General features: G+C 38.2%; 3 protein-coding genes and 1 non-coding gene across 7 annotated transcripts; 2 read left to right on the top strand and 2 right to left on the bottom strand.

Moving 5' to 3' along the window:
• Positions 1-11,096: 11,096 nt before the first annotated feature.
• Positions 11,097-18,493, bottom strand: LOC126597002 (2-methoxy-6-polyprenyl-1,4-benzoquinol methylase, mitochondrial-like). 3 transcript variants are annotated; one of them, XM_050263753.1, is made up of 10 exons: positions 18,229-18,493; positions 17,961-18,006; positions 14,966-15,069; positions 14,604-14,730; positions 14,412-14,473; positions 13,479-13,637; positions 13,219-13,363; positions 12,144-12,215; positions 11,472-11,580; positions 11,097-11,340 (listed from the first exon to the last, which is right to left on the bottom strand). In XM_050263753.1, exons 3-10 carry the CDS (start codon positions 15,057-15,059, stop codon positions 11,239-11,241), a joined length of 870 nt encoding a protein of 289 aa, XP_050119710.1. In that variant the 5' UTR covers positions 15,060-15,069; positions 17,961-18,006; positions 18,229-18,493; the 3' UTR covers positions 11,097-11,238. The 3 variants fall into 3 exon arrangements, with proteins under 3 accessions (XP_050119710.1, XP_050119709.1, XP_050119712.1); XM_050263752.1 differs by lacking the exon at positions 17,961-18,006; XM_050263755.1 differs by lacking the exons at positions 17,961-18,006; positions 18,229-18,493 and having other exon boundaries at positions 14,604-14,744.
• TRNAK-CUU (transfer RNA lysine (anticodon CUU)) lies at positions 15,404-15,476 on the top strand. Its single transcript has one exon. It is a non-coding gene; the product is annotated as a tRNA-Lys (tRNA).
• A 1,374-nt stretch (positions 18,494-19,867) lies between the features above and the next one.
• On the top strand, positions 19,868-20,971 carry LOC126595390 (uncharacterized). Its single transcript, XM_050261699.1, has 3 exons — positions 19,868-20,333; positions 20,426-20,666; positions 20,925-20,971. The coding sequence occupies exons 1-3, from the start codon at positions 20,130-20,132 to the stop codon at positions 20,969-20,971; spliced, it is 492 nt and encodes a 163-aa protein (XP_050117656.1). The 5' UTR covers positions 19,868-20,129.
• Positions 20,972-43,691: 22,720 nt separating this feature from the next.
• On the bottom strand, positions 43,692-48,013 carry LOC126596999 (pentatricopeptide repeat-containing protein At2g34400). 2 transcript variants are annotated; one of them, XR_007614096.1, is made up of 3 exons: positions 47,002-48,013; positions 44,941-45,948; positions 43,692-44,093 (listed from the first exon to the last, which is right to left on the bottom strand). XR_007614096.1 is itself a non-coding variant. In XM_050263744.1 (2 exons), the coding sequence occupies exons 1-2, from the start codon at positions 47,927-47,929 to the stop codon at positions 45,017-45,019; spliced, it is 1,860 nt and encodes a 619-aa protein (XP_050119701.1). In that variant the 5' UTR covers positions 47,930-48,013; the 3' UTR covers positions 44,826-45,016. The 2 variants fall into 2 exon arrangements, 1 of the variants encoding a protein (XP_050119701.1); XM_050263744.1 differs by lacking the exon at positions 43,692-44,093 and having other exon boundaries at positions 44,826-45,948.
• Positions 48,014-67,780: the final 19,767 nt, after the last annotated feature.

Raw genomic sequence — 67,780 nt, 5'->3', positions numbered from 1 at the left:
AAAAGAAAAAAGGATATATATCTAGGCCCAGTAGCAACAAAAGGCACCAGCCCAGGCCCGGTTGTCTCTCTCAACCCGACAAGCCATCTCTCCAAAACCAATGAGCCCAGCCTCCAAATCCAAGGAATCCAGGCCCCATCCACCAAATTCGAATCAGAACCCGAATCAGACCCTGAACTTCACCGATTCGATTAGTTTTTCGGTGACAATATTATTCATTGAGGGCTGAGAAATTTCGAAATTTCAGATATGGAGATGGAAAATCCAGCGAATTTCAGTTACATGGGGAGGAACTTCAGTGATCTGAGCAACGGCGATAACTCCTTTGCTTTCAGCGAATGTAACAATGATAGATCCGAAGAGTTCCCGACGACATCGTCCTAGAGCCGACGGCTTCTAATTGCCTACGCTTCCGACAACTCTGACGATATGATTCAACAGTTGTCGTCGTGCTCGAGGTCGGCTCGACTGAGGCACGGAAGCAGGCGACGATGGAAATCAGGCTCCTCGCCAAGAACAAGTTCAAAAATCGACTCAAAATCACCCGAAACGGCATGATTAAGCCGTTGATTTCGCTCTTATTGTCGTCTGATCTCTAGTTCCAGGAGTACGGCGTCACCGCGATTCTTAACCTCTCGCTGTACTACGAGAATAAGGAGCTCATCGTTTCGTCGGGAGCAATCAAGCCGCTGGTTCGGTCGATCAAGACGAGGAATGCCACATTGAAAGAGAATGTCGCCTGAGCTCAGCTTCCGCCCTCTCTTTCTTAACTCGAAGATTTGCTGGCTTTCCAGCAATTGAAAACATGTGTAATGGATCAGAGCGGATAAAACCTAAATTCTTCTCCAGCGGCATCACAAATTACAGAAGTAGGATTCTGGCATCGACTCCACAGCGGCGCTACCACAGATGACGATATAAAATTTGCACGGAGACCAACAGCAGCGCAAACGGACCTTCACCGAGTTCAAGTCACCCAACCCTGTCAGGAACGAGGCTCTTGATTTCATTATCTCTGACCCTGACCACATGGAATACGAAGAGCTCGAGGTTGAGAAGCTCAATGACAAACGTTTGGGACTTCCAATGGCATCATCCCAGCTTGCTCTCCTCTCTGCCTCCGCTGCCAAGTTCATCGCCATCCCTGCCTAACTCCGGAGCCTCTTCGTCTGCCTTCAGACCTCATGCGTGCACCATTTACCACCACCCACATTACTCACGGACTCACAGACTCGCGAGCAGCAAGTGAAACAAGGATGAAGGTGATAGAGAAGATCCATGAGTCATTGGTAGATGAGAAGAATGTGGTCTTCTCTTTCGAGTTCTTCCCCCTAAAGACCGAGGAGGCGTCGAGAATCTCTTGGAGAGGATGGACCTGATGGTTGCTCACGACCCTGCCTTCTGCGACGCTCTGCGAGCTGGTCAACCTCTGCACCAGAACCGTCATCACAGGCACCATAAAATGTTGGTGGGTCAACAACATATCCGAATTGCCATCTGGGTCAGATCAATTCTCCTCGATTTCATCTGGGTCAGGTTTCTCTGGCGGAATTTCCAAAGCCACCCTCCGGGCTCGATGCTAAGGCAAAGCAACCGCGTGGCAGAAGATGTTCTAACACATAAAAGATTGTTGCAATTTGCAAAAGACCTTGCTAATAAGCTTGCCTCTGAAATTCGCTCTGTGCAAGTTTTATCCTGTCTTCAATGGAAATTCTGTTGACTAGGCCAATCGGGAAAAATCGCCCTGGTCCATCTGCTGCGACTCCTTCAAGTCGTGGGTGAAGCTGTGCTGCTACTCCTGAAACTCAATGTTGCAGAAGAAGAGCTCAGCGTCTTGACCTGCCACCAGCTTATCCTTGAGGTCTGCTCCGCTATCCGGATGGTAGTACCTGCAATGTTTGCTGGTAAAATTGGCCTGTTTCTTGGAGATTAATTTTGAACTGGTGTTGATAGAGACTGCCTCGCCATCATAGTAACTCACTGCTGCTCCTACATGGCAAGGCGTTCTCAGAGGCAGGAGGCGCAAAAGCTGATGATGTTGAGCCTTCCTTTGCTGCAATGCAGACTTCAAATGACCATGATCAAAGCTGACGAAGAACTTCAGTGACCGCTGTCAAACGACTAGCTGGTCACGAAGCTCGACGCGTTGCACTACCACCAAGCTTGACTACAGCTCTCCGTCCATCTTCGTCCTTCCCTGCAAATTCCTCACCCATCATCAAAATTTATAAAATAATAATAATAATAATAATGAATGGGATAGTGGAGCAAAGTGGTGCTGGCACCACGTGAAAAAAAAAAAGGGTGCATCTGTATATATTATATTATTAAAAAATATAATATTAAAAAAAAATTTATGTATATATTATTAAAAAAAATTTAGGTGCTTCCAGCACCATGCAAAGAAAATAATTAAAAAAAAAAGGGTGGCCGGCCATCATTTAAAAAATTGTAAGGGCTTTGGGTGCTTTACGCACCAAGTTTTGGAACTCTGGAGGTGCATGTGCACCATGCAAAAAAAAAAAAAAAAAAAAAAAAAAAAAAAGAGGAGAATGATAGTCATCATTTGTTAAGGGATGGTGGTGTCCAGAAAGCAAAAGGGATAGACATGCAAATTGGGAAAAAGAAGGAAAATATTGATGGTGCTAGTCTCATTGACAGCAAAAAAATACATATATACACACACACACACACACACATAATGAAATAAGGCTCATTTATTGATTTCTCTGAAAATTTACATAAATGTACATTTTACATATAAAAAATAAATAAATAAAATTCAAATAATAAAAAAAAATACAGGAGGGAGCCTTCACGAAGGTTGCTCGTGTGAAGCCTCACCACTCGGTGAAGCTCCAGGAAGAAGAGGCGCCAGAGGTTAACTGTTTGAAGCCTCACCACTTGGTGAAGCTCCAGGAAGAAGAAGCACCGGAGGTTGACTGTTTGGAGCCTCAACACTCGGTAGAACTCTAGAGGACAAAGGAAATAGATGCCTCTGGAGTGAAGCCACAAACATCTGATGGTCACTCTGAATCCGACCTTCGGATTCCTGCAGCTGGTCGAGCTTTCTCTTTATGCTCGTCGAGTAACTATTGGCAAGCATGTGTAACTCTCTGTTTTCACGCTTAAGCCCTTTAATCTCTTGTTTGAGACTCATCACTTCAGCCGCCAATGATTCAACTTGACGGGTTCGAGCAAATAGACGTTGGGCCATATTAGATACAGAACTTGCACACTGCACACTGAGAGCCAGAGAATCCTTAACAGCCAACTCATCAGACCGTTTGGAAAACAGTCTGTTATCTTTGGGAGTGACAAGGTTCCTAGCCACCACTGCAGCGGTCATATCATTCTTCATCATCGAATCCCCAACCGTAAGAAGACCAGTAGGGGATATGAAGGACGGGCGCCATATGTTATCTGGAGAAGGCGGGACTGCCTCTTCACCAAGGTTCAAGTCAAAACGACGATCGGAGGGTCCAGACATTTTCAAATGTGTTGAAGAAAGAAGAGGTCGGACAAATCAAGATCTTAGAAGTGCAAGAAGGGAGTTTCTACAAGCGAAAATTCAAGTGTGCTTTGAAACGAACTGCGTGCCTCTATAAAAATCAGCACTCGACGGGATTTCAGAGATCAAATAGGCGAGCTCAGAATTCAAAGAGGCCAATTCAAAAAATCGAAAAGGTGCTAGCTTTCTCAAAAGTTGGGCTTGCTCAGAAACCACGGGCCAACCTTCCTTTCCAGACTCGTCAACACTTGTCACATGCAAACCTCTGCACTCGACGGAGCTCAGAAATCGAAGAGGCAAGCTCAAAAATCGAAGAGGCACTTGCTTTTCCAAATGCGTCAACACCCGTCACATGCAAACTCAGCTTTACGGAAATCACGGGCAATTTATCGAAGCGCCGATCCCAGATATCGAAGAGGCGCCAGTCTTTTTCAGCCTCGTCAACATCTGTCACATGCACACTCAGCTTGGCGGAAATTACGGACAATTTGTCGAAGATTTCTGATGAAGAAAAAAGCACGTGAAGCCATACTGATCAATCACTCAATGGTTGCCGACACGAGTGAAAGAATAGTACCTCTACAGGTATTAAAGAACTTCCTATAACTGTCTACCTTTACCTTCCATAGCAAGGCAGACATACAGAACCTTTCTTCATCTCCAAGAATGCCTTCCCAGCGAAGCCTCTCGAGTCACTCAGTGTTCCTTATTCCTTGGGGTACCTCTGCAAACAAATGACACCAAAGCAAAAGTATCTCATATCACCAGGGTAGAAAGTAAGAGTATCTCATATCATGCTTTCTCCATGTCCTTTCCTTTGTCCTTGTTCTTACCTGCAAAGACAAGGATAAAGAAAGCAATATGCCGGAACCTCCACTCAAACCCAGGTAAGGAATCGACTACCTGGAACCTTTGCCTGGTTGCTTATATGGTATTGCTCTCGAGTACTCGCCTTCCACTGCTGTTGTACTTCCAAAGAAGCTACCACATCTGCCTGAAGAACAGATAAGGCGAGTGAAAATGATACCTTGCAGCATGTGGAGACAACGTGCAGAAGAAATAAGCAGAGAAGAATGTAGCCTACATAGTCAACTCAGTAGAAGGAGTCTGAGTTGAGGAACTCGAGGAGATGCCACATTTTCCTGTAGAACAGATAAGGCAAGTGAAAATGACACCTTGAAGCATGTGGAGACAACGTGCTGATTTCCTTCAAAATCAAGTCTCCCATTCCTTGCACAATTGACCAACCCAGCAGAAGGAGTCTGAGTTGAATCCAAGAGCTCGAGAAGCTTCAACAACATATTGATGACACCATCGCCGAAAAGCAAAGCCTCGATATGCAACGCTGTCAAATCGCCACCACTTCTTCGAAGGAAAGAGTATTTCATATCATGCTTTCTCCATGTCCTTTTCTTTGTCCTTGTTCTTACCTGCGGGACAAGGAGAAAAAAAGCAATCAGCCAGCACTTGGTGTCAAACTCCCAGTCAGGAACCGACTGCTTGGAACCCTTCCCTGATTGCTTACCTAGCACTACTCTCGAAGTACCCATTATCTCAACATCTTATGCTTCCAGAGAAGATACCACATCTGCCCGAAGAACAGATAAGGCAAGGGAAAATGATACATTGAAGCATGTGGAGACAAGCACAACAAAGCACGTGCCGATTCATCTGCTACTTCTTCAAAATCAAAAGTATCTCATATCATCAGGGTTGCAATCACTCTGGGTAGTGGACTTGTTTGACCCTCAAATTCTTGGGTCGACTTGCTAGGCGTTGTGGGCTGCATGTGCCGATTCACCACCCTTGAATCAAATCCTTAAAGATCAAGTCACCAACTAGAAGAAGAGCCCATCAATCTTGAAGATCATACCGTTGACCAAACTGCTCAGGTGTGAATTAGAAAGATTGAACAAAGCAACAAGTCGTCACCTTCACCTCGTGCCTGCTTGCCATGTGTTCAAGTCAACCTTCAAGAATCAAGTCTCAACGGCCCTTGAAGAAGCTTCCAGCCAAATTCAAGATCAAGCCTCGACGGTCCTTGAGGAAATCACAAATCTGATTCAAGATCAAGTGTCTACCACCCTTGAATCAAATCCAGTTCAAGAATAAGCTGTGGAAAGTCAACAATTGGAGGAAACCAGAAAATCCTCCAACCTAGTTCAAGAATAAGCATGTGGAAAGTCAACAATTGGAGGAATCCAGAAAATCCTCTAACCCAGTTCAAGATCAAAGCTGTGGAAAGTCAACAAGCACAACAAAATACGTGTCGATTCATCCACTACCAAAGCCAAAGATCATCTACCACATGAAGCTCCTTGTGGTCCGATTTCAACCTTTAAGATCAAGCCTCGACGGCCCTTGAAGACATTTTCAGCCCAATTCAAGATCAAGCCTCGATGACCCTTGGATCGACATCTACAATAAGGGACTTCAAAAGACATCTCCTACACATGACAAGCACATGTATACGACGCGCCTTGAAGTGGGGGCATTTGTAGACATCGAAATTTCGGTAAATAAATGTTGACCGATAAATCAAAGTTTCAACGCTCATGTATTACATAAATTTTACACGTAGCGTGTGTCTAAACAAAAAATCGAGAATCATCGGAAAAGTCATCAAACAGGACACGTGTCAACACCTGGCAGAAACGACTTATTTCATCTGGAATATTATATTCAAAATTAGGCCTTGGAAAATTCTATAAATAGAAGCCAATTTCATTCATTTCATTTCACCAATAGAGATTACACCAAAACCTTGAAGCTCTGAAACTCTGAAACTTCGAAGCTCTCAAGCATCCAGGTTCCCGAAGAATCAAGAAAGCCCTCTTCGTTCTTCGTTCATCGTTCTTTCAAGATCAAGCCCCGACGGCCCTTGGATCAACAATCATCCACCTTCAAGATCAAGCCCCGACGACCCCTTTGAAGAACTTCCACCAATTCAAGATCAAGCCCCAAAGACCCTTGAAGAACTTCCACCAATTCAAGATCAAGCCCCGACGGCCCTTGAAGAAAGTGTTCATCGTTCATCATCCGTTCATCCTAAGATCAAGCCCCAACGGCCCTTTGGATCAACAACGTCGACAAATCCACACATCCAACCATTATTCAAGATCAAGTCCAAAATCCCTTGAAGATCCGTCAATCATTGTTCTTCAAGATCAAGCCCAAAAGCCCTTGAAGATTCGTTCATCACTGTTCTTCAAGATCAAGCCCAAAAGCCCCTTGAAGATCCGTTCATCACCGTTATTCAAGATCAAGCCTCAACGGCCCTTGAAGAAACGTTCATCCTCAAGATCAAGCCCCAACGGCTCCTTGAAGATCCGCTCAAATCCACCTTCAAGATCAAGCCCACGGCCCTTGAAGAACGTTCATCCTTAGATCAAGCCCAACGGCCCTTTGGATCAATCGCACATCCACAAATCAACACCTTACGGAGATCGAATCAAATGATCAAATTTGAGAGAGATTGTAACTCAAAATCATCAAATACAAATATTATTTTGTGCACGTTGTTCTTGTCTCGTTTGTTTCAGGAATTTTTCGTGTTTACAAGAACATCATAAGTGGACGACTTCATAAAATTCCAATATGATCCTTCATTACTCTAACAAACAATTCACAATTAAAAACTGATTAAAAAGACCTTTGTAGCCATGAAAGGATCATATGTAGCTGATGTTGAAATGGGGCCAAAAGATCTAAAACCTCAAAATTCCATTTCCAATTTTTCAAGATACAATGAAGCCATCCACACCATTAATAGACAAATTGGTGCCAACCGTATCACAATAGTTCGGCACACACAGAAGAATGCTTCTAAATGATTCATTAAAATATTCAAGTTATGGGAAGAGACATGTGCTTTGCTGGCCGCTAATGTCGCACTAACTTAAGAAGTACCCATACTAGATTAGAGTCAGACACATATTGTTAGATTTTTTGGCTCGTCAAAGTGTCCTAGTTGGTTTAGGATTGTTTTGGGGAAAATTAGAGGTATACCGATTCTTGTCCTAGCAGAGGGTTTAGGAAAGAATTTCATCCTAGAGGGTTTAGGAAAGAATTTCAGTTTTCCTTATTCAATTTAGGTTTGGATTTCTAGAAGTCTATTTGGACTTGGATAAGTGTATTTTCCTAATCCACTTAGAATAGGAATTCAATTAGCCTTGGGACATGTAAGCCGAACTTGTGCCTATAAATAGGTTGAGGCAAGGCATAAATCTGAGAGAGAAAAATTGTGACAGCCGAGACAAGTGAGAGAGATTAGTTCTAGGGTTTGCAAAAGTTCTGTAATCTCTATTATTAATCAAATGAGCGGTGATTTCTCTACCTAGAGAAATCACAACTGGACGTAGGTGGAGCAAGAAACAAGGCAAATTGGAGGCACTCTAATCTGCCAGACACCCCAAAGGGTTCGAACTCCAACCAACAATCCACCTACATTCCAGAGATGCATAGCACTTGACAAACCTAATCAGAACAAGAAGAAACCTAACAGGTTTGGGTTTGACCAAGATGAAGTTAATTATGCTCTTAACATTAGTCAAGGAGATCCGACTAATGTATATACTATAAAATATAATATATACTTATATATATATATATATTATATAAGTATATTTATAAAATATAATACTTTGTAAAAACAAATATAATTATAACGAAATCAAAGATAATATCATCTTCTTTATTACTAAGTCTAGTTGTACTTGGAAACTATGTCATATAGTCTTAAACTGTTGTAATTATTTATTTTATTGTAAGCAATTATAGAGAACTTCAAGGAAAATTAGAATGAGTGGTCACAATTATAGGAAAATTTCAAGAGAAATAAAGCCTGAATGTTGTAGTTATGAGTAATTTAAAAAGAAATAAAGGCTGAGTGGAGTAGTTATAGGGTATTTAAAATGATATAAAGCAATAATTGTGGGAATTTAAAAGAAAATAAAGGGTTGAGTAGAGTATTTATAGGGTATTTAAAATGAAATAAATGAGGAAAATAAAGGGTTAGTGGAGTATTTATAGGGTATGTAAAATGAAATAAAGGCTGATTGAAGTAATTATTATGGAAATTTATGGGATTTGGACAGTTAAAGTTTCTCCTGCTTCGTTGAAACTAGAACGGCATAAACATTTCAGAAAACCTGGATTTTGAAGCAAAAAACGCTCAGAGGCGTGCCTCCGTCCACTCCCACGAAACTGAGGCGGCAACCCTCACGCCCAACCTCGGAGGTGCCCTAAGCGCGCCCGAGGCTAGTTTTTTAAAACATTGAAGTATAGCCATACAACGTCCACAAAATCAAATTGCAACAACTACAATAAATAGATAGTAGTTCATAGTCCCCGAACCAAGTGTGCCTAAATTTAAAATACAGTGCCCATATAGGACCACAAACAAGATATACTACATTGCTTGTACAAAAAAAAGGATATACACTATTATACGAATGACGTTATAAAAACGATATACACTGTAATAAGGAATCCAAATCCAGAATATTTATAACAAGAACATCACACTTGTATACCTTAGGACGCGTAAATCCATGGTCAAGGAGACCATCATGAGTAGGAATTTCATTATTAGCAGTTTCTCGAAGCTTGGAAACTTTTGCATCATTCTTGGTTACGAGATCTCTAGTTTTGAAGACATGATTCAGCTGCACAATAATTAATTATTATAAAATGACAAAATTCTAAAATAGAACATAAAGATATTGATATTTTTCAAGGAATAGGGACAAGGACATACACACTGCATAATGTATGGATCCATGGACCCTCTGTGATAAAAGGGTTTTTTGTTGCAATGCAATATATCCCGATAGCTGTTGACTCAGGAACGTGTAGATATCGACATATATCCAAAATGAGTCAACCCATACTACAATTGCAAACTTAAGAAACTCATGATTACAAAAGTTTAGGATAAAGAGAAAAAAAAGTAAATAAATAAAAAAGGAAGACAAAATCTGGATACAGTGTATATAAAAAAAAGAACATAATCTGGATAACCTACAAACCAGCGAACCTAACAGATGGAGAAATTTTTAGTTATGACGGGAATACGGATGGTACACTACGTTTTTATGCAAGTGGTGGAAAATTTTAATTTTTAAGTTATTAACCCCTTAACACACATAACCCACCATTTATATAGAGACACGTGGTGTACCACCTCGTGTGATAGTCACACTGAAAAATCTCTCTAACAGATGTCACTTTGCTAAAATCTATATGTTTTTACCCTTTGTTTTGATATCGGGATAAGGAAAAAAGATAAAAGACAAACCATAGGTAAGGTTAAAAAAAATGACAACAATAGAAATTGTAAGAAGCTTTCTACTCATACCACTCAAGAAAATTGAAATGAATGTCTATGTATAGAATTATTTTTTCATACAAAAAACAATCACCAAGTATTTAGAAATAAGATATATTTAATGCTAGTATAACATACCCACTTCTTCCCGTATATTCCTTACTGTACATATGACATTTTTTTATGGTCAGGACCAATAAAGCCTCATGGAAGCTGAAGGTTCCACTAATGATGAATAAGAATGAATCATAATTTGCACTTTCAACTCCAAAGATAAGCCTAACCCTATAAGGTAAGAACAATCTATTTCGATTTAACCTTAGTACAGATTAATTTTCTTGTTCACAAGCTCATAAAAAAATGTCAGATAAAATCATGTCAAGTTTATAAGGATACATTTAGCATTAAAATTCCACAGTTGCATAATTATCGAGTTGTGCTTTTGGAACGAAGTTGGAAGATTGAACCCTACCAGCTCCAAAAAAAACAAAAAAAAAACAAAAAATTAAATCACATCAAGTATTTAAGATAATGGGAACTGAGTGGGAACATGTAGAACTTAATGATCAAGCCATTACACTGTCAAATTGAGGACTCACACAGGGAGAAGAATAAGCTTTCTCTAGATGAATGAAAATCATTGCCTCCAGATATGCCATAAACATCTAACCAATGCTTATACAACTTTTGCTGAAACTATGCTCGCGATGGAGACCTGCGGGTTTAACGTGAAAGTGAGAGGGGAAATCGAGGTTTTTGGGGTTTAAGGATTTTTATTTTATTTTATTTTTAGTTAGGGTTTAGGGTTTAAGATGGGACCCCGCTTCTCTGCCCTCCCAACTCCCAACTAATGTCATTACCAGCATACTACACTTAATTCATGATACTTAAATATGGGAAAGGTCCTTACCCGCTATTGCTAGAAGTGCTTTACTCTGTGATTGTACTGAAAATAGTTGTAATTGAGGTTTCTCTCTTTGAACCAATGTTCTTTTCAATCAATATTAAATCCTTACAAATCACAAACTTCAAATCTACAGAGAAAGAAACGAAGAAATTCTGCAGAATACTAAGCTGGGGATGGTAGAGATCATTGGTTTCAATGACAACCACCGGCATTCCTTTGTCGTGGCAGTAGATGCTGCCACTTGTGCCGCGGCAGTAGTTGCTGCCACTTGTGCCGCGGCAGTAGTTGCTTGTCAGTTTGAGGGTTACATAAGTCTCATTGATTGTTTTGAGCATGAGTTGATCTGAGACTTGCATACAGAACATTACTTATTTCACTTATTTAATTTCTTAAAGGTGATTACAGAGAGGTAAAACAGAAAGCTGAACGCCGAAATTGTTCAAACAGATGCTTTTGAGAATTTTCTCGGGATCCAAATATTTATAAACGCTACTAAACTTTCAACCCCGAATGAATAGCAACTACACCTCCAACAAGGTTCTCATATTCAACCTGCTGGAATCCTGCATCCGCAATCATCGACGCAAACTTCTCCTGCAATCAGTACATAAGATGAATTGCAAGGGGATATAAGAAAATTTACAAGAAAGAACTACGAGCAGGACAAATCAAAATGCGGATAATACTAAAATAGAGTATTCTAGTATGGAATCTGAAAGCAAAACCTGTGGGGGGAAACGACGAATACTCTCTACCAAGTACTGGTAAGATTTTCTATCCCCTGCAACGAGCTCTCCCAGGGCTGGAATGACTGAGAATGAGTAAAAATCATAGCTGCACGAGGAAATGAGGAAACCTTAATTACATGACTAAAAGAAATGCACAAGAAAGAAAGCAATCCATCAAATGGCAACAAAGTAAAACATTTATACGTAATCTAGTGTGTGAGTGACACAGTCACGTAGCTTTGTGCTAAAATTCAAATGTGGCGCTGTGTGATAAAGCTGGAGTGCACGGTAACACTTGTGTGCATATCAATTGACACTACACGCTCATGCCCAGTGTGCAGCTAGAAGCGGTATGGTGCTTATGACAACAGAAAAATTCAATTACAGTCAAATTCAATGGAGCATTTGTCCTTCATTGTTTTTTTCCTGGGATAAGGAACTTCAACATAACATTTGGAGCAAGCAGCACGATTAACGTTAAACTTTCGAAACAAAAGGACAAGATACGAAAATAAATTTTAAAAAATTGTACAACAAATATCTATGCCGCAGACCATGAATCTATAATATTGCCCGTACAAACATGATGATGTCAGTGATAACTCAAAAGAGATTCCCTCGTAGGTTAGAAATTGCAAATTTAACCAACTAAAAGTGTCAAATACTTACAATTCTTTGAATACAGGAATGTCTACATGGCTCAGTTCAAGGCACAGGAACCTTCCTCCACGCTTTAGCACTCTATAAACAAAAGCATAAAGAGCAAACATGATGAGTGTAACAATTTGACAAACTAATTTAATGCCTCTTCCTGCAAAAATACACAACAGCCTATTAATAATCAAATTGACCAGCATAACTTAACATTGGCACAAAAGCTTAATTATGAATGCAGAGAGGTTTTTAGATGGATTGAGCTGTAGAAACGCCCTTGAAGAACATTGTTTCACAGGTTTTCCTATATGTATTAGTGGCATGAGTACAAGTCAGTTATGTACATCTAGTTTCATTTTGGTCAAGTTATATACTGATAGTTTCATCTTACTGTTAATCCCCTAAGTCAGATATCACCTTTTTAGGTTCAAAAGTTGGTTCTTTAGAACTGCATGTGCACATTAATAGCATTATCTGTCACGAGCTTCGACCCCACACTAATAAAAAATTATTCAGGTTTTCATCTGGTTCTTTCTACCTACTGTAGCTCTAGATATTGGTTCATCGTGTGTGTCAGTTTTAGCGCACCCACATAATTGTTTAGAAGGGAACAAATCCATATACAAAAGGTAATGGAAACAATTTACATATTTCTATTATTCTTTATGGAAAAGCAGGGAATAGAGTTGGAAAAATGTTTGCCAGTGTGCCTTGTTGCCTATAACATCTGACAGAGACAGTAAGGAGGAAATTGGTTGTCTCACAATCCTCTCCTCCACCTTAAAAGCTTCCGCATGAGACTAACTAATTTGAGAAAACTAAAATAGACAATTTAACTACTCTGTATTCTAGCGCTATCAACACAAAAACAAAAAAGAAAAATACTACAGTTGAAGTGCTTAAAACTAATTGAAATAAGTTACTTATTCAACAGTTGATACATGGAGTGATAGCCATTGAATTCTTCATATATAAGGAGTGATAGCCTATTTATAGAGATCACTTACCAATTATCCATCATGATAATTTGCCCTGCATTATTATTAACTGTTAGTATTAGTTAACCAGTACAAAGGTTTGACCACCTTACCGATAGGCTTCAGACAACACTTTCTCTATGTGTGTAACATTCCTAATTCCAAATGCAATTGTGTAACCATCCATTGTATTATCTCCAAAAGACAAGGCTTCTGCGTCTCCCTCCACCCATAGAAGGGATTTGTCTTCTCCAATACCTGTAAATTTCAATACACGATTGTATATTTATAAACAAAAGTAGATTTTGTTTGTCCAATATATCTAAGGAGAATGCCTAATGCAACCTAAGTCAAAGTCACAGCATTATCTGACCTCTCTCCAACGCCTGCTTTTTACCGACATTCAACATGTCAGGGTTTATGTCACATACATAAATCTTAGTTTCTTCTTGTAAATCATCTTCGAGAACATCTTGCATAGCTCTACGTCTGACACTGTTTACTGAGTCTAGTATTCTGAAGGCAACATCACCTGACAACATAAAATTACCAGTAAGATTGACATACACAATTAGAAGAATTGATTTCTGTATTGTTTCAGACAAGGAAACAAACTGTCCTATGAAATTATGTTATTTTATTTTATTTTTCCATCTGGCAGATTCACTCCAAAATTAGCAGGTAACATACCTGCAAGATCACCTTCCACTCCATAATATATGATGGGAATCATGGGATGGTGTCATTTGCACCCAACAGCAATTGTAGTCCATTTTTGCCGTAGGCAATTTTGCCTAACTTCTTATTCTCAAATTAGAAAAATAATTCTTGTGCATAATGATTCTCCTTTTTATTTTGTTGGCTAACTTCTTCCTAGCCCACTCCATATGGGGATTTCAGGTCTCTTCCCAACCCAAACTGGATCTCATACTTTATGATAGGCATGTAACTTTCTATTAAAATGCCCAATGCTGAGCCCAGGTAACCAACAGTATACAAAAGTTGGATGGTATAAAAATTCAAACTGGGTTACCTACTTGGACCTCCTCCTTTTGCAAGGAGATAAGTGATCACTTCAGCCTAAATCTGGGTTTCTCTAAAACAATTTGGCAACAACTTACACTTGAAATGATTTGAATCCAGATAAGATGGGTAATATTGATACCACTTGTTACTTCTTAAAAAAATACCACTTATTATTATCTCACGTGACAATAAATCTACGAGGTATATAAATGTGTCCTAAAGTCTTATGGTCCACATATTTGACCAATTTACCGCAGTAAATGCATGTCACGAGTTTTACCTGTCCCACCAGCCACATCAAGATGCTTCATTCCAGGGAAAGGATTCAGTTTGGAAACTAATCTGAAAAGAGATCGGGCATTATATAGAGCAGTGAAAAAAGTCAAAGGTGCTAACAATATGCTCGTCTATAAAAAGAAAATAAACAGAGGGAAAAAAATAACGCATTAAAGTAAATCTTCAATAGGTTTACCTATCCTTCCATAATCTGTGTAATCCTGCACTCATCACATCATTCATTAGATCATAGTTCGAAGCAACATTGCTGAAGACATTACCAACCATTCGACTTTTTTCCTCTTCCCTTACTTCTTTAAATCCTGCACAAGAAACACTTAACGACTATAATTTATCAGCCAAATGAACCAAGCTAATGATTTGTATAAAACTATCTGTGATACACCAAAATATTAGACATTTCTAACGGGTTCAGCATTCATATTCTGTACACATCACACTAACCACTACGTCCTATTTAACAATAAAATTAATACACATTGAAATCTACACGTTCATGCACACACAAAGTGAGAGTAAGCGGAAAGAAGGACTAACCAAAGCTTGTAGCATGTGAATGCAATAGAGCAGCAGGAGAAAACCTGTGTAATAGTTTACTCCCTAACTTCCTCGTCACTGTTCTCAAGGCCATAACTGTATCTCTGTAAATAAATATTTGTAAATAACGATCATACAATGTCAAAATTGAATACTTGCAAGTATTTTTAAAAGGAAGAAAGTGAGCACAAAATATTCAAACAGAAATCTGGGTGTTTGCTTTCTTTCAAAAATTAGAAAACTGAATTTTTGAGATAAAGAGAGAGAACTGATCGACTGAGAAACAGAGAAAGTGAGCAGGCAAGCAGAGATTGCGGGCAACACAAAAGTCAGTTTTGATTTGAGTATTTGAAGCGGTTTGTTTTCCTTTTGTTAAATTTCGCATCGCAGATTTTGAACAACTTTTTGTATCGGAAAATGCTACGGTAATTAACATCTGCCCGTCTAGCTCAGTTGGTAGAGCACAACGCTCTTAACCTTGTGGTCATGGGTTTGAGCCCCATGGTGGGCGTTTTTTTTTTTTTTTTTTTCAAACAACCGGAACTGATTTTAATCTTACTTATATCCTATGTAAATAAAAAATCGTCATTTTACTCCTGAAACAAATACGATCGGCAATTCCTTGTCTGGATAGGTGAAATGCACACTTCCTCCTATAAAATTTCACATTGCTAACAGTTAATTAATAATATTAGGGGTGTTAAATTCATGGTGTCTAGCTGAACCAATGTATTAAAAGGCGGAGGCGAAGGCGAGGTGTTCCATGGATAGCCCCGCCTAGGCGTGAGGCGAAGCCTAACGGAACCTAAATAACTTGATATATATTGCATATATAATTATATATATATATAATTATAATACTTTGTAAAACAAATATAATTATAACTAAGCCAAAGATAATAGGCCAAATTGGATAAATGATCCCTTTGGTCATAAGGTATTCGGAAGATAGCCCTTGTGGTAAAAAAATTCGGATTTAAACCCCTGTGGTGGACTCCGTTAGCAAATTTAGTCTAAAAATGATTTTTCCGTTAACTAGCTGTTAATACTTGGGTAAAATTGTACTTTGACCTATGCACCTTCTTCCTCGTCTTTATACTGTCCAATGTACAAGAACAAGGTCTGTAATTTGTACTTTCACAACACCATGTCCGAGAAGTATGGAACTTGGATTTAAATTAGAACACTGACACAAAGAAGGTGGGAAAGTTGCAGAATGAGACTGAAACAAGAAAGAAAGAGGAGGTTCAACGGATTGGAAGGTCCAATCATAGGTGGAAGAAGAATTTCTTTGCTCTTCTCTGCCATGCTCAATTGGGGGTGTCAATCTGAAGTTGAATGGCGGAATTGAAAGCGGTGCTATTGCTTCGAGGGGTTGAATTGGAGCTGCAAAGGCGCTGAAAGCCTGAACCAATTGTAAGTGGCGACTCTAAATTTTTATGTTCTTTCTGTGCTGACTCGTTGGTTTTTCTTTATGTTCATTAGTTGTTGTTGTTCCATACTATTCGGAAGGAGAAGGTGCACACGTTAAAGTACAATTTTACCCATGTATTAAACAGATAGTTAACGGAAAAATAATTTTTGAACTAAATTTGCTAACGGAGTACATCACAAGGGTTTAAATCCGAGTTTTTTTAGCACATGGGTTATCTTCCGAATACCTTATGACCATAGGGATAATTTATCCGATTTGGCCAAGATAATATCTTCTTCTTCATTACTAAATGTAGTTGTACTTGGAAATTATGTCATATAGTCTTAAAATGTTGTAATTATTTATTTTATTGTAAGCAATTATAGCGAACTTCAAGAGAAATAAGGTTGAGTGGCCACAATTATAGGGAGTTTGAAACGAAATAAAGACAGAATGTCACAATTATAGGCAATTCAAAAGGAAATAAAGGCTAATGGAGCTATTATAGGGAATTTAAGATGAAATAAAGATTGAGTGGAGCAATTATTATAGGGAATTTAAAGAAAATAATGGCTGAGTGGAGTAGTTACAGGAAATTTCTTATAGGCAATTCAAAAGGAAATAAAGGCTAATGGAGCTATTATAGGGAATTTAAGATGAAATAAAGATTGAGTGGAGCAATTATTATAGGGAATTTAAAGAAAATAATGGCTGAGTGGAGTAGTTACAGGAAATTTCAAGAGAAATAAATCTTGGCTAATCAAAATGCTAGGTTGCAGAATCTAAATGGGCAATAATTAACCAAAAAAAAAAAAAGAGTTAGAGTTAGACTTTGCCACTAGGATTTGGAGAGAGAAACTTTCTCCTTCTTCTTCCCTGAAACTAGAACAGCACACAAAGGAATGGCAGAAACAGAGGAACAGCAGAAATAGACCTGGATTTGGAAGGAAAACACACGCAACTGAACGCCTGGGCGCGTCCCTAAGCCGCCTTACGCCTACCTCCACAAAACAAAGGCGAAAACCCAGCAGCCCCGCCTACAAGGGCACCTAGGCACGCCCCGAGGCTAAGTTTTTAAAACACTCTGAACCGAACCTATCTAAATCAGGACAGTTTTGTAGTGCTGTATCATAATTCATGTTCAAATAGTCAAGACTTCTAGTCCTTGGCACTGACCCATGTCGTGCCGTACCAAACCTTAAACAGTCCTGTTTTCTTGAGTCTTGTTTTTTTGTTTAGAACTACTTACATTAAGTTATTCTTTTCTATAATTGAGAGCTAAACTTGTCTTCTTTAAAGAAATGATAAGGGGGGAAAAAGGATAGAGATACATCAAATTCACATGAGTGTCATCCGTCCTCCTTTCTAAAATTTTAATTTACGTGCATTTCAGATTTTATCAATAGAATCAATCAGCTAAGTAGGCGCATCTTACAAACCACATTTCATCTGCATCAAACTGACATTGTTGTTTTATTGACGATACTATTTCCTTCTCACAGAGAATATAAACAGAACAGATAAATTCAGTACATTTTCAATTTTTCTTAATCGAAACAATACGGGGCTGAAGATCAATACCTCAGCAAGCAGCAACAACTCAGCAGCAGCAGAAACTTCAAAACCCCTAAATTGGATTCAGAATAACCCTAATTTTTCAAACCCTAGATTCGGTTTGAAAACCTCACATTCAACAACGCTCATGCAAACACAAAGTGAAGTTTAAAACTCCAATTTAGAAAGAAAAAAAAATCCTAAATTCGAGTCATAAAACCCTAACTTCAGGAAACCCTCAATTCAGAATTCCAAACAATAACATAGATATTAGAAAGATAGACAGAATAATTACCTTTGATTCAGCTTCCAACTCTCTTATATAGCCCTCAGAGTTCCGGGTTTGGGGTTTTTAATTTCGAATTTTGGGATTTTTAGCCAGGGAATGAAGGAATTGTTGGCCAGGAAAAGAGGGATTCTGGTTCAGTGAAGGATTTAGGCGTCGCAGTGGTTCAGGAACTCGAGGAGAAGGATTGGGGAGGCTGTCGACGGCGAGAGTCGCGTCGAGAGAGCGCAGGGAGTCACAGAGTGAAATGTTAAAAACTGAGGAGAGATCCTACGGCTCAGATTTAATCTGACTAAATAGATATATAAAAGTAAAACTACAAAGTAAATATATTTTACCACAACTATAGGTCACCTGATAAACTCATACATCAATTTTTGTATATTGTAATGCTATATATTAATTTACGAATTCGTTACAAGTCATATTTCCGTTAGTCAATTCATCAAATTTTACTACTAAGGATGTGGCAAATATTGACCCATATGTTATAACATGACAATCAATTGTACCATGTAGATACAAAGTATATTATAAAATAAACATCAAAATAAAATAAATGTTAATAGTATAAAAAATAAAATAAATATGAAAAAATGAATTATCCTCCCATTAATTGACAGTGCACATAGGAGTGCGTTCAACTAGGGGTGGGTTCAAAAAACCGAAAACCGAAAAAAACCGAAAACCAAACCGAACCGAGGCCGAAAAAAACCGAACCGAGGCCGAAAAAAACCGAACCGAAAAAACATCGAACCAAAACTGTCAAACCAAACCGAACCGAATCTGACCGGTTCGGTTTCGGTTTTTGAGGTTCGGAAACCGAACCGATATATATATATTTAATTATTTTTTTAAATATTATAAATAGTTTAGTCATACAATCATAACAAAACATACCTTGTTGCTAAGTTGGTTTCGGTGAACCTTTTCAACCCCCAACGCACGGGTTCGAACCTCCAGGATGTCTGAGATGTTTTTTAATTTTTTTGGAGAACTTAACAAAACCCTTTAACCCTAGCCACTAGTAGCCATACCTTTTATTTTTTTTCATTCCCTTCCTCTCTCTCTCGTTCCCTGCCTCCTCTCCTCCAGTGTAACCCTAACCCAGCGCAGCCGAGCCTCCTCTCACTCTCGTTGGGTCTTCAACTTCAATCGCTCTGTCTCTCTCAATCTCTCCGACGACCCACGACGGCGCGACCCTTTTCCCTTATCCCTCTCCTCTGTACTCTGGACCCTCTCTCCTTCCTTCCCAACTCCGCCGCTCTTCCGCTTCGTCTTCTTCCTTCACAGCGACCTGCAAGTGTCGCCGTCTCACTCGTCGTCACTGATTTGCTCTCAGTTTCTCACCGCCATGACCTGTGACCCACGACCTCTTGCTGTTTCGAGTCTCGACCCACTACTTCGTTCCTTTGCAAGGTTAGTCTTATAATAATTTCTCTCATGTTTGTTCTACATATTTTGTTTTCAATTTGATGCGTTTTGCAGAATTTATTTTCAATTTCATGGGTTCTGTAGCTTTTCAATTTCATGGGTTTTGGTTTTGCAATTTGTTTTGGGTAACTTCAGTTATGAACACTATTAGTTGAGGTTTCATTAATTTTATATTTTCTTATCCTTGCATGCGGTACTAATTTGTATCAACGAGATCCTCGGCGAGGCGGAGAAGAAATCAACTATGATGGATTTCACAGCTGAGATGAGGATCCAAGCTTTTCTTCGACTCTTTCATGGTTTTGGTTCGATTTCAAAACTACCCAAATGATAAAAAATTAAAAGACTATGATGGATTTCTGGGTTTTTTTCTTTCTTTCTGGATTTGGGTTTTTTGTTGAATATAAAGGCTTTAACTTCATGACTACAAAACGATTTGAGCTTTTTAGAGAGAGAGAGAGAGAGAGCGGCTTTTGATGATTTCAGCGAGTAAATGCTGTAAGGAAGAAATACAGAATGATAAAGTGTTGATGCTAGCACAGGAGAAAAAAATGGCACTCTGTGATATCTGTGGTTCATTTCTTGTGGCCAATGATGCTGTAGAGAGAACTCAGTCTCATGTTACAGGGAAACAGCATATTGGTTATGGCATGGTTCGAGATTTTATCGCTGAGTTCAAGGTGAGTCTCTCTGTTGATTAATGAAGTATTGAAGTTAAGGAAAAATATAATTTCTTGCTCAGGGACTGAAAAACGTGGACCTTATTTTTCAGGAATCTAAGGAGAAGGCAAGGGAAGAAGAAAGGTTAGCGAGGGAGAAAGAAGCAAAAGAACGGAGGAAACAGAGGGAGAAGGAACAGGAGGATAGAAGGAGAAGTAATTCAAGTGACAGGGGTCTATCTTATGTTGTTGTGGTTGTTTTGCATTTTTTGGAGGAAAAAAAAAAAAACCGAAAAAAAACAGAAACCGAACCCAAAAAAAAACCGAACCCAAAAAAACCGAAAAAAATTTGGGCCGAACCGAAATTTTGGTTTGGTTTCGGTTTTGGCAAAAAACCGAACCGATCAGAACCGAACCCAGCCCTACGTTCAACAAACTGAAAATTGTAAAAAAGAACCTTTGAAGTTGAAGAAATCGAACCGAACAAAAAAAAACACTAACTAAATTATAAAAGTCGAACCAACCAAAATCTTTTGGTTAAATTTCATTGGTTTAAGAACGAACAAATCAAATTATTTTAAAACAATGTCGTTTTACAAGTTTTCTTATAAGATTCGCATAAGCCCAAGTGTAGTAAACTTCACAAGGTCTGTGCATAAGCCCAAGATAATAAACCTTTTCATTTAATTTTTATAAAAGCCCAAATCTAAATACTAATACGTCTATCCTCTATAGCTCATCCATGGGAATTTTGGAAAAATAACCAAATTTTAGACTAAATATAGAGTTATAACCACTGTTTTAATTTTATTATAATTATAACCAAAGTTTGACGTAAAAGTACTAATATACCCTAAATATTAGGGTTTCTCACAACAATCAAAATACAACCTTTAAACAACCTTATTATGAGGAATTAATCTCTATCGTTTTTTCGTTTTCATTATTCTCTGCAACTTTTGAACTACTTCCTGCAACCTTTCGGATTTCTTCACAATGAAAGCATGAATCAAAAAGCAAAACTAGCAACATTTTTGCCATATCCTTTCTATGCCTTTGCAAGAATTAGAGATTTTGGTGGCCAAACAAAATTTAACTCCATAAGTAGCAGGAAGGCAAGGACTACAAGTGGAGGACGATTTCCCTCCTCATCACATTGAGAGTTATGCTCGAAAAAAAATGTTTTACTTCACACTGGCCCTTGGAGGATTTTCTGTGGTATATTTATTTGGTTTTAATTTATGTTTTACTCATTTTCCAGAAAGGCTACGCTTTCAAAGCTCCCTTTTTCACAAAATCAATGGTTTTCTCTATACTTTAATCTTCCAAGTAGACCTAGCATTCGTGTCGTGTTTTCCGTGTTCATGTCGTTTTCGTATCATACACGATATCTTAACGGATCGTGTCATGTAACACCCGTTAAAATAAATGGGTAAAATGACCCAACCCGATAATATTAACGGGTAATATAAACCGACCCGTTACCTGTTAAGGAAAATATATTTTAAATTAATAAATAATCAAATAAAAAACATAATAATTTTTTTGAGTGAAAAAAAAGGTTGCACGCACGCCCAATGGGACTCGACTCGAACCCACAATTGCTTGATTAGAACCAAAACACAAATCAATCTTCTAGTCCCAAAACTCAAATTTGATTAGAGCCAATCTGTGTACACCAATTTAATTCACACCCATATGTAACATCTCACATTGCCCAGGGGAGTGATCCTTAAATGTATATTCCCATATGTTCCATCAAAACTCTGAAGTTAAGTGAGTAGCGCGCGAGAGCAATCCCATGATGGGTGACCCACTGGGAAGTTCTCGTGTGAGTTCCCAGAAACAAAACCATGAGGGCGTAGTCGGGGCCCAAAGCAGACAATATCATGCTACGGTGGTGGAATGGGCCCAGGAAGTGGTCCGCCTCGGGCCGGGATGTGACACATACCCCTACTTCCAAATAGTCATACTATTTGTTGGTATGATCTCTCATTTATCTGACGGTTGTTATTTAAATAAAGTCTTTAATAGTTTTTTAATTAATGTAGAAGTATAAAAAATATAGAAAAAATATATAAACACTCGTAATGACAAGCTTTACAACTTTCGTGAAGAGTTTAACTTCGAAATTCGCCACTATAATCATATAAATCATAGATCAAAATTTAACCGTTGATTGTTGTTTATATCTACGCTTTATTTTTCTCATCAAATTTTGTGTTTTTAGATTTTCTTTTTTGAAAACATGATCTATTAGAGGATGCAAGAAGATTAACGGTTTGGATAGTTGATATTATGTTCAAAGTTTTACAGTTAGTGAAAATATTGCTTGATGTTTATAAAGTTTCTACAAACTATTTGACATCTACTTATATTTCAATTAACCGTAAATATCGAAACGTGATATCAAAGATCTAAACCATTTATCTTCTTACATCCGCCAGATGATCATGTTTTCAAAAAAGAAAATTTTAAAAATGAAATTGAGTAACAAAAATAAAGCGTAAATGACAATCGACGGTTAAACATAAATTTAAGGTTTATGGATTATAGTGTTGGATTTCGAAGCTGACCCCTTCATGAAAGTTGTAAAGCTTGTCATTATGAGTGATTGTATATTTTTTTTACATTTTTTACACTTCTACAATAATTATTATTAATTTTTCCCTCAAATAAAAAAACATTATTCATGAGGGTTTTGAGGATTTTAAAAATCTAAATGATAATATAAGTGTAACCATTATTTACTCGTGGAGAAATAATGATGAATCATAAGTGTTTATATATTCTTTCACATTTTTCATACTTGTATGTATGTCTTCTTAGTTCTTGCCCATACAAATACTATACTAGTTTATTTTAATTTTGGACAACAACATATTAAGTAAAATTTATCCTAGTAATGATAATAAGAAACTCTCATAATAAAAAACTCTATAGCTCATCTTATAATAAGAAACTCTATAGCTCATCCATTCTCTCATTCCTCTAAATCTTGGCGCATTATGTTTCTCTCCATTTTTAGAGAGGCTAACTTTGTGGGTGATGCGTTTGCACGTCTAGGCCATAATGTTTCTGGTAGTCATATTTGGGAGTATTGTATCCCAAGCTTTGCTTCTTCTATGCTTATCTTTGATTTTACTAGAAACAATTGTATTCGTGGTTTCTCTCTTTAATAAATTTTTCTTGCATAAAAAAATTATTTATCTCATTTTATCTTTCCTCTCTCTCTCATCTCCTTCTCATCAGTTTGCCACCTCCACCAACCCGGCCCACCACTCTCATTCTCCTCTCTTGCTCTAATTCTAAGGTTTGAATCAAACAAAAATCCCTAATTAAAACATACGTAATATGATAAATTTCCGTTGAAAATTTAGGAGCAAGACACCTCAAAATCCGAGTTTGGTGCAGCGCCAGTGCTTGCATTTTGCGTTGTACCTAATTGTGCTTTTGGCCTTCATACGAATATAGTGAGGGATAAGCCTGAACTACCCCATCATTTTAGCTAATTTCTTGATCATAAAACTCTTATCCGACGGTATTTTTGCGAGCTTGAAGTTGGAGATTCGCCACGAAGTTACAACCTTGGCTTTTTCTTCTTCTTCTTTTCAGCAGCAAAAGCCACAAAGTTGCAATCAATTTTTTAGTTTTTATTTTTTTGTAACTGTGTATTTTTTTCGTTTGTGTATATTAATAACCATCTTCAGATTCTGTTAAAAAAAACCAAACTACATTAATGAAAACAAGATAAAAAAAATTGAACCGAAACAAAATTAAACAGTAATTTCGGTTTGAATTTATTTTTGGCAAAAAACCGAAGTGTATGAAACCGAACCCACCCTAAGTGTATTAACATTCAAATTTATATAAAAAAAATCTGAAAAACTAAATGAAAAATTGAAAAAATATGGTGAAGGTGTTAGAGTTTATGATTTGTGTGTGGTTTTAGAGGTATTAGAGCATGAAATAATCAAGCAAAAAATCAATGAGATGATGATCTTTGCTCAAAGGGCATGAAGAAATGGAGATGCGAGAAACTCGGAGACATTACTCCTTGGATTGGATTCAGCAATAATTGAATTGATGCTTATAGAAAGAAAATGAAATGGAGGGTGAGATATAGCCGTTGAAAGCGCACTCACTCATCCACCTCACACACTGTCATGTGCACAACACATGCTCACCTATAATTGAGTTATTATGACATATGGCACACATCTAGCCTGTTAGCTTTGTTTTAATCTTAGCCTTACATTACAAACTAAGAACAAACACTTGAATTCAAAAGGAAATGAGAAACTTAGATCAAAGGCAGCTACAAAAGCTTAAACATCAACACTCCCTCCTAAGCTACCAGCTGATTTGACTCCCAACATCTCTCTGAAGTAGTTGAATTTCTCCTTTGGTAATGCCTTGGTTAGAATATTAGCCATTTGTTCTTCGAATTTGCAGTAGACAAGTTCAATATCATTATCTTGAATTTCTTCTTTAATGAAGTGAAATTTTCTGCTGATATGTCTTGTTTTCTAGTGAAACACTGGATTCTTGGCCATAGTTATTGTTGAAGTGCTATCACACATTAGCAACGTAGGTTTAACTTGTTCTTCCTCAAAGTCTTCTAAAACAAACCTCAACCACTTGGCTTAAGATGTAGCTTATGCTGCACTCACATACTCAGCCTCTACAGTGGATAATGCCACTGTGTTTTGCTTGATTGAGGCTTAAGAAAACAGACTTGAGCTAAGATTAAAGGCTTACCCTGATGTACTCCTCATGTCATCCTCATTGCTAGCTCAATCACTATCACAATAACAAATAAAGAAGAGTTAATATTCTTTTTACATATTCAATGCCAAAATCCAAAGTATCTTGAATGTATCTCATCACTCTTTTTGTTGTTCCCATATGCTTTTTAGTTGGATCATGCGTGAATCTTGCCAAGAGACTAGAACCAAACATAATTTCTGGTTTAGTGGCAGTGAGATACAACAAACTTCCAACCAATTTCCTGTATTCAGACTCATGAGCAGCCTCACTTCCATCATTCTTGCTTAGTCTTTCATTTGTTGCAAGTGGTGTTCCCACAGACTTACAATCCTTTAGACCAAATTTTTCCAGCAATTTCATTGCATATTTCTTTTAATGATTGACGACGCTCTTCTTTGTTTGTACAACTCCCATACTAAGGAAATCGTTAAGCAATCCCCAAGTCTGTCATCTCATAGTGTCGCATCATGTCATTTCTGAACTCCTCAAGAATTGAGACACTACTTCCAGTTTACACAATGTCATCAACATATAGAGAAACAATGAGAATCCCTGGGTTTTCAACTTTGGTATAAAAGATGGTTCACTGAGACTCTTTTGAAAACCAGCCTTAGTGAAATAAGAGTTAATTTCATCATACCAAGCTCTTAGAGCTTGCTTAAGGTCATATAATGCCTTGTTTAACTTGTACACCTTATCCTTATTTCCTTGTATGACAAAACCTTGAGGTTGATCAACATAAACCTCATTCTTGAGTACACCATTGAGGAAAGCAGACTTTACATCCAATTGAAATAGATGCCATTCCTTTTTTAGCTGTAAGAGCTATCAAGGTTCTTATGGAATCAAGCCTAGCAACTAGTGCAAAGGTCTTATTGAAGCCAATTCCTGGCTTATGTGAATAACCTTTTGAAACCAATCTAGCTTTGTTCTTTTGTACTATTCCATCAAGATTCAGTTTAGCCTTGTATATCCATTTCACACCTATCATAGGTTTACTAGATGGTTTATCTACCAGCATCCATGTATGGTTCTTTTCAATCATGTCTAGTTGAATTTGCATAGCCTTCTTCCAAGACATATCCAGAGTTGATTCTTCATAATTCTTAGGTTCCACAATGTAAACATTACACTGAGCTAGAACTTCATCCAGTGCTATCCACTTTTTTGAAGTAAAATCATAGCTCTGTGACAGGCTCAAGTCTACCTGGGAACTTGGACCATCAATGTTTGAATTCAAATCTTCCTGTGGAGTTTTAGAAGTGATCTTAGGGAGTACAATCTCTTATTAATCTCCTGAACCTTGAGTTGGTTTAATTTCTACAATATTAGCAGTAATTGGTACATTGACATACTTCTCAGAACTTGCATTCCAATCCTAGCTAGTATTTTCATCAAATACTACATCTCTGGACAAGATAATTCTTTTAGTGAGATCAAATACTCTATGGCCTCGTTTGTTTGATCTCCTTAGCTAGGACTGGATTAGCTAGGACTAATAACCCATGTTTGGTGCAAGCCGGGATTGAGTTTAGTGGGATTAAGTCAGACTCGTGCCGACTAAATCCTTCCTTAGCTGGGCTTAGCGAGACCCCCCGAGAAGGAGGGGATTGCTAGTCTCGTTTCCCTGTCTTCCCTCTCACGCCGCGTCCTCGTGCTCGTCCTGCACGACTGCACCATCTCTGACGACGACTCGTCTTCCTCCACCCACCCCTTACCGTCTGCACCTCCAATCCCTGCCCATGCCCATACCTAGCCCCACCCACCCGTGCCGTCTGCAACTTCAATCCTCACCCATGGAAGAATAAGTGAAGTTGGACGGGAAAAGAAGTAAAGGGAAGAGAGAGAGGGATTTGAACGGAAAAACAAAGGGAAGAGATAGGAAGCTGAACAGGAAAGCTCACCATGGTTGCCATTAAATTGGCGATGCTAAGCTTGAGAGGGAGGGGGTTGGGGTTTTTTGGGGAAAGCCGGTGGTACTGCGAAAATGAGGGAGAAAAGGCAGAAAAAAGGGCGGAGATAAAAATGAATCTGGGAAGAAGATGATTCCACAAATGATAAAATAATAATAATAAAAAATTAGTAGATTAGATTAAATTAATGATAAAATATTGTATATATAGATTTAATAATATAATGTTAGAGTCCTGCTTCTTAATCCGGCACTGCATCAAACGCTTCACTAAGTCAGTCTAGCTTAGTCTAGTCTAAGCCAGTCCAGCTTAGTCCCTGAAGCTAGTCAAGTCCGAGATAGTCCGGTGCAACAAATGCACCCTATATTCTTTTTCACTAGTACCATAACCCACAAAGATAAATTTGTGACTATTACACTCAAGATATTGGACGAAGATGATGGTGGGACTAAGATAAGACGAAGATGACAGATTGACTTGGTAGGACGACACTGGACTTGAATTTACAAGTGTACCAGTTGTTCTTGGTTGATGCACCCGACGAATCAGTTTGAATTGGCTTCAATCCTTGTATAACAATAAATACAATTCAATTAATTGTTGGAATTGCGGCGTCACTAATTGTAAAGCCGAGTTAGGATGTCATTGATGAAATTGTCGAGGAGACAGATATGCAGATGGGTTTGGAGTCGAGGAAGTTGTTGTGGCAAAAGAAACTTCCCAAACCAAGAATTGACTAATTTTTTTTTATTTTTTTTTATAATTTATTTATTTTTATCTACGAAGCATTATAGATTGTCAAGTCAGCAAAATATGGTATTGCATTTGACAAGTTATCACTTAATGACCAATTTGATGGATTGACTAATAGAGGTCTAACATTGCAACAAATTTATAAGTTAATGTATGACATTGCAATGTTAAAAAGATAAGGTATGAGTAGTGGCGGATTCAAGATTTCAATTTAGGGGTCCGGTGCTAAATACAAGTTTTAGGTAGAAACAGAGTGGGAAGCAGACAAAAAAAAAATCATTTATCCATTGCATTTCGCTGAACACTTAATGAGCTTCTTGTTATCAGCTGAACCATGTTACACATATACCAACAGATATCGGCATATGTCAAAGGAATATGATAAGTGATATCTTGAGATGGCTTATGGCTTTTTAGATTGGAAATTCATACAAATGGCTCTTATTAAATTTGGTTTCAATCAAGACTAGATCAGTAGAATTATGGATTGCATCTCATATTGTTCTTTCTCTATTTTAATTGATGGAATGCCTAAGGGCTATTTTTATCCAACTAGAGGAATTAGGCAAGGTGACCCGCTCTCACCATATATTTTTATCATCTGCATGGAGCCCCTAATAAGGCATTTTAATAACTTAGCTAATACTTCAAGTAATCATATTGGCATTCTTTCATCCCCCTTGGGTTACAGAGTTGCTAACTTAATGTTTGCAGATGATTGTCTTATTTTTAGAAGAGCATCCCCAATTGTAGCACGAAAGATTACGTTCCTCACTCTTTTTGCGAAGGTCTTAGGTCAAAAAATTAATTTTCATAAATCCTCGCTCTACTTCTCAAACAACACCCTTGCAAACTTAAGAAATAATATTGTTAACATTCTGCAAATTCAACATAAAACTACAATTGGTAAATATCTAGGTATTCATAATATTATATGTTGGAAGGACCCAGTAATTGTTAGATCCCACATCGCCTAGGAGGGTGGATCCTGTAAGCCTTATATGTATATTCCCATCTCTACCTAGCACGAAGCCTTTTGGGAGCTCACTGGCTTAAGGTTCCATCGAAACTTTGAAGTTAAGCGAGTTCGCGCGAGAGCAATCCCATGATGGGTGACCCACTGGGAAGTTCTCGTGTGAGTTCCCAGAAACAAAACCGTGAGGGTGTGGTGGGGGCCCAAAATGGACAATATCGTGCTATAGCGGAGTCGAGCCCAAGATGTGGTGGGGGTCCGGGTCGGGATGTGATAGTAAATGCAAAAAAACTTACACTTAGAATTCATAATAAACTTGCAGGTTGGAAAGCCAACTCCTTTTCTAGGGTTTGAAGACTTACTCTTATTAAGTTTAGTCTAGCCGACATGCCTAATCATATAATGGCTTGTTTTAAATGCCCCACAAAAATTACTCAAATAATTGATAAGGAGAGTAGAAAACACCTCTGGAATAAAAATTTTAATTTCTCTCATGTAGCATGGGACGATGTTTGTACCCCTCTGGTGGAAGGTTGCCTTGGTATCAGAAAAGCTGAAAAGTTCAATCTTACTTTCTTAGCTAAGCTTGTGTGGAAAATTATTAATGATAATGAAAGCTGGTGGGTAAAGATTGTTAAAGCAAAATATTTAAGACATGATTCTATTTGGAATGTGAAGTGTAGGCAAAATCACTCAGCAACTTGGAAAGGTATTCTAGTAGCAAGACATGTTGTTAAAATAGGAATGAGATGGACTATGGGAAATGGTCAAAATATAGTGTTTTGGTCCCATAACTGGGTTCTTCCTTTCCCATTATCCATTATCATTGCTACTCAAAATCAACATCTTATTAACTGGAACCTTAAAGTTAATGATATAATGCTAGATAAAAACTGGAATATTGACCTTTGTTGATGCACAAAATCAATGAAGACTTTGGAACAACATAAAGTGTCAAGTTTGTGACCTTCGCTCGATTGCTCCGATCACTAGTGAGGATAAATACGTAAAGAGATAGAGATAGGGAAGCAAACACAATATGTACGTGGTTCACCTTAAGTTTGGCTACATCCATAGAGTATAAGAGTTCTCATTAATAGTGAAGGGTTTTCACAAATACATAGGTTCAAGCATAATCATCATTAATGAGTTCTAATGACTAGTTTAAGTACAATCATGACATTCGGGATTCATTGTAGGAGAATGGTTTCCTTTTATAGTTGAGGAGAGTCTCCAGCTTATGTCCGCGATCGATGTGGTACTCTATGAGCTTTATTCTGATGTTGACATATGTTGCGCTGTGATTGGCCTTCTGGTTAGAGGGAAACTCTTGTGCTTCGGCGTGGGTGCCTCAGCATGAAACCCTCAGTAGATCCTTGAAGGTATGACACTGACCGGTGCTTAGTAGTTTCAAGATTGGTCAAGTATGGTACAAATAGTGCTCCCTAAGTTCCCGAGTGAGAAAAACTTCTCGGTTGGGGACTTGAAAAATCGAAGTCACTGAGTAATCATGAAACTTTTAAGTACCTAAGTGTAATAACATATAGTAAGAGTCCCCCAAGTTTCCAAGCAAAGAGGATAGCCGAAGGAGGTGGCTCGATATTCTTGAGTCATTAGAAAAAAGACATAAAAATTTTGCTCCTTTTTTTTTTTTGAATGTAGCCCAAGTATATGTATTTTTTCTTAAGCCCAATTCCTTCTTTCTTTTTGGTGAGAAAAGAAAATGTGGTTGAAACGTTTTCCTTTGTGTACATACCTTGAATGGTTGAAGCTTTTTCCTTAGGACACATAGCTTGAATGGTTGAAGCTTTGTAGGTGAAGCTTTTTGGTTGAAACTTTGTAGGTGAAGCTTGTTCCTTTGGGCACGTAGCTTGAATGGTTGAAGCTTTGTAGGTGAAGCTTTTTGGTTGAACTTTGTAGGTGAAGCTTTATAGGTGAGGCTTTTTGGTTGAAGCTTTGTGGGTGAAGCTTATTTGTTGAAACTTTGTAGGTGAAGTTTTTTGGTTGAAACTTTGTAGGTGAAGCTTTTTGGTTGAAGCTTTATAGGTGAAACCTTTTTTTTGAACCATATAAATAGATTTTACATCCACACTCTTGAGCAAGAGTGTGGAAGGCTTTTTGAATTTTTTGTAGTTTGGCAGTGTGTGAAGCTTCCTCCTTTCAAGGTGTGGGAGGCTTCCTCCCTCAAAGTGTGTGAAGGCTTTTTCCTTTCAAGGCTATGGGAAGCTCTCTCCTTGCAAGGGTGTGGAAAACTCTCTCCCTTCAAGGGTGTGGGAAGCTCTCTCCCTTGGGTATGGGAAGCTCTTTCCCTTCAAGGGTGTGGGGGTGTGGGTGGGAAGCTTTCTCCCTTGGGTGTGGGAGGCTCTCTCCCTTCAAGGTGGGAAGCTCTCTCCCTTCAAGGGTGTGGGGGTGTGGAAAGCTTTCTCCCTTGGGTGTGGGAAGCTCCTTCCTTTCAAGGGTGTGGGAAGCATTTTATAGGAGTGTGGAAGGCAAGCTACATGTTGTAGTTATCTCTTATGTGTTGAAACTTTGTTGGCCTTCTCCACGTGTCATAATTAATAATTAACAATTAATTAAATAATTAATAATTATCAAAATAAGTATTAAGTAATTAATTTTGGATTTTATTTTTTGCATATTTTTTTTGGCAGATTTTTTATTTTTTATTTATTTTTTAACTAGGGACAAGAAAATGTGGGAGAGACCACATATATTGTTTTTGCTTCCACACTTTTGAATAAGAGTGTGGTAGGCAATCTACATGTTGTAGTAGTTGAAAGTTTGTTGAACCATATATACCCTAAATTCCTCATGCTAGTTTACGATTACATAGGTCAAGATTTTGCTTCCACACTCTTGAGCAAGAGTGTGAAAGGCTTTATTGAGTTTGTATATGCCTTTTTCGAGTTGTACGGCTTGAAAATTTTCGACTGCTTATGAATGCTAAGAATCCATAGGTACATGATGTACTGCTCTTTCCTAGTTGGTGAAAAGAAGGAAACTTCTTTCATCATCCGTTTGGTGAGAAGAGTGGTGAGTTGCCGAGGCAAAAATGTTTATTTAAGTACTAGTTGTATCTTTTACCACATGGTTGGTGATACGAATGTGAGTTCCTTCATCACCTAGTTGGTAAGAAGAGTGGCAAGTTGTCAAATCTCAACATTGTTTATTAGAGTACTAGTTGTGCTTGATCACCTGGTTGGTGATACGAAGGTGAGTTCCTTCATCACCTAGTTAGTAAGAAGAGTAGCAAGTTGCCAAAACTCAACATTGTCTGTTAGAGTACTGATTGTGCTCTTCATCACTTGGTTGGTGGCACGAAGGTAAGTTCCTTCATAACCTGGTTGATAAGAAAAGTGGCAAGTCGTCGAAACTCAAAATTGTTTCTTAAAGTACTGGTTGTACTCTCTATCACCTAGTTGGTGATACAAAAATAAGTGCCTTCATCACTTGGTTAGTGGAAAGGGTGGCACGTTGTCAAAGGATATTAGAGAATGGGTTGTACTCTTCATCACTTGGTTAGTGATATGAATGTGAGTTCCTTCATCACCTGATTGGTGAGAATAAGGGCAAGTTGCCGAGGTACATTGTAGTAAGTGCCGAATGGCAAAATGCATGTTAACACCCCTTCGAAGCTCAGTTGGCTTATGTATGAATGTGTTGAAATGTATGATGTTTATGTTGATTGACATGAATGATGCTTGGGAATGTTTTGCTATGCATGAAGGAATCCATTGTTTGGATATGTGAACCATGTTGGTTGTAACACTTAGTTTCACTTACTTTATGTCAAATATGCATGTTGAAGCTCTGAGTTAGAGTATAGAGGTAGGTCAGCATAGACCAAGTGTTCCAATGCTAGGAATGTAAAAGACTCAAATGAAGTTGTCTGAATTCCCTTTTCATTAAGTATTTGCCGAATGGCTTGTGTTACAAAGGATCTTAAACGGTTGAAGGTCAAAACATTTGTAATGCGTATGCCTTCTTGCAAAAACATTTCCTTCAGCAACTAGTCCCCAATTTTGAAAAAGTAAGGCTTAACCCCATGGTCATAATAGTTGAAGGTACGTTTACCCTTGGTTGTCTTGATATGAACCTTTATCCCTCTTGTTGTAATGAGCATTTTGAGAGTAAAAATCCTTTATCTTGCCAATAAACGAATACATTTGGTGACTTAGCGGGTAGCTAAGTGAGGCAGAAGAAGATGCAATAGGTGTCTGGATGGCCAAAACCTTCTCACTTGGTAGAATTTGACTTCCATTCCTTACTTGTTAATATGGGTTAATCATATGAGGGCTCTCTTGGTATGTTCTGGCCTCGGCAAAGGCATGATTGTAAGCTTGTATCATCACCTCAGAGTAAGTCTTCCAAGTGTTGACATTGATCATGTACTTGAAGAAGCATTCACGTATGCCTACCGTGAAGGCTCTGAGTGTTATTTTATCATCCGCCTCAACATAACGAAAGTACTATTTTGATTGAAGCAACCAGCATATTCACTCAATGACTCGTCCGACTTCTGACAAATTGTGTATCTCATCAGCGAAGTGTAATCGATCAACTTGGAAGATGTGTTGAGCCACAAAGAGTTTTCTTAGCTCAGTGAAGGAATCCACAGTATTAGGTTGAAGACGACAATACCAATTGAGAGCTTCACCAGAGAGAGTTGAGGGGAATATAAGACATCGTTCCTCATCATTGTGTCTTTGGTATGCCATGGTAGATTCAAAGATGTAGATATGCTTAATTGGATCTTCCATCCTAGTATAAGATTGCAAGCCAAACTTCTATTTCATTTCTCCTTGTAGAGGGGTGTCAAGGATCCTCCTTGTCAGAGGGCCAGGCCTTGGCTGATCCTCGACCTTTAGCCTGTTCGCTTTTTCGAGGAGATGCAGGATAAGAGGGTCCTGAGTGGAGTCAGGCACCATTAGAACTCCCATTCACAAGTTTCCTTCATCTCTTGAAACTAGAGGAGTTTGGTCAAAGACATGTGGCTTTTCCTTAAATTCACCATATTGGCTTCTGGGACATGCCATTTGGAAGTCCCCTAAGTCTCCTACATCTTTCTGTCCATCCAAGGCATGTCATTCTTTTCTTGGATTGGGCATTGGCCTACGTTGTGGTAGAGGACCGAGCTCTTTAATGACTCTTGGGTCTTTGATCCTTGAGCCTATGTGGATGGTGGTTTCTCGACGATGTCTCAAAAAGGCTCAACAGTTGTGATTAACAGCCTTCGATTTTTCCACTCCTTATGTGAGGATACGCCTCTTTCCACTTCTCATACCAAAGGTCGAAGCAGTTGGGTTGAGAGAAGTCTCACGTTGATCAACATATTGATGGGTAGTTTGCTCCTCATTAGGAGTATCCATGTTGAAGACTGGTGACCCTCCATGTTGGGGGACATACTGGTTACCATCCACAAGGGCGATTAGTTTGTGAGATCGAGTTTACCTTGCCTCGTAAAGCATCTCAAAGTGTTTCTCATACTGTTCTTAGATGATCTCATTCTTCATTGTTATCTTGCTATTCTGAGCCTCAAGCTTTTCGACCTTAGCCTAAAAAGCAAAATTCTTTCTTTCTTTCCTTAGTTATCTCACACTAGGCACCGAAGGGGGGTATTGTTCTGCGTGCTGTGGCTTCCTTCGCTTCCCATGTTGGAGAGGGATACCTGATCAAATGAGAGTGTATAAACGATAGAAACTAACTTGACAAAGCTGGAGAGAGTAGGAATAAGTGTCGTTCTCACAGACAGCGCCAAATGTTGATGCACAAAATTAGGGAAGACTTTGGAACAACGTAAAGTGTCAAGTTTGTGACCTTCGCTCGGTTGCTCCAGTCACTAGTGAGGATAGTAAAGAGATAGAGATAGGGAAGTAAACACATGATATACGTGGTTCACCCTAAGTTTGGCTACATCTACGGAGTAGAGGAGTTCTTATTAATAGTGAAGGGTTTACACAAATACATAGGTTCAAGCATAATCATCATTAATGAGTTCTAATGACTAGCTTAAGTACAGTAATGACATTCAGGATTCATTGTAGGAGAATGGTTTCCTTTTATAGTTGAGGTGAGTTTCCAGCTTTTGTCCGTGATCAATGTGGGACTCTATGAGCTTTATTCTGACGTTAACATGTGTTGCGCTGTGATTGGCCTCCTGGTTGGAGGGAAACTCTTGTGCTTCTGCAAGGGTGCCTCAGCATGAACCCCTCAGTGGGTCCTTGAAGGTATGATGTTGACTGGTACTTGGTAGTTTCAGGATTGGTCAAGTATGGTACAAACAACCTCCTTAACCAATTATTGCCAGTAGATGGGGTTGATAAAATTTTAGTCATTCCCATCCCAATTAATAATATTGAGTATAAACTTGTTTGGGGTCCTAATTCCAATGGAGAGTTCTCCGTTAAATCAACCCATAGAATTCAAATTGATGATAATTAAAATCTTATGTTTACGGGGCTCCTTAACAAAATTTGGAAACTAAATATTCCTCACAAAATTAATTGTTTTAGTTGGTTGTTGGTGAGAAACAAGCTAACCACTAATGCTAAATTACATAAATTCAATCATAACAATTCTGCCTTATGTCCCTTATGTAATAATGCTGAGGAAGACATTGGTCACAGGTTTAAAGACTTTCTTTTTGCTCAGGAGCTGTGGAAGATTGATAATAACTTGCCTGTTATTTCCTTGTTTCCATATGTTAATGACTGGCTCAATACCCTGTAGTACATTGATAAAGAAGGCTTGTCTGATCTTAGCAAGGTTATGTTTATGTGGTGGCAAATGTGGAATGACAGAAATGTTTTTGTTTTTAAGTAGATAAAGCCTAATCCTATTCACAGCTTTAAGACTATATCTTCTATAGCTAAGAACTTCTTACTAGTGAATTCCAAAGGAAGGTGGCAGACCACTTTAGAAATAACATTAGTATAATATGACATCCCCCAGATGTTGAGTATCACAAAATAAATTTTGACAGCTTTGTTGTAGGTACCTCTACTGCTGCAGGGTTTATCATTAGAAATCATCACGGTCGACCTTTTATGGTGGGGTCAAGAAAGCTGGGTCAGAGCACAATCATTGTTGTTGAGGCCTTGGCCACTAGGGATGCTCTTCAGATGGCCAAATCTCGGGGTTTAAAGAAGGTCAATTGAAGGGGACTCAAAGATTGTCATTGAGGCAATCTTGAGAAAGTGTAGCATTCCTTGGCGTATTAGAGCTATCATTGAAAACATTAAATGGCTGGCCTCTTCTTTTAAATCTATCTCCTGGAATCATATTTTTAGGGAAACTAATTTTGTAGTTGATGCCATCAGCTTTTGTGGACATGATTTAGAGAATTTTCATGTTTGGGTGGGATGTGCTCCTCAAGCTTCTTCTGATGCTTTGTTATTTGACTTTAGGGGCTTTGGATGTTCCCGGGGTTTTTCCCTCTCGTAATATTATTTTGGTTTCTCAAAAAAAAAAAAAGAATTAATATTTAAATAGACCAAACTGAAGATCAAGGCTTGCGTACTGCAATGTTCTTAAAATAGAAATTTCGTCCCTACTCAGTGTTTGTAGTTCTATAGACGTCTGCCTCACCAGGATTCAACGATCTAAGTTAGAATTCCAGCACCGGAAAACTGACTTTTGGTGAATTTTGTTGTGGTTCTCTCAGTAAGAAGGTTTAGGATTGTAGACGAAGAATTTGATATTCATGTGTTCTAAATGTCATGCAGATGAATGTATATATAGTAGGTTTATACCTGTTCGCAACAGGTATGAGAATGAGGTGCGTCTGTTGGAAGACATCCTTCTCAGAGGGGTGCTTTGCTCTGCGTTCTTTCATCACTTCAGACTTCATCTGAAAAGATGAGCCTATTAATAAAAAATAATTAATTAATTAAATTCGAAAGCCCAAAGCCCAACCCCAAGGTTGAGCCTAATTTCATTCTCCATGGTCCATCACTCCAATCACTATCTATAAGGGACAAAGCCTTATAAAGTGAGGGAATCTTTTGGTAGTGACCAATGTGGAACAATGAAATTTCTACTCAAAATTTCCCATAGCAGGGATCCAAATCCAATGCATATATCTTAGATATTATTCTTTCTCGATAAGACTGAAATGTCTCAAAGTAACAACTATATACAAGTCCACAATGAGAAACGGTGGCCATGACTAACCAAAAGTAACAGCGAAAAGTCTAAGGGAAATCTTATTTGAACCCATGCAACCTCTTTTTACACCCAGCTTAAATTTTAAATGAGAAGTGTCTTTTTTTACCCTATTGCATTATTACCATAAAGTACAAAATGAATTTAACAATAAAACAAAATTGTATCAACGAACCAAAAACCCAATAATCAAACTCTTACCATGATACAACCAAAAAACAAGCAAGATCCATGGTGGAAATCGCAGCAAATGAAAGGAAAGCAGAAGAAAATATTTACCTTGCTGGGTACACAGAATCATAGGATAATGACGCTTATGCATAAATCCTTTCTCTTATCCCATGAGTAGGGACTGTCTTCCGTTTGATCTTCGTGAAATTGAAGGCCATCACCGTCAAAGAAACACTCATTTTTTGGTTCTTCAGGTGCAAATCTCAACCTACCATTTGTACAAAAACCCATCTAGATCTCACAATCCCAGAATGAAAATATAACCAACGATTCAAATATAGTTTTGGAGGATACATAAATTGGGGAAAAATAAAACATGACCACAACAAAATTATTCACATTAACACGAAGTGAAACACTCCAGGACACATGTAATAAAATATAAAACATTAGCAAGTTTGCTAAAAAATAGTACCTTTGACGGTCTCGCAGCATGAAGAATGTTGCAAGCTTCACGACCATCTTTTTCAGATTCAATCCCAGAATAAGTATCACCTATTACTTATGAAAGAGACTAAATGAGAAAAAAGCAGTTACACCCAAGAAACATCAGATGTTTAACTACAGGGAGCATGATCAATATTTGTTGCTGCATCATGCTCCACGAAAAAGAAAGGAGCAGATGAGATTTCCTTTTTTTACTCCATTCTTATAAGCTCAGGGGAGCAGATTCTAAGAGATGACGAAGCTCCAATATTAAATGAAGAGGAGAAAGCGAGAGGAGAGAAGGAGAGAGGGAGAGAGGGAGACTTCGCCGTCACCGCAATCAGAAAACTCGAAAAAAACCCAAATTCAATAAGTTAATATCATGGGTGTAAAGATAAATTTACATATTAAATTGAGTTTGTGAGGGTAGTTTAGGTAATAAATTTGGGTTTAAAAAGATATTGATAGTTTAATTAAAAATAATATGGGTGTAGTGAGTAAGCTGGGTGTAGAGATAAGTTACATGGGTTCAAATAAAATTTCCCAAAGTCTAATATATATGAGAGGACTTCAAAATGCTTCTCTACTGTATAAACAGTCATTTTATCATACCACAAATTTAAACACATTCAAAGCTAATATATATAAAATATTTATTCTTTTTAATTATGATATATTTATCATATGTGTTGTATGCACCAAATTTTTCTCGATTGGGTGATACGAGACCACTTGCAGCCGTTTGAAACTAGGTTGAAAGACCCCGGATAATCTAGGATATTCTCGACGCTTATATTTCGTTTTCGATCCTGTTTTTACAGGTAAGGGTTCGTGGCCAGAGCTTGTGGGAGTGAAGGGAAAGATTGCATACGAAACAATTGAGAAAGAGAATCCTATTGTGACTGCTAAGATTGTAATTGAAGGAGAAACATATGTGATTACCAACTATGACTGCTATAGGGTTTGGGTATGGGTTGACAAAGATGATGGACTTGTCACCAAGCCTCCCATAATTGGCTGAAGTATTGTTCTTTTCTAATTGAATTTTAAATTAAGGAGCTTCTGTTAATCTTCATGCTGGTGCTGGTGCAATACAATTGTATACGATATTTATATGTAACGAGAAAGGAACTTTATTAATTGAAGTGGTTTTTTCTTGTTCATTTTCTAATGAAGGGTGTTTGTCAATTTCTTCTGTTTTCATCTTTAGCATGAGGAGAAGAAATATTGGCTCTTTATTATACGAAGCATGGCGGAAAGGGATTCAAAGGGTATTTGTCACAATCTGTAATTGTTGCTCTTTTCAGTGTCATAGTAAGTCTTCTTTTATGAATGGCATTAATTAAATTCTTGCACAATTCGGGATCGACAACCAGTGAAGACTAACGATGAGATTAATTTGTTTTACAATATTTTAGGATTTTGTATATGAATAAGAAATTGGAAATATAAATCTGATAAGCTTTTGGAGAGGACAATCTAAAGAAAGATGATACTGTAGAATAATGTTTTCTGTGTATTGAAAAGAAAATTGTACATGGGTTTATATTTACATCAATGAAGAATCACTCCTCTAGTTTTTGCATCTTATACCTCACAAAATGTCAGTATATCTCTACATGTCGTGTCCTTTCATCAAATACCGGAGTAGCCGAAATATATAGGGTTGCTTGATTATCAAAATACAACACAGCAGTACGTACAATGTCACCTGCATGCAAGAGTGAAGCCACAGACGTGCAGCCGCACCTTCGGTTGCCAGAATTCGTTCCTAAAACCTAGATTTCCACCCCTCTGGAGTGGCACTGTTGCATTTTCGTTTTTGTGTTTCAACCCAGGGCAAAAACGACGACATTTTGGATCTGGGAAAAAAAATTTAAATAAAATGGTGCGTTTCATTTCAAAGAAAAAAACAATAAAATAACAGCACTATGCACAAACCCCATGAATGTAATATATTTATAGAAAGCAAGCTTCTATCCACCAAATCTATTGTTGTGTACCAGCAGAGAACAAGGTGGGATTTTTGGGTCAGGGAGATTAAACCATGGCGGTCAAATGGTGAATTAGGTTTTGGGTGAAACGGCTGGAAATTGAAACGCCAGAATATAACAAGGTGTGTGAAAGCTTTGAAGGAAGAGAGTGAGAGGGAAGGGGGTTTTGGAGGGAGACTGAAGTTATAGAAGTCGAAATCTAGGAGGGAGCTAGTGGCCACATGGAGGATTTTGGCGTGTACAAGTACAAGTGCGCGCGCGAGTGAGTGAGGGAGAGGAGGAGATTTTCGGTATATTAGGCACAAATTTGGTAAGACGAGGATGGGTGTCTTCAACTAGACTGGGTTGGATTTGGTTTGGTTTACCTCAATAAGGATTCAACTGTAAAGAACTGCCTTGGCCTGGAGTACTCTTAAGAAATCAAAGAACACGTAGAGCTGCATCATAATGGAACTTGCATATAGTTGTAAATCGACTTAGAATGTGCATAGAAAAGGTGATGTGATGCCTAATGATGGTGAGACAAATTAGATTTCTTACCAATTGTCGATACTTTGAAGGATAAAGAAGGAAATCGCCCTCATCTAGTAATAACTTCAAATTCTGCTCCATGGGAAATTCGGTAGGTCTCACACCCAACTCACAAATATCTTTGAGAATGTCTATCAAATATTTTCACTAGGAAATAAAGATAACCTTTTTGGAATGGGAAATTTCTATTCCCAAGAATTATTTTAAATCATCCAGATCTTCATTGAAGAAACGTGAATTTAAAAAAGTTTTGAGCTTCTTGATACCAACCGGATCATGACCAGTAATCAAAATATCATTGACATAAATGAGGAGAGCCGTGAAGGATTTATTATTTTTATTTGTGAAGAGGGAATAGTTTGACTTGGATTTAGTATATCTAGTAGAATGGCCTCATAAAACTTGAACAACCATTGACGTGATGCTTGTTTATGTCATATAAAGATTTATTCAAGTGACACACCATGTGCTCCCCCTGTCCCCCTTTCACTTAAGACTAGGAAGCGGCCCAATATAAATTTCCTCACAGAGATCGCCATGGAAGAAAGCATTATTAACGTCCAACTAATGAAGGGACAATTTTTTTGAAGCATTGAGGGCTAAAAAGGCATTGAAATGTGACCAACTTTGTAGTGGGGGAAAAAGTATCATGATAATAGATCCCTTCAAGCTGAGTGTAACCTTTGGCCATCAAACAGGTTTTATAGCGCTCGATAGTGTTATTGGAAGGGTGCTTTATTTTGTAAACCCACTTACATCCAATGGGCTTCTTGTCGGGGGTAGAAAAGTGAGTCCAAGTATGGTTCGCTTCCAAAGCTCAAGTTCAGAGGCCATGACCTCTTGCCAATTGGGGTTCTCGATAGTTTTTGCATAAGAGTTTATATTATATGTATACATGTTATTGGTGCATATATTGTTAAGTCTTTGATGCGAGCTTCACATGTCCAATACGAGACACTCCCATCGGATTAATACACTAATTCACATTCCATCCTAGTAAACATGTTCAGACATGAAGATTAAGACATTTTGCTTTGAAATTATACTTACTTTTATCCGCGTATGGAAATTGAAAGTGACAAATGTATTTTTATGTACGTCCCTTTCTGCTTAGTCACTACAAAGGAAAAAGATGCAGCTCCATATGTCTTTGATTGAGCACTACACAAGAAAAAACAATCCGCCAAAATTTATCTCCTGCCAAAACGCAGCATATAGTCAGACTTCTTTATCTCAGCCGGACACACACAAATTCGAAGTCCAAACCGTTAAACCCATATACAGGGATCGTCATTTTACTCCTAAAACTCAAAATTCGTTTAACTTTATTATTTGGAATTCTATTTTGATTCCCCTCTACCCCATAAAACTCAAACTTTTTTTGGTTTTATTTTTAGCCATGCTTTCTTGAATTTATTTGGAATTCTATCATATGTAAATAAAAAATCGTCATTTTACTCTTGAAACTCAAAATTCTCTCAACTTTGCTACCCGAAATTCAATTTTGATTCCCCCCTACCCCATAAAACTCAAAGTTCACTCCATGTTGTCTTAATTCTATTAATCTCTTTATGTGGGTTTGATTTGGGTACTAGGCTAATCAGTTTTTTTTTTTTTTTTTTTTTTTCAACTCAATCATAGCAACCAAAAAAAATTCAAATTCTTAATTTATTCTCTAAACTTAATATTTTCTGATTGTTAATGTTAATACATAATGGAGATTTAGTATCAAATACATTAGCACTTGTAGCTTACTCTTATTGGGTGATGGACCTCACATTTGCTCTAGGAGAGATGTTTATAGCCTGTTTGGTATTCTATTAAAAAAATTTCATCATTCCTTAAATCATTTCTTGAAAGCCAATTTTTTTAAGACTAAAAAATTTGTTTGGTAAGAGATTTAAAAATTTTAAATCTTAAAACTTAAACTAAATAAAGAGATTCAAAGAGAGGGAGGAAGAGGATAGATGAGGAAGGAAAGTAATAGATGACTAGAGGAAAGAGAGAGAGAGGATTGGAAGAGATAGAGAGGAAGGGGAGAGAGTAAAGATTTTTTAATGTATCTGGAACAGGGAATAGTACACCACATGTCTCTGTACAAGTGATGAGATTCTTGTATTAAAATATGAATAACATGAAAAATAAAATTTCCTACAATTTATATAACAACACGTGGTGTAGCACTTGTATTATGGGCACAAGAAAAAGTTTCTCAAGACAAGAGAAAGAACAAAGAGAATGAAGAGAGTGAATGAGATAAGAGAAAAAGACAACAACAACAACAACAAAGTCTTTTGCCAGTAAGTGGGGTCGACTATATGAATCCTAGAACGTCATTGCGCTCGATTCTGTCTCACTTCTTTTGTTAGATCCACGTACTCTAAGTCTTTCTTAGAGTCTTTTCCAAAGTCTTCCTAGGTCTTCATCTACCCCTTTGTCTCTGAACATTTGTTCCGTAATCGCATCCTTTAACCAGAGCGTTAGTAGGCCTTCATTTTATTTGTCCAAACCACCGTAATCGATTTTCTCTCATATTTCCTTCAATTTCGATTACTCCTACTTTACTTCGGGTATTCTCATTCATAATCTTATCATTTCTCGTGTGCCCATACATCCAACGAAGCATTCTTATCTTCACTACCCCTATTTTATGTACGTATTGATGCTTCCCCGCTCAACATTCCGTGCCATAAAGCATTGCCAGCTTTATTGCCATCCTATAAAATTTTCCCTTGACGTTTAATGGCATACGACAGTCACACACGCCGGATGCACTCTTCCACTTCATTCATTCAACATGTATTCTTCGGTTGAGGTCTTCATCCAACTCTCTGTTTTTTTTTGCAAGATAAATCCTAGGTAGCGAAAGTGGTCGCTTTTTGGCACTTCATGATCTCCAATCCTCACCCCTAACTCATTTGAGCTTCCATTTGCCCTCCATATACTTTGTCTTTAACCGACTTAGACGAAGATCTTTAGATTCCAACACTTCTCTCCACAGGTTAAGCGTCGCATTACTCATTCCTGAGTTTCATCTATCAAAATTAAAAATAAAAAAAAAGAGGAGAGAGAAAGAAGAAAAGAGAGGAAGAGAGATTTGGAGAGAGAGAGAGAGAGAGAGAGAGAGAGAGAGAGAGAGAGAGAGAGAGAGATGAATGAGCTTTAAATTTAAAAACTCTAAAAATTCACTTCTTTGATTTTTACAGAGATACTATATATTTTAGTTAGTCTTGAATTTATTTTTTAAAAATAGTTTTTAAAGCCTAAAGCCTAAAACTTGAAATTTATTTTTGAGTTTAAAAGTTGAATTCTAGTAAAGTACTAAATATGCCCTTAAGTTTCAAGGAGAAGTGAGAGATTTCACAAATCAAAATGAAACGAATTTTGAGTTTTAGAGAGTCAAGTGGTAACCTTTGAGTTACAAAGTGTAGAGTACGATCACAATCGAGTTTCAGAAGACGTAGCTAAAAATAAGCCCTTTATTTTTCTTTAGACTTTAGCTTTAGTTGTAGGAAATCAACACTCTTTTCTTTTGTTTTACTACCCAAATTGCGAGACCAATGCATGTCCAAGCTCCACAACACAAACTTATAAGTCTGAGAAAGCTCAAGGCCATCATCAACAATTTGTACGTCTTTCTGTCAAAATTATTTATGCATGTCCTACATTATGGTTTCAAAACCCGCAGTAGCGCGTGGGCAATTGTTCAAGTTGATTCTAAAATCTAAAGTCAACTTATTCTCCGCGGGCCTCGTGATTAAACTTGAGGCATGCATGACAATACAAATCACACCAGCATGATGGTGATCTCTTATCACTGCTATGAACACCTCACCAGAGAATTATGGAGCCATATATGTAAAAAGTAAAGCAGGAAAACAACACACAAAGAAATGAAGGAAGAGAAGACGTAGGGAGAGCTATGTACAATTGTTGCAGGACAATGAAGTGTAAATCCTAGTCAGTCAATTGCTGATTTCTGCCAACAAGGACCATTGCGTCCAGTCGCGGGCAGCAGTAGGGTAACCTGCACGTTTTAATCAAAGGTTGCATAAGAGGTACAAATAATATTGGAAGCGATAAATTCCAGCAAAATGACTGCATCGTGCGTCACCTTTAGACCTTTGAAGTTCAATCCAATGCCTGTTTAGTTTAATTTCTTCTTCCATGGCTACGGTCATACTTATATTCATTTCTCTGAATATGCACACTGAAAAAAACGAAAATATGATGCGCAATAACCCTTTGATTTTATTGATTCTCTAAACCGCACATCTTAAAAACTAAGAGCACCTGTTTGGTTTTCAACTTGAATCTAATTTTTTTAACTCAAAAACAGTTTTTGAGTCCCAATCCTAAATTCTTGTTCGTAGTACTATTTTGAAAAACTGAATTCAAAACTAAAACCCACTCTTATCCTCTCTCTCTCTCTCTCTCTCTCTCTCTCTCCAGATCTTTTCTTCATCCTCTCTCCCCTCTCTTCCTCTCTTCCTCTCTCCCTTATCTCTTTTCTCTCTCTATCTCCTTTCTTCCGCTCTCTGCCCTATCTCTTCTGGTCTTGATCTCGATCTCCGTCCTTCGGCTCCAACAAGGAGTTGCTGGCAAAGAGCTATGTTTTTTTTTTGAAAAAAAAATTGTGAAGACAAAAACAATTTTGTGTCATACCAAACAAGTTTTTGAGTTTTATAAAAATATTGAAAACTTTTGAGTAGGGTACCAAATGGGCCCTAAAGCTTTTAGCTGCCCAATGAACAACTCATGCAGAAAGGGAGGGACAAATAAATTGCAAACCAGAAAATAATCACACAACTTTACACCCCAAAACATTGCTAAATATGCCAGAAGAGAAAGAGAAATTGCTTTAATTCACCAACCTGGCATCACAATCTTATAAACATGTCATTTTGTTGATAAGATCCAGATGCATAGCAGGGCGTCATCCTCGTTTCTCTAGACAGAATTAATGTTTGGAATGTAACCTTCAATCTTCAGATCCTCATATAGTAATTTAATTACATCGAGAATCTCTGTTGAGCCTTCACCCGAGTGAAACTCATGAAGTTGATCCTCATTCCCAATCCAGCTACAACCAGGAGTCTTACTGACACCTCTTTGTCTCATCAACATTCTCATCCTCGCTGAATCATCCCACATTTCTGAATTTGCATATATCTTTGATGAGATAACATAGTTTCCAGAATTTGCAGGCTCTAATTCAAGAAGCAACTGCAATACCTGCTCGGAGACATCTACATTTTTACACTTCCTACAGGCACCAAGCAACGCCCCCAGTACAACTTGATCTGGTTTTTCAGGCATTTTCTGAATAAAGTCCCAAGCTTCATGTACAAGTCCTGCACGTGACAAAAGGTCAACCATGCAAGAGTAATGCTCTATTTTTGGAACAAGCCCAAATGACGAGCTCATCAAATTAAATAACTGACGACCCTTGTCGACTAATCCAGCATGAACACATGCAGAAAGTAATCCTACAAATGTGATGTCATTTGGCCGAACAGATGCAGAACCTTCTGTCATGCGCTTGAATAGGGATATTGCTTCATGTGCTCTCCCATGGAAAGCAAGGGCAGATATCATGGCATTCCAAGAAACCTCATTTTTCTGGGGCATGTCTTCAAAAACTCTCAGAGCAGTGGCTAAGCTCCCACACTTAGCATACATGTCAATCAATGCAGTACCAACGTAAATCTCATGTTGTAAGCCTCGTTCAGTTGCATATGTGTCGATCCATTTCCCCAATTCTAGGGCACCAATTGAGGCGCATGCAGACAACACTCCCACCAACGTGATTTTATCAGGATTGACACCTGCCTCTTTCATACCATCAAAGAGCACCATTGCCTCATCAGACATTCCATTTTGTGCATACCTGTCAAGTATGAAAATGATGATTTACAAATATATATTAATGGTATACTGCTGATTGTCGAATTGGACATACTTTTTGAAGTCATCCCATTAGAATCTGATAACCATAGGTTTTTACCAGATTCCTCTTCCAGGGACATATTGAAGGGGCTTGAGGGTCAATAACAGTCAGAAAATATTTAATAGATGCGTAAGAAAACTTCTGTAAGCAATAAAAAGTACAAAGTAGTGCGAAGTGTGAACGTATGGGAGTACCAAGTTGAATACCATCATAAATATATTGCTCTTTCTTATGTGCTTATTGTTAAACCAAACAGCAGGCAAATGAAAATAGTTTTCATAAAGCAACCCAGCCACCTCCTAAAAAATTGCACTCCCATGGAAGAAAATGTTCAACCAAAGGGAACCTCTCACATAAATATTTTTCCATAGAGAAGTAGGTACAACTGTGCCCAAACCAATTTACCAGACTTTGTTTTGGGTAATTAGAAACTAATCTAGTATAATGTTGTAATAGGCACACTTTGCTACAACCAAATGTAGCTACTAGTTCATTTATGTCAAAGAAATTACCCTTCCGTTTTTGTTATTTTAATAATCTAAAGAGATTTTCAAAATACAAAGATTTGAGTGCAATACTTATGTTTCATGATCTACTAAATGTGAGATATAATCTAACCAAGGTGCAAGGCATCTACATGAAAAAGTGCTCAAAAGCTTCATTTTCTCATTCTCCTTCTTCATCACATCAATCCCAGTTCTGTACTTACATTTCCTGTTAAGACAGAACATTCCCGTAACCCTAGTCTCTTTCTACCCTGGACTTTGTTATAACCTTTTACTGTTCAAATCACATTGCTATTGAATCTAAGAAGTATGTTAGATTCCCATTTAATTTGTTATCATCAAAACCTAACATTCTAAGCCTGATAAAAAAAGTTATTTCCTTTGCATTCTGACCCCATCCTTATCCTCAAATTGCATTTGCAGGCCTGCAGTGAGCAATATAAACAAGAAATATAACAAAAACTATACTTGAGGGAGAGGTACTTGCCCTGAAATCATGGCATTCCAGGTTATCAGATCCTTTTTCTTCATGCTGTCAAAGACCCTCCTCGCTGAAGACAAATCACCACACTTTCCATACATACCAATCAACGCAGACCCCACATATGTATTCATCTCCAACTTATTCTCAACCACAAAACCCTCCACCCACTTACCCAAACTCAAATCACCCAGGTCCCCGCACGCCCCAAGAACTGTTACCAAGGTCCTTTCGTCTGGCTCAAACCCATCAGTCCTCATTTCGCAAAAAAACTGCACAGCATCCCCAGCACAGCCCATCTTGCAATACCCAGAAATCATTGAATTCCACGAAACCAAGTCCCTCTCAGAAATTTCATCAAACACTTTCCGTGCGAAACCCAACTCACCACACCTTGCATACATAGTAATCAACGAGTGACTCACATGTCCATCCTTATCCAACCCACTCTTAAACACCGACGAATGCGCTGCACGCCCATGATTCAACTCCAACAAGTTCGCACACGCGATGAACACAAACGGGTAAGTAAAATTATTGGGCATCAAATACAAAGACTTCATTTGGTAATAGAATTCAATAGTAAGCTGATATTTCTGCCATGTGGTGGTCAGGCCGCGGATCATGACGTTGAAGGCGTAGTCGTTGGGTTCGGGGATGTGGGAGAAGAGAAGGGAGGCATAAGTGAAGTCTTTGAGGTCAATGATTCTGGGGAGGAGGAAGTTGGGTTTGTCGACGGAGTTTATGAGCATTTGGGTGTGGATTTGCTTCAACTGTTTGGTGGAGGCACACTGTTTCAAGAGGTGTAAGATGTTTTCGAAGAGAGGGGGAGATTGGTTTGGGTTGGGGGGATTGAGGTGTGTTGGGGTTTTTGAAAAAGGGATTCGGCGGGTAATGAGGCGTGGAGGGACTTTGGCTCCGAGCATTGTTTTGTGCCGTTCAAATGTGCTCTAAATCCAATTGTTTAAGTACCGCTTTCTATTCTTAGCTTATAAATCTTGCACTTCCGACAGTTTACATTGTTTTAGAGTTTTAGAGTTTTGTTTAGATATTTTTCAATCATTTGAAATACGTTCTTTTTATCATAAATAATCTTTGAAATTGATTCAACCCATCAAGATGGTTCATGAAATTGAAAATTGATCAATATAGTTCTTGAAAATGAATGTCACAAATCAATGTAGTTCTTCCGTCACAATTCTGTCAAAACTTTTGTTAAGTGCTCATGTGTCACATACTTGTGTCCTACAAGTTTAATTAAATATTATAATATGAATAAAAAATATTTAAATCATAAAAGATAATTTTATTTCTATATAATTGTAAACATAAAAAACAAAAGAAGATGACTGCTTATCATCTTCTTCCCCACCCACCCCCCCCCCCCCCCGGCGCCAAGCAATACCCCCAGCCCCCACCCCACCCCATCGCCTACATAAGAAAAGAAAATTCTGAAACAACCACTCTCTCAAATATTTTCCAAAAGAAAAAGATATGGAGGGAGAGCTCTAAAGTTTCTTTCTGGCATGGTCGACAGAAGCCCACTCTTGTTGGCAACTAAAATCCAAGAATACGTACTAAACCAGCAAACCCGATTAACTGAATAAGTTAATTACCAAATCATATGTTAACCACAATAATAATTTAATGTCAATTGAAACATCCCCGATGTTGCTCGACCCCCTATTGCACCCTCGTTCTCGTGGTCCTCGAGCTCGTCAGCGCTGATAATTTGAATTGAAACCTTTCTAGTTTTGCTCGACCCGGAGGTGTAAGCCACTTGAAGAACGTTAGCATCAAACCCTAATATGTTCATGGACATTAAATAGCCATGCATGAACACTAATGATTTATATAATGACTCATTAACCCTAACCTGCATTGGATGATATTGTATTCACGATGTGAAAGTGATCTTCTCTTCTCTTGTGTTCAAAAAGGTTATTCAACTCTTAATGGGACAAGTCTACATAAATGGTAACCAACCATACCGAGAAAAAGGACCAAGATCATCCTTTGTATGTGTTGATCCTAAAAACTACCTAACCTATGTGGCACGCAAGCCGAGTAATTAATAAGCTAACTATGTCATTCGATTGCATGCAGGGCGTGCCAACTCATCGGTCGAGCTCGACTGGGGAGTAAAATGAATGTTGATGTGGCGTTAGATGTGTTACTGACTTCTTGATCTCGCGACTCTAGCTGAGGAAGGAACACGTCTCGGCCTTCGGGTTCTAGAGCCTGAAGACAAGGTTGCCAGTTCTGCGAAGTTCAATATCAAATTCGACTTTCAGTGTGCCGAATGTAGTAACCTGGTACACTTTACTTCACTGAGAATATTGATGAGATGACCTTTACCAACAAGGACTCAAAAATCCTTGTTGACCGAGACTTGGATAGGTAAACAATCAGTCTTGAAATAGTGCTATTTATCCAAATTGAAGGTGTTCTTCAATCGGCTGACTTTACGACTCCAGTGTTTTTTTTATCCAAACTGAAGATGTTGCTAGCTGCCACCACAATGCTGTTTATCCAAACTAAAGGTTTGTTGGCGAGAAAAAAGAAAATAAAAATCTCAAGGTCTTTGAGAGGTTTTGCGTAGAGTGAGAGTTTGCGCATGATAGTTTTGTGCTGAATTTTGAGGCGCTTTGAATGATGCACTCCTTTCTCTATCTATAGTAGCAATTTCCTCAATGACCGAGTTAGAATTTCACTCGGACTAGAATTCCTCAACCCAATCTGATTAGGTCTCGACGAATCCTAACTTCTATAGGGTTCTAAACCAAGCTCCTTAATCACTCAGATTCAACCTTTGACTCTCAACATCTTTTCTAATTCGAAGCATCTTGAGCTTCTGAAGAATCCTCATTGTACTAAGATTCGACCACTTCACCCTTATCTAGACGGAACCATCTTCTAATAAGATTTGGCCGAACTCTATTGGGCTATGCCTAAGGTAAGAATACTCCTGATGCTTTTTACTGGACCTGGAAAAATCATGGGCTCGCCCTAAAGTATTATTTTGGGTCCAAACATTACCCCTCGCTTCTGAAGCCTTCGGCCTACAGCATCTAGCTGAGCTTCAACCTTGAAGAAATGAACAGTTACCAACCAAAAATAAATCTTTGGTTTACACTATATGGCCGAACAAATGATTTTTGCAAAATGAATATTCTCCATCCACCCACTTAGATGCATTTATTGGACATGAACCTCCACTCTGCATGTTAATCCTCAATAGTCGTGAGTTCTTGACATGTGGCCGCTTCTTGTCGCGTCTGTCTAACCTTGGTGATGCACGCACCTTACGCCCGAGGTGAGTAGACGTTGAAACATCTCTTCATAATGATCGTGCCTTAAAGTTTCTCGTCACACACAATCATGCAACCCCAATTTTTGTGCTTTTTGGTCTCTTTGCCTGTATTTCAAATTTTGCAATGGTTATTAAAGATTTCGACCAGATTTTCCCTTCAACACTCAGATCTGAGACCATAGATCTCATTTTCCAATTGTCTATAAATACAAACACCGGCCTCATTCCAATCTTACGCTATCCTAGAACTCTTGCCATTTTGCTCTGATTATTCGAAACCTAGAAAGCCTTTGAAACCTAGAAAACCTCCAACCTTTACTCTAATGGCTTCCAACACCTTCATCACCAAACTCACTGAGGAATGCGACAAATGTCAAGACTTCATTAATCACAATGCCATCAAAGCCCTCCGTTTTGAGGATGAAGCAATCCCAACTCACCAAGCTTTGGGACCTCTGTTCAAGGATGCCATCCCAGAACCTATCATCGAGCGGTTAAAGACCAATTGCCTGAATCTTGTACTCCAAGGCCACGATTGGTCAAAATGGTATTGCGCCAAACCCCAAAGGGCGTGACTTTTAATCCCCGTAGCTTGGGCCACTTGGGTCGACCAAATGGAACCTCATTTTGGTGCCGCCTAGAAAGAGCTTGGTATCTTTGACGCCATTAATCTCTCGACCATTAAAATCAGCATGGATCGAGAGCTCTTGATGACTGCTATAAGTTTCTGGTGTTCGGCACTAACACCATGGTACTCCCTTTCGGTCTTATGGGGCCGACTATATTGGATGTGACGGCCATCCTTGGCACCCCCCCGTCTGGCCATCCAATTGATACCACCCTATCTAGGTATCGATTCGACCTAGACTTGAAGACGATATTTGAGGAACGTGCTTATGAGGTTTTGAAGAGAAATGACCAAGAAATGCAAAGGATAAGGCAAATAAGCTCTACAAGAATTTCTTCAATTACAGCATACTTATCAGCCACTTTGCTGGTCAGGATAAAAGTGGCCTTAAGAAAGGAGAACATGAGGCCTTCTTGTTTTATTTGTACAATAACTTCATCTTTTGTACCAAATCAAATAAGTGCCTTGCCGAGAACATGCTGGTTGCCGAAACCTTAACCAATGTTCACTAATTGGTGCTCAACCCTACCATTCTTGCCAATTTCACACATTTGCTCACCGAGGCCACGGTCGAGAAAATCGACCCACACCAGAATGATCCACTATGGGTCTTTCAATTCTGGATACAAGTTTATTTTACAACCTTAAAGTTAGAATGCTTTGGCTTTGATTCTTCAAAAGCGATGGGTCTTTATCTAGCCTCTTGACCAACCCCAACACATTCAGCCGAAGAAATATTCAAATACTTATCTGATGATAAATTTCTGACTTGTCGTTGAAGAAACAATCCCCCTTTCAATCCATCTCCCAACATTGTCTTCAGGCTTTAGAACCTGAAGGCCAAGACGTGTTCCTTCTTTGGCCATAGTCGTAAGATCTAGAAGTCAGCATCACGCCTAACGTCACAGTAACATTTATTTACCCCCCGATCTAGCTTGATCAACAAGTTGGCACGCCCCACATTTGACTTAATGACGTAGTTAGCTTATTAATTACTTGGCTTGTGTGCCATGTCTGTCTAATTTCTGCTTTTGTAAGTTCTTCTTGATTTTGATTTTGACCATTTATTCTATAATTCTAAACCAAAACAAAACATCAAATTTTGGGTGCCCAATCGTTAATATCATCGAAAATTTTATGCATTGAAGGGCGATGTCTACATTTCATGGCCGCCTAGGTGGCCATCAAACATAGATAACCTTCATCGGCCATATGAATTGCAAAGCTGTCATAAACATTAAGCTCGGCCATTAAGCTCTTTGGGTTCGACCAACAGCCCAGAAGACATGGCCGAAGTCACTTCTTGTTTAGTCTAAAAACATTACTTTCGTCATTCTCTTTTAGATTTTGCTCGTCTAACATTTCTTTTGTTCAGCCTTCATGGAAAGTTGAGCTTGATGTCTATCTCACCACATGTTTATTTTACAACCTTAAGGCCATAATGCTTCAGCTTCGATTCTTCCAAAGCAATGGGTCTCTATCTGGCTTCTCGACCAACCCCAACCCACTAGACCAAAGAAATATTCAAATACTTCTTCAACCTAGATAACCTTTCCAATGACAAATTTCTAATTTACCGTCAAAGAAACTATCCCCCCTTTATCCATCTCCTAACTTCGACTTGGGGAGAACCAAAAAACATAGCCTATCAGCAAAATTGGGGATTATTTATGCTAGCTTATGACCTTCCATTTGGTTGCGATGCACGTTGAGCTAGTTGGGAATTATACCATCCCCACTTCTTGGCTTGGCAGCTTGGTTAGCTCCAGGGCTGCCCCTTGCCTTTACCTATTTCTTTCTCACTTCTGAGCTGATAATGACTTTTCGGCTCTTCAGAAAGGGAGTTCAACGAAGCAAAGAAGGAATTCGAAGAATGATGTTCTAAATTTTGTCTTCGACCATATGCCTCTTAATCTAACAGTACTAGTACTTTCGTTTGATTGGTGGACCTATTTATTCTAAGGAATTTTTTGGCACACCGGTCGAGGATGTAATGAAAAAAGTCTTTGGTGACTGGCCCAAGAAAATCCATGCCCAGAAATCCAAAGAGGTGGTACAAGGTATTTCTCAATTCTTATATAATCCAAGAAGGTGCTAAAAGTCTTTGGTGACCGGCCGATCAAACATGCCGAAGTAGTGGCGATGGGTGTGGTGAAGAAAAAACTTGCCTTTCCTAAAAAGGTATTCGACACTTTGGCTGCCACCTCCACACCTTGCTTGGTAACTCCAGCTTTGGCGGGCAACATCGTTTTGCCCTCAGCGACCATAAAAAGCCTTGCCTCTTTCATCGAAAACTAGGACAGCAGCCTCATCGGCTATACGCCTGAAGAAAAAGGCTAATAAGGGGCAGCGTGAAATTTGTGTGATTTCTAGCCAGGACACAGGAGCAACTACTCTTGAAGTCACTTATCCTTCTGTTGTTGAGGTACAAACAAAAATGTTACCAGATCCCTCGGCTCCACCTGTAGCCTTAATTGAATAACTGACTCAAAACTCGGTGGCTGAGGAACCTGTAGTTCAACCCCGGCTAACCCTTAGATTGATATATCTGTTGGTTTAGAGCCCACTGCTACTCCTGATGAGGTGATGGTCGACTTGACTACGGTGACTCCCCCATCTAATCTAAAAATCATCATTGCACCATTCGTTGTAGATGGAGAGGTGTGGAGACATTTTAACATTATATATATATACCTCCAAAATCTTGAATCAAATTTTCCTAAATTTTCCTTTGTGATCAGGAAGGTGATGACACCCTTGAACACTGGGGCAGCTAGGTGCAACTCTTGTGCCCCTGGACAAAGGTAAGGTTGTCATATCCTTAACGCTTGGTTTCGACTAAGATGTGATCCATCCTTCGATCGAGGCAATTGGTATTGTTGCTTTGGAGGCAACTGTTGAAGGGCCAGCAGACGAACTAGTGGTTTTTGCAGAGCGTGAAGTGACCGTGGAGATGCCGCTTCATCCTCAGGATCAGAACCTCGACATCCCTGCTCAAGATGTTACTTTTGCCTTTGTAAGTTCTTCTCGATATTAACTTTGACCATTTATTCCAGAATTCTAAACCAAAACAAAACATCAAATGTTAGGTGCCCAGTCGTTCATTTCACCAAATGTTTTATGCGCCGAAGGGCATTGTCTACATGTCATGGCTGCCTAGGTGGCCATCAAATATAGATAACCTTCATTGGCCATATGAATTACAGAGATGCCTTAAACATTGGGCTCAGCCATTAAGCTCTCTAGGTTCAACCATTAGTCCAGAAGATATGGCCAGAGTTACTTCTCGACAGGTGTAAAACAATTCAACATTATCATTTTTTTTTTGGATTTTGCTTGTCTAACATTTCATTTTGTGTAGCCTTTATGGGAAGTTGAGCTCGACACCTATCTTACTGGTATATTCAAAACGGCCAACCCTTCTGTAGCCCAGGCCGAGTCCAACGTTTTGACCAAACTACAAGAGACTTTATCCATCTCAGCTCTGTAAGCTCTTTAAATGAAAACCTTTAACTATGTTGGAGATTGCCTGAACAACCTTGCAGCTAATGGTCTGGTGAGTAATGAAAGTGTTGTTCACTTGATGACGGTCTTGGAGCGAACTCGACTAGACTTTGATATTTTTGAGAAAGCTCTACAAGCTGATGAGGACCTAAAAACTGCAATGGCTGCTTAGAAGGCTATCTTACCAGAGCTAGAGGCAATCAAAGTGAAGAAAGAGAAAATGGTAGATCTTCATCGTCAGATCACCGAGCTTCAATCCCGAAGATATGTCATTGCCTCTAAGCTAGAGAAAGATTTCGAGGTAAACAAACCTTGGTTGGCAGAGTATATGGCCGGCGCAAAGAGGATACAAGCGTTAAAGACTGACAAGAGGACTCGGCATGCTGAGATCACTATGGGCGAAGTAAAATAGTTGAGTTAAAAGCTACACCCGAAGCTTTCCTTCCCTCGACCCCATATATTATATTCCCAGTGTCGACCTGTGGATCGGTTGACTTTTCTTATATATTTATATATATATGTACTTTTTGCAATATTAATGAAACATCTTTACTCTTGCATTTCCCAAGTAACTAGATAATATTTCTTTAAGAACTTCACATTAATCGGCAACTTGTGTACTGAACTAGTTCGCTCATTGAGATGGTATGCTCCCTTCACGAGAATCTTGTGAACGATAAACGGTCCTTCCCAATTCGACGACCATTTCCCAAATTTGGCGTCCTTGATCCAACTGGCAACACTGTTCGCCAGACCAAGTCGCCTTTGCTGAACGTCTTTTGCTTTACTCGTTGATTGTAAGCTCGCTTGGCGATCTTTTTTTGTGTTACTAACAGATTATAGGCATCATGTCGAACCTCCTCTAGATCCTCTAAGTCATGCCTCATTGCTTGACTATATTCAGCGCTGAACAAACTACTTTGTTCGATAATTCACAACGAGTTTATACTCAGCTCGACTTGTGAAATTCCATTGTGCCCATAGGTCAAAACATATAGAGTCGTTCTTGTTGCCGATTGAAGTGAAGTTTTATATGCCCATAATGCCTCGTTTAATTTTAAATGCCACATGCCAGGCCTTTTCCTTCACCATTTTCTCAAGAATATCGATAAAAACTTTGTTACTCACTTTGGCCTGCCCATTCGCTTGTGGCTAATACCGGGTGGACTGTTCGAGCTGATTTTTCAAATTCGTTGTGTAGTCTTTGAAACTATCTGCTGTGAAAATCATACCATTGTATGTGATAATTGTTTCTTGGACACTGAATCTTGTTACAGTATTCTCTTCTATGAAATTAGAAACTTCTTTAGATGTTAACTCGACATATGACTTTGCTTCGACCCACTTGGTGAAGTAATCTATTGCTACAACAATCTACGTGTATTTTGTTGATCTAGATGACCGTATGATTTTGCCAATCATATCTATGGCCCAGCCTCTGAATGGCCATGGTTTGGTGACCGAATGAAGTAATTTGGTCGAGACTCTTTAGATGAGTCTATGGATTTGACATTGTATGCAATTGCGTGCATATTCTATGCAATCCTTCAAAATATTTGGCCAAATATATTCGTGTCACCGATGCAACCGATGCATTTTTCGACAGGATTGATAGGCACTACATATTGCTTCATGAACTTCAGCAATCACTTGAATAACCTCTTTTGGGCCAAGACATAGCAATAACAAACCATCTTTATCCTTTTAGTACAACTCATTTTGGTATACCACATAATTTGTAGCATATACGTATGTTTTACGGTCGTGCTTGCCACTGGGATCATCGAGATATCATATGATCGATCTTCTTCAGTCATTTGGCAACATTTTGACCATGCAAATATCCACGGGAGCTTCTTGTTCGAGTAACGAAGGTAAAGACATAACTTGTGTTTGAATTACGCCATCCGGTTTGAGAATTTGTTGATTAACTAAGGCTAGGTATGGACACCAATCGATTGGTATGACCCAACCTACCTTGCCCCCCAAAAAGTTGTGCTTTGGAAGCTATTTAAGCCAACTCATCAACATCAGTATTCTAAATTCAAGAGATATGTTTGAATGTGATGCCTGCGAATGATTCGGCTAAATAATTGATGACCATATGATAAGGCGCCAGAGTATAACTCATGCAACTGAAAGTCTTATTGAGTTGGTTAATCATAAGTTCTGAATTGCCAAGGATAAGTGTGCGGGCTGCCTTCAAGTCATAAAGAATATTAAGACCGATAACAAGGGTTTCGTATTTGGCTTGGTTGTTAGTACAGTCAAAATCTAACTTGAAAGAAAAATACCATCTGTAGTGGTCAGGTGATTGGATGACAATGTCGAAACTGATCGAGGTTGCAGTACTAGACCCGTCGAAATACATTGTCTAATAATTGTCACATGTTAACACCACACAGATTTCGACATCATTGCCCCTACATCAGTATGAAGAAGGGTGTGGGCAAGGAAATCAGGCAGGGCTTAACCTTTGATGGTCTTTTGGGGCATATATTACGAACTAAATTTAGATAAAGCCATTGTCCATTTTCTAATGCTGCCCTTGAATATAGGTCTAGTAAGCATATAACGAATAACATCGGTTTACGCAATGACTTAAGGAATGAAGAGGAGCATGTAATACCTGAGTTTGTATGCGACAAAGAATAAAGCCAAGCAAAGTATCTCGACGACCGAATAATTTATTTTAGCCGAGTTAAGATTTTGATTGAGGTAAAAGATGGCCTGTTCTAGACTAGTATCGTTATCTTGTGCTATACGATAACCAATGGATTCCTCGGCAACTAAAATATATAACTTGAGAGGCTTGCCGCGCTGAGGCGGCATAAGAACAGGAGGGTTGTGAAATAAACCTTAATTTGTGTAAAAGAGTCATGATGTTCTTCACGCCATTTGAATCAGGTAGAATATTTGAGTTTTAGGAGCGTGGGAAAAGCTTTCATTTTTCTTGCCGAATTAGAAATAAATCAGTGAAGAAAATTGATCTTGTCGAGAAATAATCGCATGAGCCTTGTTCTTATCTACCTCGATTCCTTGATGATGTAAAAAGGAAACCCAAAAAAGTTCTTGTAGATACGCCAAAGGCACATTTAGCAGGGTTCGTTTTGAGTTTATGTTGGTGCATGCAGAGGAAAGTTTGCTGAAGATCCTCTAAATGTGTTCGGCGACGTTTGTACTTGACTATGACATCGTCGATGTATACTTCAACAATTGTGACAATTAGGTTGTGGAAAATGGTATTCATGGAACGTTGATATGTGGCACCAGCATTCTTAAGCCCGACCCATTCGTAGGTCCTTAGTGCTCCAGGACATCGAAAAGCAGTTTTATGGACATCTGCCTAAGTGATAAAAATTTGATTGTAACCAGCGTGGTTATCCATGAAAGATAGAATCTCATGGTTTGCTACGGGAATCTCATGGTTTGCTACGGTGTCGATTAATAAATCTAAAATTGGCATTGGGTATTCATCTTTAAGGGTTGCCAAATTCATATTACAAAAATCAATGCAGATGCACAAAACACCATTTTTCTTTAAGACTGGGACAATATTCGCTAACCATTCGACGAATCAAGCTGTCCAAATAAAGCCGACTTTTAAAAGTCGAACAAGTTCATCTTTTATGCCGAGCTGAACTTTGGTCAAGAATCGTTGTGGAGGTTGAGGAAAATGTTTACATCTAGTTTTGATATGCATCTCGTGTTCAACTAGTGTTCGTTCAAGTCTAGGCATCTCATGGTTACTCCAAGCAAAACAGTCTTTAAATTCCTCAAGTAATTTACAAAGTTCACCCTTCATAGGCTAAGGCAACATGGAACTAATAAATAAAGGCTGAGGTTCGTCGGCCATTCCAACATTTATCTCTTTTAAATGATCTTTAACTAAAGGCCGATTATCTTGTAGCTTAGACAATGGAGCTTGAAGTTTATTGAAAGACAACACTGGGCCGTTATTCCCTTCGGTGAGGAACTCCACTAAGTTCATGCCAAAATTCAGTTGCTTGGAAATGGTGTACCAGTGGTCCAACATCAATTCTATAGTAAATGAAATTGCGGCCCTGTGTTCGTCCCGTCGTGCTGTGTCAATCATCAAGACAATCAGCTAAGTCAACCAATCCAAGTCTTAGTGAATTGTGTTGAATGGTTTCGACGCCAACCTCGATGGCTTTCTAGACAAAGATTTTGGTCAGCCTTCCTTCCTCTTTAAAGCCTACAGAATGATATAGCCAACCTGGTTGTCATAATAACAAGCTTGAATCATGTTGGCCTCAAACGGCTGATTATTAGCCGAATGAACCGTAACTGATTTGTGATCCTAGAAAATAAGGACCTAGTATAACAAATAGGGGATATAACCAGCCTGATGGATCCAGTCACGACTGAGCAATGCGTTGTACTTGGTTTTCGAATCAACTATAAACAACGCGGTTATGTGATTTTGACTTTCAACGACATGACTTCTTTTATTTAAGATTTATCGACTACAAAATTGCAGCATTGTAAAGCTTTCATTATGGAAACAAGCATGATGTTAACCGTTGCCCCATAGTCAACAAAAACTTTAGATATCATGCATCATTTAATATGGGCCATCATGTATAACGGCTTCAGATGATGAAGGTTGACAGTCGAAGAATGGGGGAATAACTCAGCTAAGGCTACTATTAGCTTGTCCTTCTTGCTAATTCACTACAAGAAAACAGGGTTTTGTGGTGACAGACATTGGTCGCATCACCTATACAGCGTCACCGATAGTTTACGTGATGAATGTTAGAGTCACCACATATTTTTCTTTTACGTGGTGCTAATTTCGTCACATATTCTATTTGTAAGTGACAAAATAAGCATCACAAAATAAAAAAGTCAGTGATCAATGTTTTTCGTCTTATATCAAACTTATAAGTGATGATTTTATCGTCACCCAATATAATCCCATAATGATATGATTACCACTAAATGACATTGAAATCGTCACATATTCTTTTGACATGTGACACAACTTATATCACATATGTTAAATCAAATACCTATTTAGGAATAATATATGATGAATTAATTACTTGTTCCTGTTTTGTAATCTAGAATTGCAATTCATAACTATAAGGTAATATACTTAATTCACATTTTTCATTAATCAACAATTAAAGCATATAAGTCGAATACATTCATCAAGTGTACATCCCACAAAATAACATAAACATCCCAATATCAATTTAACTCAGGGTGACCTATCTCAATGGTAGTAATTCGTCATGAAGGGCACCAACACTTATACGTAGACAACTTGAGGTCTTAACAAAAGGAAAGTTTAATCAACATTGAGGTGCTAATAAAAGAGAAATCTAAGACACTTGCAGCCAAAAAAAGCCTTTAACTTTTGATACCAGACTTTCATCAACATTGAGGTGCTAACAATAAAGAAATCTACGACACTTGTAGCCAAAAAAGCCTTTAACTTTTAATACTAGACTTTCATCTTCATTTTGGAAATCCAATTGAGCTCTCAATTGTTCATATGAGGAAACCATCTGATAAAAACTTGATTTAAATCAGTACCCTTAGGTGCTTATTGGATCTGTTTCATCATTCTTTTTCTTCATGTTATCCTTTCATAATAAAATAGAAACATATCAGTTTCTTTTTGAAAGATCAGCTACAATATCCTTGATTAAGAAAATACAACTTGACTACTGTATGAGACCACTAGGTATAACCTGTCTTTACATATGATTTTGTAGTTTCTATTTGAATGTGGGTTAAATTGAACTAGGCACATACAAGGTTTTGCTCAAAAAGTAATAAGCATCAATAGCATAAGAATATACTATAATAAGCATCAATCAATATCATAAGGATATATTGGTGGGGCAAACAAAACGAAGAGAAACATAAACTTATTAGGAACACAAATGTAATTTAATTCATAAGGGGCCATTTCAGCTTCTAGCTAGTGATATCAAGTTTTTTTCTTAAAGTCAATCTTGCATGTTCACTTTATTTGTGCTTTCTAAGTTGTATCTTGTCAAATGTGAATTTTGACTCTCCAACTCTCTTGAAATGAAAAAAAATGATAAGCCTATGAATGACTAAATGACTTATCTATTTGCCTAGAGCAACATCATTGATCCACTGGCCGTTCTTGTCTTTGTGGAGGAGGTGGCGGCGAAGGAGGTGCAAGTGCATCAATTGGAGGAGGAGGTAAGAGATCCCTCACCTATTTCACCTTTTTCCTCACTACGTAGAAGCTGCCATCTAAAATATGAAAAGGAAAAGTAACTAACACAGACTAAAATGTTAATATATACAAACCATTATACACATAATGACTATTTGTAAAATAAATGCCAATAGATTACTATTGTAGGATATGAATGAATTTATAGTGCACATATCTCACCACAGTCATCAATCTTAATCACTTTATCATCATCGTCGTAAGCTCACCAAACTATAAATCCATTGTCTATCCATGAATTGAAGTCAGATCACTTTTAGTCCTATTATTGAGCTGCACATTCTGACACATTTCAATAGGTTGGCATAATAAAATATATGTAAAATTGTTTAGACAGACATATAATATGACAGGAAAAACTAGCATGCTTTTAGCATATACATGCACAATACTTCATATTCATCATTACCATTCAGATGCAATAATACTTTTGACTAGAGGTAGCATGAATACTATGTTATGTTAAATTGCAAGTATTAAATACAACATACGAATTTGACACTTTGGTCTTTTACTTAACTAATCTCAAGCTTGAGCACCTTTAATCCTGAAAATCAAGAAAGTACAAGAATTTCATATATGTATATACAAAAATAAATCTGCATCAGAGCATAATATAGAAATTTTAAAAGTTGACTAACCAATTGTAGATGTTCAATCAATTTACTAATTCTAGTTTCCTATCCTCCCAACAAATGATTTTGGCTTTCTATATCCCATCAATTACAAATTAATTCAAATCTTTTGTTCTCTTCCTCCATTGTAAAGCACTTGAAGGTACTTCGGGTAGAATATCTGAATCTCTTAGCATGCCAATGTCAAACTACATTTTGCTCCAACAAGCGACTAGGATGTAAAATCCAATCCAATCCCAAACTTGGCAGATTAAAAAGATGGGGAACATGAAATCCAAATTTAAGCTTGCATAATGCATGTCCAACGCCCTAAAAATGAAATGCGTTCAAGAAAGTGGCAAAGCCAAATTTAGCCCTCATTGTTCTAGTTTTTTTAGATTTTCAAAAACACCCCATGCAGCCTGCAATACAATGCACCAAATCACATAATAAACCAATTACAGAAGGGCAATGGCACAGTGCCGTTGGCACTCTCATGTTTAACTTTTGGCGCTACATATATTGCGTGTATAAAAACTGTAAAATACTTAGTTTGAAGTGCTAAAAGCATTGCACTTAATAGATAGGTAAATAAATGTGTGGGAAAGAGGAAGAGTACCATGACAAAAGGTGCTTCGGTGAGAAATATAATAGGAAACCCTCTAAAGAATGCGAAGGGTCCTCTGGATTTTAGAATCGTACACAATACTAAAATTGTACTTGTACCTGAACTAACAAACACCAAAATTTAATCAATTCAATCAAACTCAAATTAATTAACAAAATATTATTTTGTTTGAGAATTTTATTAGACGATATGGGGTGACTAATGCTGCATACTGGGTGACTGATGTTGTGACTGATGCTGCATACTGGGTGACTGATGTTGTATAACTGATGCTGCATACTGGGTGACTAATGCTAGGTGATTGATGCTACATATGACTGATGTTGCATATGAATATTAGACGATATGGGGTGACTGATGCTACCAGATTTTATATTTCCTCTTTCCATGAGATTCTCTATTAAGTCTAATCCCTTAATTTGAGAAAGATTGACATCTAGATGACTTGTTGCACTCCCTTAATTTAAGGGGTGACAACTTTAGGGTTTACCGGGTTAGTAGGATTTGCCAAGGTAGGGTTGCGTGTAACCTTCTACCTCATTATATATCCCCCCTTGTACATTCAATCAATCTATGAAAAATACATTCAAACAAACTTAAAATTTCCACAAATTTACTCTACAGTAGTCCAAGTGTTGAAAAAATAGTTACACAAAAAAGGGAGTAGTTCCATTTTTTTTTTAATATTGCGACTAGTATAATCTTCTTCATCTACCAAAAACTATTCCTCTATTTTTCCTTTTGTTCAGTTCTTCTGTTTTCCCCCTTTTGTTCTTATTTGTTATGGTGTAGCAGGACATGATAGTTTTTTTTTAGAAGTGGATTTGTGCTATAGCCGAGATGCTGTAGTTTTTATCCTACCTCAGAGAATTAACTATGCAACTAATCAAGAGCTTAAATAGCTGCAATAATTATGTTCTAACCAAATTAGAAATAAGAAAATTACAATTTAACAAATGATAATGTTCACAGATGGCCATCAACGACATTCCAAAGAGAAAATAGAAAAATAACAACCATTATTCATTGATTTTCAAAAGAGAAAGGAAATTGATAACTGGGTGTCTAAGCTTGGCAAACAAAGACTGATTGAAGAAGAAAATCCAAAAACAATTAAAGAAATAAGTACCTTGTTATCGATTGCCAAGGGAGGGAGATGAAAGAGAGATGGTACGTGGTCGCCGTCGATGGCAACCACCAGGTGGCTGGTTGGTGAGGCGAGGTGAGAGAGTAGAACCAAGGGGAGCTAAAAGAGATGGGGTGAGAGAACAGAACGAAATAGGTATTTTTTTTCCTAAGGAAAACGAAATAGGTTATTAGGTTTTACAATTTGGGAGTTTTGACATTATTATTTCAATATTTTTAATTTTACTTTTAATATTATAAGTGATGAATTGACTATTACGTGGACTACTCTTTATATAAGTGATGAATGTAAAAATTTCATCACATATTAACATTTCATTCGGCGGTAAAATTGCCCACCCAATAGTTTGTGATGAATTCAAAATGTTTATGTGATGCAAAATATTTTGGTGGTTGTGAAAATCTTTATGCGACGATTTCTAAAAAAAGCCTCACTCATTTTAGCCAAATGTGATGAATTTTTAGGCGCCACAAAAAATACCGTCACCTAATCCAGTTTTCTTATAGTGATTGGCTTGACCTATTTGATAGCCACGAAGTTGACTTGTGTAGTCTCATCGGCAACCACATCACCATCCAAAAAACTTGGCTGAGACGTGGTTGGTTGAAACTCTACAGATAGGATATGGACCATGCTAATTTGCATGCTGTTGAGGGCCGAAGGCCCTATTGGGTTGCGATCCTCGTCCTCTGGATCATTCGGCAAAGTATCTTGATCTTTAGTCACACCAACTGCACCGTTCACAGCCACATGTGACAAAGAGAGAGCATGTTCACCTGGTGTGTCTGGCATGATTGTTTCACCTTTGACTCTGGCAATTGTTTCCAACAACGCTGTGACATGGTCTTGGGTTTCCTGATGTGTAATACAAGCGTCTTGTGTGTCCAGATAGTAATGACATGACAGAGAAAACCTTAAAATGATGTCGCAAATATTGCAGATCATCTCAAGAAAATAGTAGTTTGCAGGATCCATATCGGTGTATAGGTCCATGTTGAAGTCAAGGACATTGGTTTCTTGAATGTGTTGGAATCTAGCTTTCATTCCCAAGTCGAACCATTTCTGGATGATTTGTTTGGTGTTGGGTCTGGTTAAGGCTAAATCAAGGGACTCTTGACATGCCTTTGGGAGGCTATATAGGTCGTTTAACAAATATTTCTTGTGTAATTCCCACATGAATTCTAGAGCCTCGCCGAAAAATGGTCGATGTCAATTCCGCTTGACTTTGATCAATGGTTCTTGTGGAGACAATAAAGGGAATTTGCTCTTGGCCACTTTTCTAAAATGCTCAATGTGAGCTTTCATTTCTCCAAGCCAAAGAAGAAGTTTGATTCTTTTCTCCGATTCTTTGATCTCAATTTCAAAGTCGCAATTGATTACCTTTTTCCCTTGAAGTAACTCAGTCATGATTGTGAGAGCTTGTCGGTCGTCCTTCTTTCTTGCTGTTTCTTTAGGTTGCCATTTCATGACCTGAACTTCCTAAGCTACTTGCCGACGGGCCATGGAATCCATCATTTGTCAGCAACGCTTCTAGACCTTGATAGAACTGTGTATGTACCGGTAAGAAGATTGTAACCATGCCAATTGTGGTCGCACGATTCAGGCGGTTTGAAAGTTCTCTGAGCCATCGATGAACTTGAACTTCCAAAGTTATGTACATAGTAATCTTTATCATTAAATAGCCAGTCAAAATCGAGTCATTGTCAACCTAAATGTGGTTTGTAATCCTGTGACTGAGGGCCGAGTCTATTGAAAACCCTTTGCTGGTATTGTCCCGAACCGATCATTGATTGAAACTTTATTGAAGCAGTAGATGTGGTTTGTGGTGGTTCACCCAAAGGTTTTGCAATTTTAGCTCGGCTATAATGACCTATTATTAACATCCACTGCACAAAATCATTGGTCTTTCAAATTTATCTGAACTAGAATAAGGCATTCACTCGGCATAAACATGATTTGAGAAGAAACTAGGTGGTTCGTTTTGAGATGAGAAATCAATCTTCAGATGTGGTCGAGAATTCTGTTTTGGGACATGTTCGATTAGGCTGAACTCAACTTTTCCTTTTTCTTCTCATTCCATAAATGGGCATCTACCATGTTTATCGTTGCCAAAGAGAAATGATCAGCGTCAACCAACATCTATGTCTTCTTTGGGAACTTCAGTTTTCCATTGTCAATCCAGCTTTGGATGTCATCATGAAATATGAAGCAGTTGTTCGTCATATGTTTGTTCGAATTGTGATGCTTGTAGTATGTTTTCCCTTTTAAGTCTTCAACCTTAGGCATGTCATACTATGGCTGAAGCTTGATAATCTTTGCAAGTAGCAACTGGTCGAAGATAGCATCAGCCTTGGTGATGTCGAAAGTGTATACCTTTGAGTCTTGATGGTTGCTTCAACAGAGGTTGAGCGTGTTTTGACGTCTTTGAAACTAGCATGAGCTAGTGCCTTTCATACATAAGGTTTGTCAATTACTATCTCAGACGAATCCACACTAGTGTATTGGGATTCGTTATTCCCAGTTGATGCGTAACTTACCATTGGATTCTTATACATCGTCGAGTTTTCAAGATTTATTCTTCTTTGAGCAAATAGTCATATTGTTTGACGTGCTGAGCCAAGTCATACATATCTCAAAAGTTTTCCCCTAAGAATTTCTTCTTGTATTCCATATCTAGACCATTTTGGGCGAGCCTAACAAATTCGACCTCGATGAGGGGTACTCGACACCAATTCTTGGCCGATTTGAACCTGGTAAGATATTCCATTGGTGACTCATCAAATGATTGAGCCATTTTGGCCAAAGAAGATACCGACACTTCTATTTCGGAGCAATAGAATCATTCATGAAATCTCTCAACCAGTTCTTCCTAGTTTTGTATAGAATTCTATGGAAGGCTAATATACCACGCAAACGTCTTGCTTGTCAATGAGAAATTAAATAGTCATAGTTTGTGGAAATTGTTGCTGACACCTCCACACTAGGTAGTGAACCTGGCTACATGTTCTAATGAGGACAATGATGATTCCCCAGCGAAGAGATTGAAATATAGGATCTTGAATCCTTAAGGATATTCAAACCTCTTGACGAAGGCCAAATATGGATGGATAAACTTTGGGACTTTCAGCCTTTTTTCCCGAATTGATCATTCTCTAAACTTTAACCATATCCACATATGTTGTTTCTGTTATTCGACCAAATTCTGCCGAACTAGTGCTTGGCTCGTCGTATGGTCTTAGTTCAATTGAGTTCCATTTCAAGCTGCACTGGCAACGACATTTCCTCTCCCAATGGAGTATTCTTTTTCAAAAATGGATTTTGTCTTGGCTGATCGACGAGCCGATTCTTGTGAGCTTTGTTAACTAGAGTCTCAAGAAACTTATTAGTTAATGAGTGGCTTTCAAGCACCTCGTCTTGTTTATCGCATAGACCTTTCACCTCTCGGCTAAAAATTTACTTAAATTGCTAAGATTGTTCTTCTAACCGTCATTGAAAAAATGATTTAGACAGTGCACCAGAGGTCTTGTCGTCTTTGTCGTTGCAATCTTCTACTAGACCTTCAATAAAACCATCTTTTGCCACCTTGGTTATTTGGGGTGAAGACCACGACATTATGGTTTTGACCGTCAAGATTAATTTTCGTTTCTTGGCGAACCATGCTTGTGGCTTCAGGTGTCACGGTAGCAGGGAGATCATGTGCCCGTGACACATTACCTTGGACTGAGTTTCATCTATCAACACTATATCGTCTACGAAAAGCATACACCAAGGAATATTATCTTGATTATGTCCTGTTAACTCATCCATTACCAATGCAAAAAGGTAAGAACTTAAGGATGAGCCTTGATGTAACCCTACAGTTATGGGGAAGCTTTCAGTTTGTCCTTCATGAGTTCTATCCTTTATAGTTTTGATATATGCTACTCGTACTCCTTTCTTCTATAAAATCCTCCAAAGAATGTCTATAAAATCCTCCAAAGAATGTCTATTAGGACCCTATCATACGCTTTTTCCAAATCTATAAAGACCATGTGTAAATCCTTTTTCCCATCTCTATATCTTTCCATCAATCTTCGTAAGAGATAGATTGCCTCCATGGTTGAGCGCCCTGGCATGAACCCGAATTGGTTGTCTGAAACGCATGTCTCTTGCCTCAATCTATGCTTAATGACATAAAGTACTAAAACTAAAGAAATTACATAAAGTATTAAAAATAAAGACAAAATTAAATAAAGTACTACAAATAAATACGAAATTATACAAAAGTCTGTAGAGCTAGGATCATCGTTGCTAGGCTTTGTGTAGCTATAACCCCCTCGACTTGTTTCCGCATCTCTTGCACGCCTCATTCGCACCACGTCTCTATTTTCCGATGTCCAAAAATATTTTGAATTCGGGGACAATCCAACTAGAGGCTTGTTCATAGTGTCACGATCTGCTTGAGCCATCCTTTCTTCTCTAAGTATCTCGTTTTCTCGATTCAATATCTCTCTTTGTCTCTCAGCCGCCGCATTGCGTCTCTCAGTAGCTTCAATTCACCTTGGCGAGCAAGTTCATCCATGTATTTTGTGTAGTCCTTTTTGGAAGAACTCCCTTTTTTCTTTGCCGTCTTTTTACCTTAAGGCCTTAGGGACCAATGATTCGTCTGGGTCTCTGGCACTTCTTCGGGCGTCCCTTCCGACACTTCTTCAAATGTGTCTTC

This window comes from Malus sylvestris, chromosome 13 (assembly GCF_916048215.2).
Source record: "Malus sylvestris chromosome 13, drMalSylv7.2, whole genome shotgun sequence".
Taxonomy (NCBI): Eukaryota; Viridiplantae; Streptophyta; class Magnoliopsida; order Rosales; family Rosaceae; genus Malus; species Malus sylvestris.
This window is presented reverse-complemented; position numbering and strand designations above follow the sequence as displayed.

Coding starts and splice junctions, on each gene's coding strand:
- LOC126597002 (XM_050263753.1), bottom strand. CDS start 15,059: ATGGCCTTGAGAACAGTGACGAGGAAGTTAGGGAGTAAACTATTACAC. Junction 13,638..14,411: donor TGATGTGGCTGGTGGGACAG/GTAAAACTCGTG, acceptor TTATGTTGTCAG/GTGATGTTGCCTTCAGAATA. Junction 11,581..12,143: donor ATTCCTGTATTCAAAGAATT/GTAAGTATTTGA, acceptor TTCCTCGTGCAG/CTATGATTTTTACTCATTCT.
- LOC126596999 (XM_050263744.1), bottom strand. CDS start 47,929: ATGCTCGGAGCCAAAGTCCCTCCACGCCTCATTACCCGCCGAATCCCT. Junction 45,949..47,001: donor CATGATTTCAGGGCAAGTAC/CTCTCCCTCAAG, acceptor ACAGGTATGCAC/AAAATGGAATGTCTGATGAG.
- LOC126595390 (XM_050261699.1), top strand. CDS start 20,130: ATGATTTCAGCGAGTAAATGCTGTAAGGAAGAAATACAGAATGATAAA. Junction 20,334..20,425: donor ATTTTATCGCTGAGTTCAAG/GTGAGTCTCTCT, acceptor CTTATTTTTCAG/GAATCTAAGGAGAAGGCAAG. Junction 20,667..20,924: donor AAAACCGAAAAAAATTTGGG/CCGAACCGAAAT, acceptor TTTTCTTATAAG/ATTCGCATAAGCCCAAGTGT.